The 63,998-nt window shown below is 55.9% G+C and overlaps 2 protein-coding genes across 3 annotated transcripts in view; both read right to left on the reverse strand.

Annotated features, from left to right (window-relative positions):
• Positions 1-17,623: 17,623 nt before the first annotated feature.
• SEMA7A (semaphorin 7A (John Milton Hagen blood group)) lies at positions 17,624-40,641 on the reverse strand. The gene is made up of 14 exons (XM_032865040.1): positions 40,396-40,641; positions 27,522-27,673; positions 26,971-27,012; positions 26,523-26,615; positions 26,222-26,306; positions 25,995-26,105; positions 25,201-25,340; positions 24,380-24,564; positions 23,377-23,485; positions 23,094-23,292; positions 20,181-20,308; positions 19,830-19,984; positions 19,565-19,626; positions 17,624-19,322 (listed from the first exon to the last, which is right to left on the reverse strand). Exons 1-14 carry the CDS (start codon positions 40,574-40,576, stop codon positions 18,961-18,963), a joined length of 2,004 nt encoding a protein of 667 aa, XP_032720931.1. The 5' UTR covers positions 40,577-40,641; the 3' UTR covers positions 17,624-18,960.
• A 9,954-nt stretch (positions 40,642-50,595) lies between these two features.
• UBL7 (ubiquitin like 7) overlaps positions 50,596-63,998 on the reverse strand; it is a 13,629-nt gene continuing 226 nt past the window's right edge. The window contains exons 1-11 of one of the 2 annotated variants that reach the window (XM_032865041.1): positions 62,774-62,837; positions 62,393-62,605; positions 61,574-61,693; positions 57,200-57,282; positions 56,335-56,419; positions 55,561-55,618; positions 54,681-54,814; positions 54,378-54,427; positions 53,978-54,145; positions 53,310-53,432; positions 50,596-50,843 (exon numbers count right to left, since the gene is read on the reverse strand). In XM_032865041.1, the coding sequence (XP_032720932.1) occupies positions 50,706-50,843; positions 53,310-53,432; positions 53,978-54,145; positions 54,378-54,427; positions 54,681-54,814; positions 55,561-55,618; positions 56,335-56,419; positions 57,200-57,282; positions 61,574-61,693; positions 62,393-62,576 (1,143 nt within the window). In that variant the 5' untranslated portion in view covers positions 62,577-62,605; positions 62,774-62,837 and the 3' untranslated portion in view covers positions 50,596-50,705. Of the gene's footprint in view, positions 50,844-53,309; positions 53,433-53,977; positions 54,146-54,377; positions 54,428-54,680; positions 54,815-55,560; positions 55,619-56,334; positions 56,420-57,199; positions 57,283-61,573; positions 61,694-62,392; positions 62,606-62,773; positions 62,838-63,998 lie in introns of those variants that run through there. The other variant, XM_032865042.1, reaches the window with a different exon arrangement.

Consider the following 63,998-nt stretch of genomic DNA (forward strand, 5'->3'; position numbering starts at 1 on the left):
TTCCTGTGACCTTCCCAGAGGAGGGAGGGTGTGTCCCACCAGGACGCAGCTGGGCTGTTCTGTCAGAGAAACAGGACAGAGCAGGGTGTGACAGAGCCCCTGTTTCTCAGATGGGCAGCTGAAGCCTAGGCCAGAGTGCTGTGCCGTCACCTCTAATAAGAGCCTGCGCTGAGCCCCAGAGGCCCAGCTTCTGCTTGAGAGGGTGGTGGGGTGAGACCCAGTTCCCAGGGGTCTCAGCTCCCAGCACAAGGACCCCTTGTGGTAGGTCCCTCCCCCAGACACGGGTTGGGGAACCCTGCAGTCAGGAGAGCTTCTTGGAAAGAGGGCACTGTAGGGGCTCATGGGCAGCGAGACTGGGCGCAGCAGGTGCAAAGGAGAGGAGAGGATGAGCTCCATGATCACCTCTCAGATGAAGGCCCCTGACCTGTGTCCCACCTCAGCTGGGTAGACTGGCCTGCTGGGGAAGGTTCTGGACTCCTGCCCCCCCACACATTTGGCACGAATGTCCCCCAGGTATGGCAACTGCCCCTTGGAGTCTCTTCACTGAGAAGTCAGGCTATGGCTACTGGTCCTTGCTGGGCCAGCGCGGGGGCAGGGGGAGAGAAGGGGACTGCTTCCCAGAGGGAGACAAAGGCCATCCTGATGAGAAAGAAGTAGAGGCCTCCCAGGGTGGCCCACAGATGCCCTGGAGGCAACAGGTGCCTCTCCCTCCCTCCATCATCTGGTGGGATGAGGTAGGCATCCATTTACCCAGTCTCAGACCTGGTCCCCACCAGCAGGGAGCCCCCATCCCAGGGGAGCTATGTCGGCTGCAGGACAGCGGCCCATCTGGCTGGGGACAGCAGTGATGTTGACAGGGCAAGAACAGGACTATCGGTGAACAAAGGGAGATGGAAAGGGGGCTGCACGTGCAGGAGTGGTTCCTGAGCTGGCGGCCGGCATCACCGGCTGCGTGTCTGAGGCACGCAAGGGAGGCACAAGTTCACCTCTCCCTGAGCGTTCAGTCCCGCGTGTTCTTGATCACAGCCTTGGAAGTAGAGCTGGCATAGGCCCCTCATGGCCACAGCTTGGGGCGTACTTCAGCCTTCCTGGGAAATCCCTGTCACCCCCTACCAAGGGCCCTCCTATCCCAAGGAAAGATATCTCTGAATTGCCTCTGAACCCTGATAGCGGGTGTGTTCGCCACCCCACTGCCCCTTACCCTCTCTGGGCACCCCACCACTCAATCTGGGGTGGGACAGGGAATGTGCATTAACAAGGGAGCCCAGAAGGGGCCGTCCTTGCTGAACCAAAGGTAAGCATCACCAGCTGGGCAGGGGGGTCGCTTAGACACCTAGGGCCTTGCGGCCCTCACCCCACCGCGAGGGAGCGGGGCAGCAGGACAGGTGCGGGAGCGCTTCGGCCTGTCACACAGCATCAGAGAAGGAGCTGCCAGTAGCGGGGAGGGTTAGGAGCCTCAGGGAAGCGGTGGCTTTTCAGCTGAGTGAGCAAGAAGCACTGGTGAAGTAGAGTTGGTGCCCCACTTTCTGGCACAAGCAAGGGAGGGCTGCCTACTGCCTGCAGGGTCCAGGACCGAGTGCTCCGCAGAGCCAGATGAGGCAGCCAAGGTCAGAGAGGTGGGGGACTGGTGGCAGCAGACACCCCTCCACGATCCTGCATGAGGAAAGTGAGGCCTGCTAGGTAGGAAGAGGGGCTGGTGCTGGAGAGGAGCCCTGATGTCCGGGGGAGGGTAGGACCAGCTCCCCAGACCCAGAGTTCAGCAAAGCACAGCGGCCCCAGCACCCTGGCCCAGTGGCGCACAAGTGCTGGGAGGAAAGATGTGTGGGCCCGTGCGCTCCTGAGCCAGGTCCCAGGGGTGCCTCAGCATAGCCTCAAACTTGGACCCAGGCAAGAAGAGCCCCTGCCCAGGACCCCATGATCTAAAGAAAACCCACTCTGTTCCTCCTCTGGGTTCAGGCCCAGCCAAGGCCCATGTCCCTCCTCCCGATGCAGGACCCCCAAATTCCCCACCCCCACAGTCTGCACAGGCCTTTCTCCTGGCCCTGCAGCTGGTGTGCACACCCCAGGCCTAAGCGGTGGTGGAGGGCAGCTCTTTCCTCTTCCGTGGATGACACATGGCTGGGGGGGTGGGGATGGGCTATCCCCGAGCCGCCGCATTCCAGCAATGGGACCCCAGGCATCCAAGAATTCTAAATGCAATCTGGCCTTCCAGGTGGTTCTCAAGGAATGCTTATCCACGTGGGAGGCCGGAGTGTATCCTGTGTATCAGTTCGTTAGCTTGATTTATAACCTATCTAGACGCATTATGGGGGTCTCCACCTGCACTTGTGCCCCGAGCCCCACAGCTGTTACGGGTGGGCCTAGCAGGATACCAATGCAGGGTCCCGCACCTCATTCTTGCTCTGAGGCTCATGGCCTCCTTCCTCTGGGATACCCTGGAAGGGACATGAACCCCAAACTCCCAGGCTGGACCATCAGCTCCCTGAAGCAGGAACCAAGTCCTAAAATGCCCCTCCCTGCTTCATTCCCTAGCTGACTCGGGGCCCGCACCTAGCAGCTGGCCGTGGGGGTCGTCCTGGGAGGCTGGGGGCCTGGGGAAGAGGAAGTCGTATTACTGGGCACTTCCTGTGAGCTACGTTGTGGAACCATCTACCCTAACCCTCAGGAACCCTCTGGGGACATTGTCATTGTTAGCACCCCTTTGTTGTGTATAAGGAAATGAAGGTTCCAAGAGTGTACAGACCTTGCCCAAGGTCACACAGGTGCTACAGAGCCTTGCCTCTGAGCCCCAAGCCCGTGCTCTTTGCACTTGAGCAGGCAAAGAAAAGTGGGGGACATCTGTGGCTGGGGCGTTTGCAGGAGCCTAAGGATAAGCAAAGAGCAGGCCTCTGTGGGTCCCACTGGGGGAGCCGGATCTAGCCAGCCTGTGTGGACCCCAAGCCCTGACCACCAGCCGCCTTAGGAGCCAATCCCCTATCCCCAGCAGGTTGCCCTAGGAACTGAGGGGGTCCATGAAGCAGTCCGTGTACCAACCACCCTCTGGCCCTGAGTGCCTCTCCCCAGAGGCGGTGGGACTCTTTCACATGTCTGTGAGAGCGCCAGGAACCCCAGGCATCCTGGAAGCCAGCACCGGAGATAAGACGGGAGATTAGAGTTTTACCCAGCCACATGCAGTGTTGAGCCGGCCATGTGCAGGGTACCGATAACACCAGGGCCGGGCCTCTCGGCACCTCCGTGTCAGTGGCCTCCATGTCACCGCACAGCGTGGTCTTGCGCAAGTCGCTATGCCTCCAACAGCCTCAGCTTCTCCACTTGCCAAGAAGGAAAAACAACAATATCCTCTCTGAGGCCTTTTCCTCTCAGGTGAATAATAACGCTGAGGCCTGGCACCTGCTCCCGCTCTGTGTGCACGTACGTGTGTGTAGGGGGAGGGTCACATGACAAAGGTTAGTTCCTTTTCCCCGAAATTAAGAGGTAGTTCCAATTTTCAGAAAAGAGGAAGTAGACAGATTCCTGAGAACCTTCGACCAGAGGGTAAGACCGCCCCCGGCAAGGACCATTCAGTAGGTGAGGTCCCGGTGCGCCCAAGAAGGGCGAAAGTAGGCAGAACGGGCTGGAAAGCCAGCACCTCTCCCCAGAATTCTCGCCTGCCTGGCGCTGCCTCCACACATCCGTTCCCTCCTGGCACGTCTGGCCCCAGCCCTGCAGAGGTTGGTGAGCTCTGGGGGTCTCCTGGGCAGGGGCAGGAGGCAGACACAGGCCCAGGGAGCATCTGTGGCCCAGTCACGCTCAGCAGAGCCCCTGCCTGGCAGGCTGGGCTCCACAGTCGGGCTTCAGTTTGTCTGCTCCTGCTCCCCAGGAGCTCCCTGGCTCCGAGCCTTGGCTAAGGCAGCCCTCCCATCTGGCCCACTCTTCTTCCACCTCTATATCCGCTGGGTTGTCTCACCTGAGAGCCCTTCTCTAGGGGCCACCAAGGGGGCCTACACCTGCATTTTCCAGGAATTTGTTCAAAAGACACCTCTGCTTTCCCCCGTTTCTCTTCTGATCTTCTCACTGCAGCGGGAACAACCAACATGTTACCTGGAAAGGTGTTCCTCTGGCCTCTGTCCCTCCCTTCACTCTGACCAGTTCCCCTTCCATAACCGCCTTAGGATCCATTCCTCCCTTCTCAGGATGCAGCCACAGGAGTGAAGCGGCAGGTGGTCTCTGCCTTATCTCAGAGGCTCTGGGAACCTGTGGCCCAACCTCCCCCGCCATTGCCCACCGCTGCCTCTTGGCTTCAAACCCTCTGCTTTCATCCTTCCCATCCTCTGGGAACCCTCTCTCAGCCTCACCTCCAGCTCTGCTGGGAAGCCAAAGTGTTGTCCCCACTCCACCTTCATGGCCACCCGCCTCCCACCTCCCCTTGACCTGAGCTCTGACTCCCGCCCCAGCCTTCACCCAGGGCCCTGACAGGCTCTCTGCTGTTCCCCTGCCTGCATTGACTGGCCACGTCAGTGTTGTCCCACACTGCTGACCACTCCCACCCGAGCTCCAGACCAGTAATCCATGTGCCTACTGGACACCACCTCTGGCTGCCTCTTGGGATCTCCCTGAAATCTGTCCTTCCCTCCTTCTGTCTGTCTCATTGGCGCAGGTGCTGAAACCAAGCACAACTTTCACTTTCTCCCACCAGATCTCATCCGGTCTCAAGGCATCAAATACCTTCTGTGCTGTGGACACCATAGGCCCCAGATGCCCCTGCCATCCCCCATCCAGAGCCCTCCCCAGTTGCCCACGCCGTGATCTGTCATTTACATATCATCGTATTTATTGTCTGACAACGCCAGCTAGAATGAAAGCTCCTCACGGGAAGAGATGTGTCTGTTTCGGGGATGGAGGCAAGCCCAGTTTCTGGAACGGTGCCTGGCACATGGTAGGCATGCAGTGGTTTTGCTTCATGAGTCAATGAATGATGGGACTTGGGCTGCTCCTCTTCCACAGTGGCCACACCCCACTTGCCACCAAATCTTGTTTCTAGGAGTTCTCATCCCCAAAGCCACTTCCTTCCCCCAGGCCCTGTAGCTCCAGTGTCTGGGTTGTCTGACTCTCCCTAGCCTCCAGGCCACCATGCTGAGAGGCAGGACTGGGCAAAGACTCAGGAGCCAGATTGGCGGTGTGACTTGGAGCTGGTTCCCTAACCTCTCTGTGCTCTAATCCCCCATTCATGAAAGAGCGATAGTGATAGCAGCACCTCCCTTGTGGGGTTTGGAGTGTGGAGAGGTTTACATGAGACAATGTGGGTAAAGTATATCGTAAATGGGGGCTATTACTTTTTGTGATTACCAGATTCCATTACCAGACAAAGCAGAGCAGAACCTATGGAAGACTGTCCCTGAGCTCGTGGTGGTTTTCGGTTTCTTTTCTGAAAGACAGGGACCCTCCCAAGCCGGCCCCCATCTGACTTGCCTGGCATTGTCCCTTCATTCCAATCACCCTAAATTCCCCAGGTCTCCCGAGGGGTCATGCTGCATCCCGCCCCTACTTGGATATGCACCGCTTTCTCTGACTCGTACTTGCTTTTTCACTGGACAGAAATCCCGGAGCTTCTTTGCACCTTCTCTTCCACATTCTCTTTACCTCTGCACAGTGGTCTGTCGTGATCCCGTCCCACACCGATGCTCACACAGGGTGTCCCCAGTCTCTGGCCACAGCAGTCCAGCTGTGGGCGCTTTCGTGCACGTGTCACGGGCGCGTAGGTGTCTCTGTGGGACAGAACCCCAGGGGGTGGGCTTGCAGGGCCGAAGGTAACGAGTGAGGTAAGTGCTGCTGTCCTTCCCCCTTGCTGCCCCGGCGCGTGCCCCAGCAGAGCCCAGAGCTGGATGCAGAGCGCGGGGACTCCGATCTCCCGCCCTGCCCGCCATACCAACCTGCCTCCCTCAGAAAGTGGGGCTTGGGGTGCCTGGGTGGCTCAGTGGGTTAAAGCCTCTGCCTTCGGCTCAGGTCATGATCTCGGAGTTCTGGGATCGAGCTCCGTATCGGGCTCTCTGCTCAGCAGGGAGCCTGCTTCCTCCTCTCTGCCTGCCTCTGCCCAGCTGTGATCTCTCTCTGTCAAATAAATAAATAAAATCTTAAGAAAGAAAGAAAGAAAGAAAAAGAAAGGAAGGAAGGAAGGAAGGAAGGAAGGAAGGAAGGAAGGAAGGAAGGAAGTGGGGCCTGAGCCTGCAGCGGGACCAAAGGCCTGCTCTGCTTCCTGCCTCTGAAATTGTCAGCCTCTTTGAGCCGGTACGGAGGGATCCTGGGGACCTAGCCAGGAGCATGATAGAGGCTGGCCCTCAGACTCTTAACACTTTGAGCCTTCACACGTGCCTGGGGCCTGGGGTACGGACTCTTGCCCAGGGTCTCCCCACTTGGGTCTCCTCTCTGGCTGCTGCCTCTGACCTACCCATCAGCACACACAGGCCCCTCAGAGATGGAGCAGAGGTGGGAGCAGGGGGCAGGCTCCCTGCCCAGCTGGGCCCAGGCAGTGAGACAGATCCATGAAAGAGGGACCGGCAGAGCTCTGAGACCCTGAGGCCCCAAAGAGCCATCCAGGACCATGCATGGCTCCTGTGGGCAGCCTCCTGCTGGCCCTCACAGAGGCAGGGCCCCATCAGCCGCCATCTGCCATGGTGCGGGGGCTTCCCGGGCCAGCTCCGCTCAGGAGGCCTCCTGGCACAGATGTGAGGGGCTGGGAGGGTCCCAGCTCTTCACACCGTGGCCGAGGCCTCAGGGTCCTGTTGGAGCCTCCCTGCTCACCCTCTGCCCTGTCCCCACACAGCCACTCTACCCCATCGATCGTATAGAAACACTTGAGCTCCCCACACAGGTCATTCTGCTTCCCCCTTCTGTGCCTCTGACTGTGAAGTTGTCCTTGGCCCCATCTCAGCCTAGCTAACACCTACTTTTCCACAAAGACAGAATCCAAGGATCACTTTGGCTTTAATGCCCCCCTCCCCGGGTTCACTGCTGTCAGAACTCTGGCCCCACTGGATGGCTCATCCCAAGGGCACCGATGATGTCCCGATGTCTGTCTGTCCTCACGGCACCACCAGCCTGGGCAGCTAGGCTCTCCAGGGGGGTTTTCGCCATGCCAAGCCCTTGGCCTTGCCAAAATCCCCCACCTGACGATGCCGTCACACCAGGGCAGCCCCAAGGAAAAGCCGGGCCTTGAGGCCCTTTGCTAAAGATCCAGAAATTGCCCTGGAAGCCGCACAGGAGCTCCGTGATGGGGAAGTGGGGCCTTCCGGAGGCCAGGGTAGCAGGAGGCCTTTCAAGGACATCATCTTCTGGACTTTCCCATGCCCCCTGACTTGAGTTCCTCCACAGTGTGGGGGCTGCCAGGGAGCAAGATCAAAAGATAACATCAGCCTGAGTGAGCCGAGCCTGGGCAGGAAGAAATGAGGGATGTAGGGGGAGGGGGACAAGTGGGCAGGGTGGGCTTGAGAGCCACAGGGCTCCCAGCACCCAGGTCAGGCTGGTGCCACCTGTCTAGACCCCGCTGACAACACCACCACTGCCTTTAACAGAGCCAAGGATGCCAGCGGGAGGACTAGAACTTCTCTGGCTTCCGGGAGGCCAGGGCTGCCTCCATCCTGTTCCCACACCCTTCTATACCTGATCCCACCAGGAACTTACCCAGGGGCCCCATGAGTCACTGAGAGCATGAGGGAGAGGGTGAGCTCATTTCAACTTAGTCCTAGAAAGTATGAGTTCACTGAGCAGGTATTCCCCAGACCTCGCTTTTGAGACCAGCCCTGCGGCTCTAGGCTGTGAGATACGAATGCAGACGAAGCCACCCACTCTGTCTTAGAATGGACCCAGCCAGGATCCAGCCTCCTCCCTCAGACTGCAGGACCTGGGAGGGTGGATGGGGCTGGACAGGAAGGCAGGCTATGGGCCCATTCCACTACCCCCAAACCTGGGGTCCCAGGGGGCAAGTTAGGCAGAACTGAAACTGGGCAGGGGAAAAACTGGTCAGAACAGGCCCCAGGGACCTCTAGTGCTCACGGTTCACTTACACACACCATGCCCAGCCTGGGAAAGCCTTCAAAGCTTGGCTTCCTCCTGCCACCTCCCCTTCCTACCCCCCAGCCCTGCCCAGGCCTCACCCCCATCCAAACTGGAAGGACCACAGGCTGGGAGAGGGGTTCATGGCTCTGGTTTCCCTCCTCCCCTGCCTTCAAGGGTGACCTTTGGCAGCTCATTCCCCACTCTGAGCCTCAGTCTCCTCATCTGGCCTGGGCTGCTGGCCCAGGATCTGGAGGTGAGGACTCAGCACAGAAGGAACAGGCCATATGGATGGATGTGAGACAAGGAAGGGACTTCTTGGGGCGCCTGGGTGGCTCAGTGGGTTAAAGCCTCTGCCTTCGGCTCAGGTCATGATCCCACGGTCCTGGGATCGAGCCCCACATCGGGCTCTCTGCTCAGCAGGGAGCCTGCTTTCTCCTCTCTCTCTCTGCCTGCCTCTCTGACTACTTGTGATCTCTGTCTGTCAAATAAACAAATTAAAAAAAAAAAAAAAGGAAGGGACTTCTTGGCCAGCAACACTGAGGTGCTTGGCACCTTGACCGTCACCCTACCTAAGGACTCAAGTGCTGGGATGGGGCAAAGGCGGAGCGCGGACCATGGCAGAAATGGTGCCACCTCTGGAGGCTTCCCGCTCGTCCCTCACACGCATGGAGGGCCCCGTGATCGCTCCCCTCGCCACGAGCGCCACCACTTTTGGTCTGTGTCCCCTCGGCTCTGCCAGAGCGGTCGGAGCCTCTGTTCCCCCTTTCCCTCCACCCCTACTGCCGGTGCAGGCCTCACACCAAGTAGGTGCTCAATAAAACAGGTGTTGAAAGAAGAAAGGCCCAGAAAGGAACAAGTGTTGGTGAGGGGGTGGAGAAAACAGCCCCCGTTGCAGGAGGCCAGGTGAGAACATAGAATGGTATAACTCTGTGGAGAGCCGTTTGGCAGCTCCCCCGAAACGAACCACCACGTGATTCTGCAACTTGACCCCCAGGTCGACAGATACCCTAGAGAATGGAAAACCTCTGCCCGTGGGAAAGTTTGCACACCAGTGTCCGCACAACTCTACCTGCAAAAGAGTGGGAACACCCTGGGTGTCGGTGAACCGAGGATGGGTAAAGAAATATGGCAGGGGCACCGTGGGCTATTACTCGGCAACAAGAGCGGGAGGAGGGTGTGAGTGACAGATACATGCTGCGACGTGGGGGAAGTTTGAAAACAATTACGGTAAGAGAAAGAAACCCGGGCTCAGAGGCCACATCGTATATGACTCCATTGATGTGAAATGTCCAGAATGGGCAAATCACTGGAGAGAAAAGTAACTTCGTGGGGGGAGGGGCAGGGGTAGTGACTGCAAAGGCACAGAGTTTCTTTGGGGATGATGGAATGTTCTGGAATTAGATGGTGGTGATGGTCATGAAACATTGTGAATACACTGGAAAGCACTGGATTGTATACTTAAAATGTGATTTTTTAAAAATCTCAGTTAAATATAAAATAAAATAAAGGCAAACTATCTCCCTAGGGATGCGTTGGAAGGCCAACCTGTCTGGCTGGCTGGTTTGTATCTGAAAACATCACCCCATGGGAGCCTCTCTTTGCCCTGGGAGGGCCCCACCTGCTCACTGCTCCCCTGCCCCCACACCTAGCCTGGGAGGGGTAGGTAGGCAGGGTCCCGGGAGACCCAGTGGGCCTTGTGGTGGGATGGAGCCCTTTCCTTGTGTCTCCGGCTTTAGGACAGGCGCCCCCATGGTGAGGGGTCTTGAGGCGTGGCTATAGTCTCCTCTCTGACACCGGCCCTGTTGCCTCCTTCAGGCACAGCAGCAGTCCGCCTCACACAGTGGGTGAGGGTGACTGAGCCTGAGGACCGGGCCAACCCCTACACAAACGCCTCTCCTCTGGCCCAAGTTCCAGCTGTATATGGACCCATAGCTGGAAAGTTCTTCCTTCAGTCTGGCTGTAGTATCTGGCTCGGAGTCAGCAGTGGGCAGAGGTTTCCAGTGAGTCAGTCTGACTCAAGGTTACTCAGCTCAGGTCCCCATGGGGTCCTCACCCCACAATGTTCACTTCACTGTGATGGAGCAGGATGTGGGCTCCCTCCAGCCCCCTTAGCAGCTGCTTCCTGAGGGGGTGCTGGTGGGAACCAGCGAAAGGGGAAGGCCAACCCACCCACCTGCAGCAGCCCCTCAGCCCCACCCTTGGAGGATGCGCTGGTGGGTGGCCCTCCCCTCTCTGAGCCTCTTAGAACAGCCTCTTAGAACCCATCATCTTCCTCTGATGGCCAAGCCTTGGGTCCAAGCGGATGGCATGCGAGAGGTCCTGGCCCACTGGGGCTGCTTCTGCCCCAGGCATGACCTTTATCATGTCACCAGAGGGACCCCCTCTGTCTTCTGGTCTCTGCTGTGTACATCCTGTGTCAACCACAAGCCCAGCAAAGCAGAGGAGTTTAATAAGCAGCTACAGAATGTGTAAGCGAGGTCAGATCAACTGGAAAGCATTTCTTTGGATCCCCAGAGGTGGATCCCCACCTCTGACATGGAAAGCAACTGAAACCCATTTCTTTTTTTTTTTAAGAACCCTCTTTTTTTTTAATTTTTTTTAAAGATTTTATTTATTTATACGACAGAGAAAGCGTGACAGCGAGAGAGAGAGAGAGAGAGAGAGAGAGAGAGGGAACACAAACAGGGGGAGTGGGAGGAGAGAAGCAGGCTTTCTGATGAGTAGGGGGCCCGACGCAGGGCTCGATCCCAGGACCCTGGGATCATGACCTGAGCCGAAGGCAGACAATTAACGGCTGAGCCACCCAGGTGCCTCTGAAACCCATTTCTTGAGCACAAAACCCAGGGGCATGCTTTTCTGTGCAGTGTTAATAAGTTACTTACCCTCTCTGTCCTTCAGTACCTTTAACAATAAAATGGAAATGATAACAGTATCAACCTCATAAGGCTGCTGAGAAAATGAGGATAATTTCGTAAAACTTCTAGAATCGTCTCAGGCCTATGCATCAGAGATGGTATAGGGCCCCCACTATAACTGTCTGTAACACTGTCCTCGTGGCCTTCCCTGTTGAAGCCGAGCCAGGGCGCTGGCTGACCCGTGCCCCTCTCCGGCAAAGAGGGAGGCTGGAGGTAAGTCACACCTCTCAGAAGGACCTCTGGGCTCCACCTGGTCAGTCCCAGGCCCTGGAGGGGCTTTTGCTCCTTTCCCAGCAGGAGCAGGTGCCCCCCTTCCCAAGGGCCCAGCCTGGGCTCCACCTGCCCCTTGCAGGTCTCCTCCACACACAGCCTGTGCTTAATGGGTGCTCAGGAAGTTGGGCTGCTCGCCAGAGAGACAGGCCCTGGGGACCGCCGGGGCCCAGACGCCAGCATAGAGCAGGCCCTCCATGACTCCAGGGACTTCCTGCCTGCCCAACGTCCTCTCCCCTTCCCCCATGGGATCACTTTGACCCTGGGAGACCAGGGAGGCTAGGCATTCCAGGAAGGGCCTGACCCGCCCAGGAAACCCACGTACCTGGTAGGGCCTCTTCTGACCCATTGTCCTGAAAGGACGGAAACCGAGGCCTAGGTTACCATGAACCTCCCTCAGGGACATCCAGCCCCTAGCTCTCCATGGGTGGGGTACATGTTCAGGCTTCCTCCCTGCACTCTCCTGACCCTGGGCCTTCCTACGCTCCAGTGTTCCTCTGTTCCCAGCTCCCAGGTGGGCCAGAGGGCATCTCAGCAGAACCCCAGGGGAAGGGACATAAATGGGGCTGGGGCTGGGGTCCCTCTGGGCCAGTGTATCATTAACTCCGATTGCATCTTTGCGCCCTCTCTGCCCTGCTCACCTCCAGGGCAGTCTCTCTGTCTCTCTGCAAGTGACATTGGCCCAGTGATCCCCACCTCTGACATTCCCCAGAGCTGGAGATGGATGTCCTAAAACTGACACCTCATGGTGGCTGATGTGCACTGAGGAGGGCCCCCACCTGCGGGGAAATGAACACAGCCGTGGGAGTAAGAAAACCTCAAGAGTCTTAAAACATCCCCAACACATTTACCTTGGCCAAGAAGTGTCTAGATCACACCCACCGCCGCTTCCTTGCGGGCAGGTGCCATGCAAAGGTGAGAAGAGGCAAAAGTCTTTGGTTCTGGGCTAGGCTCTCATGGGCTATGCAGCTCTGGGCAAGAAGCTCTCCTCCCAGGTTTCATCCTCCCATCTCCTACTGGGGGACAGTAATGCCCGCCCTGGCAGTCTGCCTCCGAGGGCCTTGACCAGCCTGTCAGGAGAGGCTGGGGCAAGAAGGGGTTTTGGTAACAGGATTCCCGGAACCGGCTATGGGAAGATCCACCCTGTGAACTCAGCATTTCCCCAATAGTCACCTTTCAGAAGAGCAAAAAGTGACTTCCGCTGCCTCTACTTCCTGTAGCTGGGAGTGGGGAAACCATCGTGGGCCAACAGCGTCACCTGCTCACTCACTCTTGCCACCAGGAAGACAATCCTCAGCGTGGGCCCCCAACCACCCCTCTTCAGACTCAGAGCAGGTGTGTCCCCAGCAGCAATCATCCCACCACACAACGGACTGAGGGGCTGAGGCCTGGCAGAGCATCAAGGCACAGAGGTTTGGGTTTTTTGGTTTTGGTTCCAGCTCCCGCAGGCACTCCCGATTGCCTTGGGGACCGCCTCTCTCTGGGCCTCAGTGGGGAGTCAAGCCTCCCCTCCCACCGCTTTATCAGCGGGCAGGATCCCCAGAAGCTCAGAACTGGAAGGCACGCGGCTTCCCACAATCATAGATACGTATGGCCCAAATGCGGAGATGGCCCTGGCACTGGGAGCTCTCCCTGGGTTCTACACACAGTGGGGCCAGAATCTACCCACGGGCTACCAGATCTGAGAGGGGCAACCCTCCCAGGAGGGCTGGGGCAGGACAGGGACAGCTGGAGGACCCATGCAGGGGGATGGGAGCCAGCAGACTTCCAGCCTGTGCCCAGGCCCCACCACTCCAACCTGTTCAACCAGTCCTTCCATACAGCTCACCCTTTCCCACACACTGTAGCCTCTCACACTTCTTGGTTTTGCACCTGCTGGTTCCACTGTCTGGGATGCGCTCACCTTGACTCTGTGTCCGGCCAAAATGCATCCCCTCAAGAACGGGCAAGTGGGCAGGACATAGGGTTTGGAGGTCCAGGGGGGTCGGGGCCCAGTCCTCATGGGAGGGCAGAGCCACAGGCAGAGCCTCAGCAGGCCCAATGGTGGGAGCACTGAGCTCAGGGTCCCCAGGGGCCAGGATGGGACCGAGGCCGAGGAGCCGGGTTGGGGGGTCAGTAGCTGGGGCAGCCTGCAGACAATCTGGGCTGTGGAGGAGCTGGCGGGCACAGGGCCCGGCTCGGCGTGGGCAGCTGTGGGGGAGGCTGGAACGGCAGCCTATTTTTAGGCTCCTGCTGGATAGAAACACAAGGATGCTCCAGGCTATAGGCCTTGCTCACTGGGGAAAGACGAAAGTGGCCCCAGTTGCCCCTGGAGTTCCAGAGCTTCCTATTTTGTCTCTAGAGACCAAGGGCTGGGGCCAGGAAGTAGACTGGAAGCATCCCCCACACCCCAGAGAGGCAAATTACCCCTAAGAGGTGATTTCCATATCATTTGCTTGCTGCCCTGCTTCTTCATCAGAAGGAACCAAAAGTTCTCTTTCAGAGGACAGTCAGTGGTGGGGAAGAGCGATCACCCAAGTCCACCTCCGGCTGCCGCTTCTGGTTTTGAGAGAGTCCAGAGAAGGTGATCCTTGCTGTAAAATTGGAAAGCACCAATGGGGATTTTAGCACCTGGAGCTGTTGCGGTGGCCAAGGTGTGCCATCGGATTAATTGGCAGTGGTTCCCTGAAGAGCAGAGTTGACAAGGACTTATTCGTTCATTCATTCTACAATTATTGAGCACCTACTATGTGCCAGACAGTAATCTAGGCGGGGATTTAGCTGTGAAAAAAACAAAAAAAGAGAGAGGGGTGCCTGGGTGGCTCAGTAGGTTAAACGTCTGACTCTTGATTTCGGCTCAGGTCATGATCTCAGGGTCGCTGGGTCAAGGCCCGAGTAGGGCTCTACGCTCAGCATGGAGTCGGCTCGACATTCTCCCTCTCCCTCTGCCCCTCCCCCACTGGTGCTCGCTCAAATAAATAAAATAAATCTTAAAAAAAAAAAAGATAATGTTCCTTGTCCTCACAGAGCAGATACTCTACAGCAGTGCTATCCAAGAGAAATATCTGAGCCACGCAGATACGTTTCAATTTTCTTGTAGTCACATTAAGTAGAAATTGAGAGAAACAGCTGAGATTAACTTTTACAATATATTTTATTTGAACCAATAGAGCCAAAATGTTTTCACTTCCAAGTGTCATCAGTGTCACAATGCATTAATAACTTTTTTTTCCCCACTTACATCTTCAAAACCCATTATGTCTTTTAGACTTAAACCACCTCTCAGTTCAGGTGAGCATCCCAAGGGCTCGGGAGCTCTTAAAGAATGTCATTCTGAGGTCACTGAGCTCAGGAGAAAAAATGCCGCCATTGATTAATAATGTCTGCTGTGAGCATGAGTCAGTGAGCATGAGCTGGATAAAGTTGCAGGCCGTGCTAGCCCACATGTTCAAGGTTATAGGTCGAACCCGGAGCCTGTGTTCCGCTCCGCCTAAGCCCTCTGAGCCCATTCTCGGGGCCCCACCTGACTAAACTGCCCGTGTGGGAGGCCAGGCGTTCAGGGACCTTATTCAGGTGCTGGTCCAGCAGTCCTGGCCTGGGCGCTGTCCCACAGAAGGGCACCAACCCGCCAGCAGGACAAGTGCTTCCCGGGTGTGGTTCTGTGCTCTTTCCTCTTGCGTGGGCTGGCCTATGGCCACTGTCAACCCTGGGAATGTGGTTTTGTTTTTGTTTTCTTCCCAAGGACTCTTCCTCCCAGAGTTAACCAATATCAACATTAAAGCGTTTCCGGAGCCTGAGTTAGCCACAGCAGCCCCACTCCACCGGCCCACGCCCACAGACCTCCTGGCTGGAACCCCAGTCGGGAGGGCCCCATCCAGACAATGAAGAACTAAAATTGGGCTGCGGAGGTTGCTGGAAATGGCTGGGGATGGGAGAAGGGGTGAGCAGTGGGAACTAGAACCCCAACAAGTCCCACTCATCCTCACCATCATTATAGACATCATCACCCTTTCCCTGCTCAGAATCCTTCAATGGCTCCCTAGTACCTTCAGTGTGGAGATCTAGGGCCTTAGCTCCCAGGAACTGACACTGAGAGAGTCATTCAACTGCACTTCCTGATACTCTCTCCTCTTTTATCCACAGATTCATCAAGAATGTGCTGCAGGCACTGTTCCAGGCGCTGGAGACGCAGCTGTCACCCAAACTCACAAAGGTCTCTCTGCCTTCCTGAAGCTCACACTACTCCAGCAGAGCCCAGGACATTCTGGGCCCTTATACAGCCCCAGGCCTTCGCGAATGCTGTTCCCCCTTCCATTCTTCAGTGACTCTCCACCCTAGGGACTTCTACTTGTCCCCTAAGGCCCACTCAAACCACCCCCCAACCACTACCATGGGTTGGCTACCTCCTTCCTCAGATCATCGCCATCCAGCTCCACCTCTGCCTCCCCTACCAGGCTTTGAGGTTCTCAGGGGCAGGGGCTGTGCCTTCCTTAGCCAGGACCCCAGGGCCCAACTCACTCTAAGGCTTCATCTGCCCCCTCCCCATCTCGCAGCTCAGGACCAAGCAGGCTGAGGCATTGGGGGCACTGGTAGAAAGGATGGCTCAGGACCCCTCTGGAGAATTCAAAGTCGTTCTGAAATCTCTGCCTGGGATCACGTTACCCCTGGCATTCCAGGGGAGAGGCTCACAAGAGCAAAGGTGGGTAGGGGACTGAAGGAGGTGAAGATAGAGAAAACAGGGGTGTGTGGGGCTGTAAATGGTGGGTTAGGGACATCAAGCAGCAGAGAGACTGGAAGGCAGCGGCCTTCCTGCAAGGGACATAGGCCAGCAGCGTAAACTTCAGTGGCCCTTTCAAGTTTTAAAGGAATCTCTCGTTCCCTCTAACTTCCCCAGCGAAGCTGAGCTTAGGTCTTTAACAGTCTTTAGTCTTAGGTCTTTAACAGAAGGACAAGCCTGGCTCCTGTCCCCCAGCCTGGCCCCAAGAGGCTGATGTTGGTGCCCCGATATCATGGGGATCTCCATGCCTCTGGGCCCAGCCAAACAGCCCTACTGGTCCACCACCATCCACGGCCCGCTGTGCTTCTTGCTCATGGAGGGAAAACAGGTCAGGAGCCTTGAGCCTGGCCTGCCCTCTCTCCACCAGCTCATTTACATGGATTTACAGGGGCTCGTTTCATGCCTCCATGCACATGGCTTCCTCCTGTCCAGCCCTGGCGGGTGCCTCTATAAAAACAAAAGAGTATGTTCTGTCCCTCCAGTCTTCTCCCAGAGGCCCATCCAGGCCTGAGAGCATCCTGTCTGGAAAGAGGGAGCCCACTGAAGTCCAGAGAGAGCAGGAACCAGGTTGGGAGTCACCCAGCAATCCAGGCGGTGGTGGGGCTTGAGCCCACACTTTCTGCACTTCCTGCTTCAAACCCACTCCTTCCTGCCTTCCCCCCATTGTGGGGCATGTGGGCTTCCTGAGGGGTGAGCTCTGTGGCTAGTGCTGCTTGGTTGTGAGCTGGGAAAACGGACAAGGCCAAGACATAGACTCTGAGGTCTTCCAAGACAAAGGAAGTTGGACTTAGAAACCAGAACTGCGTGCAAGAGGGGTCCCACGGAAGTCCTGGCCCAGCCCCTTCTTACATATGAAGAGAATGAGTCTTGGGGAAGGCGAGGTCTCCCCAGATCACGAGGGTAACAGCGGACCCACGACTCTGCCCCCAGCATGGAGCTCTTCCGGGTCCCCCGCACACTCCCAGACTCCTGGCCCCAAACACTTGCTGTTGCCTTAGTCATCCTGGGGAGGCTGGGTGTGGGGAGGAAAGAGACAGGCAGAATCTTCAGTCAGGGGGGCTGGCCCAGGAAAGCACAGGGCAGACTGACAGGGAGGGGGTGCCACGGGTGGTGGGTGATTCTAGTCCTGTGTCTGCCAGAGCCACCCCAAAGCAGGGCTCAGACTCAGAGAGGGGACCCGTCCCAAATCTGCCACGTCCCCATTTCTAGCAGTTATTGCTCGGGACAATCTTCCACAGACCCCAAAAGGCCTGTGTCCCTACCTCCAGGGACAGGCAAGAAAGGAACGAAGGGGCGACAAGGCCCTGGGAGGCCTCCAGGTTTCCTTCTCTCTGCATCCTTCCCTCTGGGTGCCCCCATTTCTGGTCCTGCCCTTGTCTGGCCCACTGTCCCTCTGAAGAGCCGCCTAACTCCCTTCAGCAGCTTGGCAGGCAGGACACTGCTCGGGAGATGTGGGTTCGGATCCCATTTGTGCCTCTCATTAGCTCATTAGCTAGGAGCACTGCTGAGCGCTTCCTGGGCTCCAAGGGCAGAGACAGTAAGTGTGTGTGATGCTTACACAGGCAGGAGGTACTGGGTCCTAAACAGAAGCCCCGCCCCCCAACCCCTGTCTCCACGACCAGGATGGCTTTGCAGGCAAGAGGCAGGCACAGGTAAATAAATAGTCTGTTTATTAGTAATATGTTACATTATTAAAGTGCATTGAGAAGAGATGCAGGGGCCAAAGCTGGAAGGCCACCAGCCCCAGGCCCTGCCCTGAGCTGGCTAGACACAGCCAGAGAAGGGCCCGGCTCTCTGCTGAAATCCATGGACAGGGCTGGGGGCAGAGCCATGCACCTAGAGAGCTTGGTCCAGGCTGTCCCCACCGGAATTCACAGTTTAGCCTAAGTTATAACATGTCCTGAGCTGAAGGTGGGAGACTAGGAGCATGGAAGCACAGCCCCTGGGGAAGGGGGATGAGGGGCGGGGAAGGGACCCTCCGCCCCCCAACCCCCAATGCCAAGGGCAGAGTCCTGGAACCTCCCCCTGAGGACCCGGCTCCTCCTTCTATATGAATGTGGTGAACCTAGGGCTCAGTTTCTCCTTCGTTCTCCCCTGTCTCCCTCACCCTACCCCCCCCTCGAACTGCCCCCCATACCGGGGGACTGGGACCATATTCCCCTCAGACTGGGATCCCAGGGCAGAGCCAGCTCATGCCACTCTCCGCGAACCCAAGCCTGTCCCTAGACTCTTATCCCGTCCCCGGAGCCTCAGACTGAGACCCCCCAACCCCAGCCCACGTCTTCCCCAGTCCCCTCCCTGTCCCACCCCACCCCCAGCATGTAGTTTTGGTATTTTCATACAGATGCAGTCAGAATTAGCTATACATGAAATAAGCCTAACATAAAAATAGAGCTTTTTCCGTCCTTCCGTCCGGAAAGCAAACATCCTTCAATAAACATGCAAGGCCGCTGCCTGGTGGGACCCAGGGCTGGTGAGGGAGCCGCAGAAGGCAGCCCTGGGCCTACGGGAACAGCGGCCACCCCCGGCCACAGCAGGAGGAGGGAGGAGGGGGCAGTCGGGATATGGAGAGTCCAGAAGGACTCAGGCCTCAGCCCCAAGGTCCAAAGCCAGGGTCCCAGCTTCCCTCTCCAAACCCCGTTCTCTGGCCCACGGGCTCTTGGGCTGGGGACATCACTGCATTTAGTCAAGTTTGAGGAGGGGGTGTTCGAAAAGTATTCTCCAGAAGATAAAGTCTGAAGTCCTCAATGCCCCAGCTTCACAACAGCGCCTTCCTTCCATGGCCCCCAGCCCCCGTGCCCCACATGGGCCCAGCAGCCGCCTGCGGCTGGCCATCTCCAGGCCTGGTGTCCTTCATCGGGTTACACAGTCTCCCTGGAAAGAAGCAGCGGGCCAGGAGCTCACCGGACCCGGCCGGCTCTGGATAGGAGACTCTTCTGGGGCCCCCAAGGCTGCAGGAACCTGCACCATGCCCAGCCCCAGGAGGCCCTAGTGGACCAGCAGGCCAAGAGCGAGCGTGGGCAGGACACCCAGCCAGAGGGAGGTGGCCAGGGCCCTGGCGCGGCCCAGCAAGTGCTCGGCTGTGGCTCCATCCTCGGGCAGCAGCTCCCAGTGCTGAGCCTCCCGGAAGTAGGAGCCCTCCTGGGCCTCGCAGCGGTAGTGGCCGTACTGGCGGGCTGTGAGGTTCTCGATGAACAGGATGCAGTTGGGGCTCTGGTGGCCCGGCTCGCAGCTCTGCTCCACGTTCTGCTCGTGGCGCCACGAGTAGGTGGCATGACGGGACTCCACGGGGCAGCTCAGGTAGTAACGAGAGTTCGGAGCAAGGGAAACCTTCTGCAGTGGGGCACTATCTGGAGAGGGATGGGGGAGGCAGCTGTGAGGAGGGGGCCCAGGGCTCCCAAGGCAGGCTGTGTTCTCCTCTGCTGAGGAGGGCTCCAGGGCCAACGCTTTGAAATGAACACCTCCTCCCGACTCCCCCCTGCCTCCCTCACCATTCCCCTCTCCACAACCAGCCCAGACCAAAGGGTGCCCCCTCTGTAGGACTGTCCTGCCCCATCTCGGACAGGGGCCCCAGCAGGGCCAGATCAGGTACCTGGTTTGGGGTTGGGGCACTCTGTGTGTGGCTCGTCTGGATTAATGGACTGCAACACTGGCCTGGAGTTGGAAGGGGGAGAGAGGCTAAGCAGGTAGGAGGCCACAAGTCCAGGCCTTTCCCCATCCTTGTCCCTACCCAGGATCAGCAGCAGTGTTCCCCCCACCCCCCTTACCCCTCCCCCCGCACCTCTTGCAGCCCACCAACACCACCCCTATCCCTGTGTTCACCTGCTCCCAGGGACAAGGAATTTGGGCCCACGTACCCTGGAGAGCTGTAGATGGAGACACAGCGGCCCTGGTCCCAGCCGCAGTAGGGGTCTCGGGCCATGAGGCAGCCGTGGCAGCCCCCACTGTAGACCTCACACAGATCCAGGGGCACCTGGCTTACCTCCCACTGGGAGCTCACATACAGCTTCCGCTAGAAGGAGAGCAGGACTCAGGTCAGGCCGGGGCGCCCAGCCCCAGCACTGACTTCAAAGTCACCAGGCCAGCCCTACCTTGGCAGACCCTGGGGCCCAGAGGCTCTTAAAAGGACGTGCAAATCACATGCAAAGGAGCTCTGTCCCCCATCCCCCGGGTAGCCCGGCTGGTTGTAACGGGCAGGGGAGGCTCACCCGCTCAGTGTCCAGCGACATGGCCTGGATGGCAGCCGGGTGGTGAAAGGGCTGGATCTCCATGATGTTGAAGACAAGGCTGCGTTCCCCGTCCCTGGACTCTACCACTTTGTGGATGGTGCCCCTGTCTGGGGGTGAGGGGCAGAGGGTCAGTGGGCCGGTGGGTGGGCGTTCCACTCCAGAGCCGGGCAGCCTCCCTCTGGGCCGGGCCAACCAGCAAAGACATGTGGAGGACAGCTGGGCAGTCGGGGCTCAGGTGAGGGTCACAGGAGTGGGGCAGGGCGGGGCGAGGAGAGTATGACTGAGGAGGGATGTGGGAGCCTGGGGGTGACCCAGGGAGCTTCGGAGGCTGGGCTGCAGAGGCCACCCCAGGAGGCCCAAAGCTCCCCAAGGCTGCAAGGGCAGCTGGGACATGAAGAACAAAACCTCGGTACTGTCCACGGTACGTGTGGATCCTCTGTGCCTTAGCCTCGCGCACCGCTCAGTCCTTAAGATTAAACACCCTTAAGAGGCGGGTATTATCTTCCCAATTCCGGGAGGAGGAAATGAGGCTCAGAAAGGCTGAGCAACTTAGCTCAAGGTCACACAGCCGGTGACTGGAACCCAGAGACGTCAGAACCCCACCCCTCCGCTCCTTCTACGACTCCCCTGCTTCCTGGACTCATTGGGGTTGTTTGCTTTAAATACACTTTTCATTTTGGAATATTTTTAGCTTTACAGAAAAGTTGCAAAGATAGTACAGAGTTCCCGAATACCCTTCACCCAGTTTCCCCCAACGCTCCTATCTTACGTAATTGTGGTACATGGTCACAATGAAGCACTTGAGACTGGGACATTAGGATCACCTCAACGACAGACTTTATTTGGATTTTTGGGGTTTTTCCACTAATGTCCTTTGTCTGTTCCAGGATCCAATCTAGGACTCTACATTGCATTTAATCTTTGGGGATTTTATTAATTTTTATAAAATCTTTCATCGGAAAAGGACATTAGATGCCACATGGAGATTCCCAAGGTCAGGACCAGGCTGCCTGCCTCTGAGGCTGTGCTGTCTCCATTCATACCTGTTGGGGACTAATGGGCATTCTGACCCCAGGTCCTCCCATTCCCAACTCACCTTCTGTCCCAGTTTCGAGAATAGCCTCCCTCCCTCTCCCTCCTTCCCAATTTCCCAGGGCATCACTTGCCCCAAAAAAGCAGTCAGATGATCAGATGATCACCCGCCTAGAATGTTCCTCTATGTGTCTATGATCCCCCTCGGCAGGCTCCGAGATGTGCCCAGACGCTGCTTTGTCCTAACAAGCCCCCAGCCTTGCCGCTGCCTTCACGCCCACACTGCCCTCCGCCACCTCCGTGGCAGCCCCATGAGTGTCTCCCATAACTTCTCCCAGGTGTGAGAACCTCCCACTCTCTGCAGAGGGCTCAGAAAGTTCTATTTCTTATCTGGCCCCCAGCCTTCTTGCTGCAGGCTGCAAAATGGTACCTCTCCAATGGCCCTCACAGATAAACTGGGACAAAGGCCTCATCCTTCAAGTGCGCTCGCCTCCTGGGTCTGCAGGAGAGGAGCCCACAGACCCATGCAGCTTTCCTTGTCCTATCTCCTGCTCTCAGTCATGCACTGTGTGACCCTTCCTCTCCTGCACCCCAGTGCCCTGCCAGCCACGGCTGAGCAGAGCAGGGACGGGGCGCATGGGTACAGCCAGGATGAAAGGAGGAGTAAAGAAGCGAGATCGCAGGACCCAGAAGCTAGGCCCCTTGGGGAATTCCTCTCCCCGAGGCTTCCAGAAGTCAAACAGCCACGAAGGTCAACATGGCCCTGAGAAAACCACAAGGTGAAGCAATAAAAAGAGGAAGCCACGTGGCAGGGAGGTACTGAGGGAGGCCCTAACTGTGTGGCCCCAGAGGTGCGAGGCCCCTGGGGAGACCCTGCCCTTTCTCATGGCATCAGCACTCGGTCTCAAGGAAGGCCGTGGCCCCTGCCCACACTGATCTCCGTGCCTGCTCCCAGGAGCCCCTCTGCCCACAGACTGGGACCAAGAAGTTGCCAGAAACTCAGCCCCGGGGCTGGCTTGTTCACAGCTGGTGACTTCCCAGAAAACAGGGGTATCTCCCAGGGCTTCTGGGGTCAGCAAAACCCTGACCCCCACGGAAGTTCCCTCTGTGGTTCTCTGCAAGACTCTGCAAAGCGGGGGTGGCGCCTAGGTGGCTCAGACAGTTAAGCCTCTGCCTTCAGCTCAGGTCATGATCTCAGGGACCTGGGATCGAGCCCCACATCCAGCAACCTGCTCAGCCGGGAGCCTGCTTCCCCCTCTCTATCTGCCATGTCTCCTGCTTGTGCTTTCTTGTGCTCTCTCTCAAATAAATAAAATATTAAGAAAAAGGAAAAAAAGCGAGAGACTCTGTAAGTCTCTGCTGTCTCTAAGTCCTTCCTCATGTCTCACCAAATTCTTGGCATCCCCCATCAAGTGTTTCCCCGCACCTGCACAGTCCCACAGACACGGAGAGAGTCCAATTTCCTCATTCTGCCTGGCAGAGGCCCACGGGATACCGGTGACCCAGTCCTTCCTCCTGATTTTCCACATTTCTTCCTACCATCTTCCCTGGGTCAGACATCTGGACCAAAGCTATACCCATCTTGGCTCAGACTTGCTATATTTCTGCCTCTGAACCCTCACACTTGCTCTTCTCCCATCCTGGGAGACCCTCTCCTCTTCCATCTTCCCCAGCCTCCTCCAAGAAGCCCTCCCTGCCTGACTCTTCCACAGCCACACATACTAACCCCTGACAGCTGTCGGTCAATCAATTCTTCCTTCCAGGTGTAAAGATCTAACCAGATGTTAGTTATGTTATTCTTTACGCCCTTCATACCCATTCGTACAAAGCAGGCCCAAAGGTCCCAGGGTGGCCCCTCACCTGTGGTTAGGTAAAGCACGTGGAAGGTCTCCCCACGGCTGGCCCGCATGCGGTGAACGACCACTTTCTGGTAGTGGTACTTGGAGTGGAACAGTGGTGCTTTCGAAGGCCCCATGGGCTCCACCCTCTGTGCCACCTCAGGGTGACTGTCAGCCACCTGGAAGGTCTCCGTGGGGATGGGCTGCCGGTCTGGGAGACACTGGGCAAGGAGGACAGGTCTGGGTTAGTGGCGCAGCTGGGAGGTGGGTCTGAGGCCCGGGCCATCGTTGGGGGGTCAGCTTACCTTGCCAGGCCGAGGGTTGGGAAGGCTCGCATGGTAGCCCTTGAGTGAGGAAGTACGGAAGACCTTGTCAATGTCCCCAAGCGAGTACACACAGACGGCCGAGTAGTTCCTGGAGGACAGAGAGAACACCTCAGTGGGGGACCTGGGCCCTCCCCACCCACACACACCCAGGCCAGCCCAGCCCCAGACAAGGGAGTAACCAAGTCCCCCAGGCTGTGAGCTCTGGGAGGACAGGGACTATCCCAGGGGTCAAGCCTAGTGCCTGAGATTCTCAAACACCAGTGAAGGAAGAAGGGGAGGGATAGCAGGGGAGAAGGAAGGAGGGAAAGGAGGGAGGGAAGAGAGAAGGGAGAGAGGCAAGTTCAACCACATTTCTTTCTGCTGTAATCGAAGACCCCAACCTGTGTTCTGTCACAGAATCACCAAGTTCAGAGGCTAACCCCCAACCCCTCACCCCGGGCCATAGAAATCCCAGTGCGTGCCTTCCAGCTGGGTGGTCCTCCAGCCTCTCCAGGGCCCAGCTGCAGCCTGCTGCCACCCGAGAAGGCCAGACTCCCGTTCCCTGCCCAGCCAGACCAGGTCTACGAGCACCAGAGCAACAGAGCTGCGGCCTGGGCTCCCCAGCTCGGCCCGCACACACCCAACCTGCACTTGCCTTGTTTTCAATCAACCAGAGTGATTAAGAGGTGCGAATGATCGGGTGCAGACCACGCCTGAGAAGGCGTGATAGCGCCCAGCTGCCTCTTCCCAGTGCCCCAGTCCCCACTCTAAGCACACGGCCGGAGGACACAGGCACAGGTGTGACCATGTGCACACACACCTACGTGCACAGGCTCACAAACATGCCGGCACTCATCTCTCCCTGAGCACGGGCTCTCCTCCACCCGCCGCCCAGTAACAACCCTGTGCACTCATGCCCCGTGAGCCTTCTCCTCAGCAGGGCCCAAGCCTTCCGAGCCCCACTGGCCGCTTCACCGGCCCGGCTTCGGCGAGGGTCACTCACCAAGGGTTGGAGAAAACGCCGTAAACTCGAGTGTCCCTCCACTGGCCATTGGGGTCAGGGAGCAGAAAGACGTCCTGCAGCCTGTTAAAGTTCTTGTTCGTGGACGCATCGCTGCACACCAGCATGGCCTTCAGGAAGGTGTTCCACTTGGAGACCGACAGGGAGCTCTCGCCACCCTGGTCCCCCTGAAAGGGTAAAGAGGAGGAAGAGCCCCTCAGCCCCAGCCCCAGCTGCCAGGAATGTCGGCATCCAGGCTTCAGAGCAGGCACGGAAGCCCTGAGAGGGGCCTCGACTCCATCCCCTCCCAGGTGCCCAGGCCTAGATGGCCTGTCCTCGCCAGCCGGGTGCTGACGCCAGGCGCCAGCCACAGGCCTTGCTGATCCAGGGCACAGGGCTGGCAGTGCAGACCCACAGGCTCCAAGTGCCAGGTCCCCATAGAGAAGAGCAGCTCAGACATGTGTTTGCACACACACACACACGCTCACACGTGTGCCCCAGACACACATCCCAGCGCCTTCAGTCACGGGAAACACCCACGTAAATGCACTTCCACACTCACAAACATGCTCAAACACTCTCCACGTGAAGTCACACATGTGTGCACCATCAGGCGTGCACACAAGCCCCACTACCTCTGCCCCCTCACACACCCTCCCGTGCACACCCATCAGCTCCCACAATCCCCACCAGACTCACTTGCACATCCCGCACGCTCCTTCGTGCAAACACATATGACCCCTGACCTGGGTGTGTTTTCACACAGTCGCTCGCTCCTTCATAGGCACAGGCACACACTCTTGCCCACTCTGCCACCCACTCACCCTGCACAGCTGGGCCACGCGGGACACATTGAGAGGGGCCTCGGGGTTCTTGTCAGGATTGTCCTCCCGGAAGAAGTAGTAGATCTTGTCATCATAGGCTTGGTCTTGGTGCACGATGGTAGCCTTGATGAACTGCGGGTCTGCCAGGGACGCAGGCGAATGGGTGTGAGGCTGGGGGTCTATTTGGAGGACCCACCCTGTGTGCACCCGCCCTGTGTGCAGGTGAGCGCACAGCTCCCCTGCGTCTCTACAGACAAGCCCGGGGCAAATCAGACCTAGGAGAAAACTCAGAACAGCAGGTCCAATAGCCCAAGGGGCCTAAGACTACACCCCCAGCCCAAACCTGTTTTGCCCTCTCCTACAAAGATGTCATCGGCCCAAGAGCAATGACTTCATGCCTGGGGACTGGGGCGAGGTCCCTGGGGGCCCCTATGTCACTTCTGCCTAATTGGCAGAGTCCTAATGAGGAGGGAGGAGGTGTCGTGCCCCACCATGAGCTCAGCAGAGGGATACGCTCTGGCTCCTGGGGACCCCACGCTGGGTCTGTGGCTTCCTCCATTTTGCTCCCAGAGCGTACTGGGCCCACCCCGCCTCCACACCACTGTCTCTGTTGTTCCCCTGCTCCCTTCCAGGTCAAACTCCTCAGCTCTGGCTACTTAGGCCCCTGGTTTCTTGAGTGGGCTGTGGCCTCAGTGGCCCTCAGGGAGCCCTCTTGGGACACAGGAGAACCCCATTTGCCGCCCTGGGTGTTCACACCCCTCCAGCCCCTCCAGCCCAGCCGGAGCCTGATTTACTCTGCATGACGGTGTCACTGGTGTACAGCTCGATCTCGCCCTGGATGCGGCGGAACCGGGGGATCTTCCCGTTATACTCCTGCTTCCGGATTGTGGAGTACACCTCGTCCCCTGGCATGGTGGGAGGGCCATGGGTAAGGGCAGACAGTTCCCGGAAGTCCCTCCTCCGAGCCTGGGATGCTGGACATGGAGCTGTCCACCCTCCCAGCCCAAGGCAGCAGCCCTACCGTCAAACAGAACCAGTGAGTTCTCATCTGGGCTGAAGGGGGCGTAGCCTCTCCTCTCGCCAAGTGACTCCACGGTGCCATTCACCTGGGGGACGCCAAGGAGGGTCAGACAGCCACGTGACCCCATAGCCACTGCCACCCACGGGCACCAGCTTCCTAGCCAGGGTCCCCCTCCTCCCAGGGATTCTACACAAAGTGGGGCCAGCCTCAGAGTCCCCCCAGCTCCTTCCCAACACAGAGGGCAGAAGCCCACACAGACAGGAGTGAGCTGACCAGGTTCTGCAGGGAGGGGCTCTCTTACCAGTCTCCAGCAGCTGGGGCGCCGGGCATTGGTGCCACAGATGAGAAGCCCCTCGCCCTGCCTCTCCAAGAGCGTGATGTAGTTCTCGCAGTCCTGCCCGGGAGAAGGGGAGGGAGACAGGTTGGCTGGAGGTCCTGGTAGGCCTAGCACTAGGACCCTCGGTCTTGGGGAAGGAGTCATCAGAAGTCTGACTACAGGAGGCAACCTCCAAAAGGAGAGCCCAGAAGGGGAGTGCTGCTGACTCCAAGAACAGAGTAAGGGCAGAGAGGCCTCAGAGAAGGACCATGTCTGACCCTCAGAACTGGGAATCCTGAGCCAAGGTTACCTCTCTCCTCCCAGACTATGGCTCCCAGGGCAGGGCCAGGCCTCCTTCCTCAGACTCTCAGGGACTCCCGTCCCTTTTCCAAGGGAGTCAGCCTCCCCTCTGTATTGCCTCTCCCCCACTCACCCGCTTGTCCAGGCAGGATCCCTTCGTGGAGCCAATGTTCACCTGGGGGGAGAGGGGAAAGTGTTAGTCCACTGTCAAGGCCAGGGGCCTGTAAGTACTTTCCATGCATGTCTCAGGAAGACTTCATTCTCTAGATGAGGGCCCTGAGAAGCTGAGTGATTTACCCAAGATCACACAGGCTGTCTGGCCTTATACTCGAAGCCAAAGCCCAGAATCAGCCCAGAAATCTCAGAAAACAGGGGCCCTGGGGTTGTGGAACCCAGCTTCCTGTCCAGATCTCCCACAGCAGCCCTATCCACTTGTCCTGGGGGGCTAGCTCTAGGCCTTTCTCCTCGCCGCCCCAACACCCGTGCCAAAATGGAGCCTCTCCCAGGGACTGTATGGAATATCACAGGGGCTGGATCAGTTTAGGAAGAGAGCTAACTCCCACGGATTCCCTGGGATCCCAGAGGGGAGATAAGGAGAGAAATAGGGGGAGGGAAGAGAGAGGAAGGGGCTCAGCTCTGTTTCTGGGGCCAGGAGAGGGATCCAACAGAGGGGTCCAGGCTCACCGTGCGCACGGAGGCATTCTTGCCCTCAGGGAAGTCGAAGAGGTAGACCTTGCCACGTCCACCCACCCACACGGCAGAGCTGCCTGGCTCGTGGAAAAGCACTATGTGAGGCTCCGACAGGCCGAAGTCAACCCAGTCCTGTCCTGCGCGGCCTGGGGAGGAGGCAAAATTGGTAGAAACATTGAGGCTGCACCCTGGGCAGCAAGAACCCTCCCCCTTCCCCCTGCCACCCCCAGGCACATCAGCACCTACCGACAGCTAGTGTTTGGGTCTAGACTAGGGCACCACCAGGACTCAGAGGCATGAGTAGAAGAAGTGAAGGGTCCCCTGCTGGGATCCAGCAACCAGCTGTCCTTGCCCCAGAGCCATTACCCCTATCCTACAATATGTATAACCTCAGGATGAGGGCAGGATTTAGGGGCCTCTGGGGAAAACAGACCGACTCCCCCCCAACATACACACACACACACACACACACACACACACACGCACTCACACACAGTCTGCTACTCCTAAGAAGCTGGGCTCAGGCTTTGGGACTTAACCAGGGCTCCCTGACTTTGCTCTGTGTGGCTCACCACTGCCAGGACAGAGCCAGCAGCCACCTCTGTCCCCTGCGGGTAGCAAGGCCTCAAAGCAGTCCACCTAGAGTCAAGGTTCCCAGAGATCACATTGGTCACAACCCCAGCCCCTCCTTTGGGAAGCCTTCTCCAACCCCCCTCCCCCTACCCGGGCCCACTCTGCCCTTTAGGGAGCAGGCCAGCTTAGATCAGAGTTAGAAAGGAATCTGAGTAGCCACTCCTCCCCATTTCTATAGATGGGCAAATGGAAGTCCAGAAGGAGGCAGGCCAAGGTCACAGGGTCAGTGGCAGGCACTGAATGACAGCCCACGCCTCAGCCCCTCAGCTGCCCTTGGTGGCCTGGCCTGCTCAGGGCTGGCTTCACAGGGATGCCGGCTGGCGGGGGGCGGGGGGGGCGGGCAAGATCGGCCCTCCCTCCCCAGCAGTTCTGGGACAAGGAGCCCTTCACAGAGCACAGCCTGGGCCTTTAAGCAGAAGGGCTGACCAGGGCAATTTTGCCCAAAAAAGAAACTGTAGCCACTACCTCCAGGGAGAAGATGTTTCATCTCCGGTGACATTGCTGAGGTCGGCCCAGTTGCAGGACTAAATTACAGAGATGGGACGGCCTATGGCTGGTCTTCCGCCACCGACCACTCTGGGGCTCACCCCAGAGCTCAGCCGACCTGCTATTTATTCAGCTGCAGCGAATTCTGGGGCAGCCAGCTTCCCAGGGACACGGACGCAGGACACAGCCCAGCCCACATGGAAGAGGGCTGCCGTTTCCTCCCTCGTTTCCTTGCATCTGCCCAGGGTCTTCTCGAGGCCCTGTGAGCCTTCCCTACTGAGGTTGCGTACAACCGGAGTGGGGAGCACACCTTGTGACCCGAAACCCATGATCCCTTCCCTTAGGCTAGCACCCTGCACAGTCAGGTCAGTCCTGGAAGTGAATATTCTGTCTTCACCTCCATTGCAGCCTGGGCCACAGCACAGAGGAGAAACTCAGGGCCCCCGGGGGACACGCTAGCCCAAGGTCACGCTAGGAGGGAAGGCAGACTGGCTCACGATATTGGTGCTCGGAGATGCCAGCACTGTGGGCCAGCTGAGAAACCGCTGAGCTCGCAGCCCTCGGGTTCCCCTGGCTCCCCTGGAGCGCTCCACGCACAGCCTGAGCACCTCGGCAAGTCAGGCCTCATCGACCCCCCCAGGGTCCCCTTCTGCAGCCCCGGCCACGCAGGCCAATGCTGAAGCCTAGCTCTGCACTGGGTTGGAGCTGGGGGTGCTGGCCGAGGCTTGGGCATTGCACAGCTGGCAGGTCCCGGCTCCCGGGCTCCCCCGCCTTTCCAGTGGGGGTAAAATTAGAGTGCTAGGGTCAGCAGCCTGGCTCCCCTTTCACTGGCAGCCAGCCAGGGATCCAGACAGTCTGCGGCTGCTCCCCCTTCTACTCCCCTGGCCAGCCGTGGCCAGGAAAGGCTGCAAGTCTGTGTCTGGAGATGGGCTGGGGCCTGAGAGCTCAGAACCCTACCCCTCAGCAGAGGGGCCCGCGAGGCCCACCACAGCTCTGGTAGATGGGAAAGAGGCACCAGAGTGGGCCCAGGGGACAGTTCTTGTCTGGGGGCCAGGGAGCAGTCCTGCCCTGGGGAGTGAAGCCTGATAGGAGAGGAGATCCGGCCCTACACTGGAAACCAGACAGAGTAAGACTGTCGCCGGAAAGCAAGCCTCCCCAAATCTCACACACAGAACTGTCCCAGCGCAGAACTCAGGGCTGCTCACGAGTATCTTTGAAAACACAAAGGGAAGGAGGGGGAGGGCTGTGCGGCTGGGGTACAGCATGGGGGGCTTCCGTGCCAGCCCCAGGACAGTCCTGCACAGATTGGGAGCCTGAGTCCCACGCCCTGCACATCCCGGCTGCAGCAGCCCAGGGTGGGGGAAGTGGGGACTGTTCACCCCATTCTGCAGAAGAACAAGCAAGGTCCAGGCCGCATGGCCTCCCTTGACCCCAGGCTCCTGCCCCTCCCCAGTCTGCACCCGGTATGGGTAGGATGGCACCAGCTCAGCCCGAGGACGAGGACGAGGCCTTGGCCCATTCTCCACCCCAGCCCCAGCCTGGCTCCCAAGCTGCCCAAGGCCCTCAAAGGGCCTGATTGTGCCGGGGAAGTGTCTGAGCAGCAGCAGCTCGATGAATACATGAAAGGAAGCTTTGTTCACGTTGCCGGAGCGGGGGCTGGGGGGCTCAGGGGCAGGAGGGCTGCCTGGAAGTGAAGGCAGCACCAAGCCTTCACAGCCAGGCCCCGTGGCCCCATGGCACCATGACAGAGAGCTGGGTCGGGGAGGGGGCGGCCTTCAAGGCTCTGAGCAAGGCCAGAGTTCACCCCTATAAAGGCCCAACCGGGTGACGAACTGTCACCTCCTTAAATGCGTCTTTTTGCTTCCCAGTGAATCCAAAGGGCTGGGGGAGGCGATCAAAGCTAGATGGGTCAGGAAGAGGCAGGAAAAGAATTCCAGACAAGGGCAAGAGCTGAACCAAGGTGAGGAGGCTGACTGAATGGGGGGTGCCTAGACCCAAGGGCCCTGAGCATGATGCCCAAGGATACTGCCCATCAGTCAGCAGTGTTGCCCTCCCCCCTCCAGGCAGGGCTAGGATCCGGAGAGCCTCCCCTCCTCCAGCATCCCCCCTGCTCTCCCTGCCTGACCAGCCCTCTCTGTTTCCCATCCTAGATGTCTAAAAGGAGCACCGTCTGGCACCGTGTCTCCCCCTTCACTCCCCGGCCTGACGCATTAGTGGCTGACTAAGTGGTAGCTAAAAGCTCCCAGAATAACCAGGGGTTCAGGCAGGGGAGGGGGCTAGGGGCCCAGGGCATGGCACCAAAGGTGGGTCAAGGCATAAGACCCCCACCCCCCACCCCCATGTGATACTGAGCCAATCCTCGCTCCTTCCGTACTAAGAGAAAACACACTCAGGCTGTCCTGTTCCTAGCTGGCCTCCATGGTCCCGAGTCCCCACCCTCCTCAGGGAGGCAGGAGCTGCAGGGTGAGCCCCAGCCAGAGAGGAGGGTCAAGAAGATGGCTGGGTGTGGGAGGCCAGATGTCATGGATAAGAATCAGACCTGACTGCTCTCACGGACACCACCCTCGCACCACTGTCCCAGTGGCCTAATGGCTAGAGCAAGTGTGGGCCGCCAGAGGGTGGGTTTTCCTAAAGCAGGCTGGCCTGGAGGGGTATCATCCCTCCTCTCCTTCACTCTGGATGCTGTCACCATCTGGTCCCCACTGTCCCCGTATCCTCATTGCTTATGAAAGAACAGGGCAGCCCAAGGAGGGGATGGGGCCTGGAAAGGAGGGGATGGTGTTGACCATGAAGGCAGAAACAAGGACAGGCCCCGCGGTCTGGCCTGGGCAGCGACAGCCTTCCAACCTGACCCACTGAACCGATGGGCCTTGAATGATGACCTCAAGGAGCCCTTTGAAAGTAGGCATTGAGGCAGGCTCTAGGAATGGTAGGAATGTGGTCACCCAGCAGGAAATGCCTGAGTCAGGCCACCCCGGGGAGGCCCAGGCACGGGGCAGGAGCCAGGCCGACCTCAGACTGGGGACCCAGCCACATCCTCCCCCATCCCCATAACCCACCCTGCATTGCCAGGTCCCCCTCATACCACACCATACCCCCTCTCCTACCACACACACCTGTCTGAGAAAGAGGAGGGAGGGCCCATGTGTGACCCAGGAATTAGGGTGCAGCCTCTCCACCCTTTGCAACCCATACCCCACAGGTCAAGGTGGAAGGGAGAGGATCTGAACAATCACTGAGCTGAGGGGACACAGAGGCCAGACGGACTGTGCCGCTGACCTAAGGAAGCAGGGAGGGGCCAGGCCCCAGCATAGGACTTCTGCTACCCATCACCAGCTCCAGCCCTCTGGGACCGTATCTCGAGGGCTTCTTGCTTTAAAAAACACTGTATATGATTTCTCTCTACTTCCCTGGGTCCTCTCCTGCTCCCCATCTTCCCTCCCTTGCCCGCTAGGTGAAAACTTGCTGGGCTGAACGGACATATCCTCCCACCCACCAAGGTCAGCTCTGGATGGGAGGGGAGTGTGCCTCACATGGGGGCTCAGCCCAGGGGCTCCAAGAAAGCCTGTGCTCCTTCTGGCAGCCGGGTGGCTGGTTGGTTGTGACCAGGGCCTTCCGGGTTCAGTTTCCTTCTCTGTGGACTGAAGGGGCTGGTACCTGCTAAGGCCCAAGTTTTATGACCCAACCATGGTTCTTAGGACAAATCACACACATGATGAGTCCTGGAAGAGTCACAATTTTCTGAATGGAAGTGGGGGCAGCAGAAGAAGCCAACATCCCCCTCAGCCTCCACCAACTGGCCTGCAAATTCCCCAACCACCCTGCCAAAAGGCAGGACAAGTGTCTGTACCCCATTTTATAAACAGGAAAACTCTGGCCCCTCCAAGTCAGCAAGGCTGTGTGCTCCCTTCACTCTGCCACTGTGCCCAAAGGACCAGCAGCCTGGCTGGTGGGGAGACCAGCAGGCGTGGTTGGGGGGAGGTGGGGGGAACGACAGTGAAGGCTTTGGGGGAAGGGGCAGTGTGGATGGCAGGGGGCACTGGGGTAAGCCAGACTCAGGGGACTCTGTGGGGGAAGGCTCCCCTCCCGAGGCCCATGTGGAACTGGGAGGAGGTTCCAAGGCCAAGGGAAGGCAGGAAACTCAGGATGGACAACATGTCCTGCCCACCTTCTGCCTGTTCTTCAACTGGGCAGGTTCTAAAAGCCCCAGAATGAGGTCAAGGTCAATGGGTAGCTCCTTCAAAGGAGAGGATGGGCAGAGGGGCAGGGCCTGCCTTTGGGCCCAGAGCCAAGGCAGAGGTGGGGGAGAGGGCAGAGGATGCCTACAGCACCCAAGGGGAGGAAGAGAAGGCCTCCCAGCTTGGCCTTTGTCTGCGGTGGCAGGGCAGGTGGGGGTAGGCAAGGGCACTCTGCCAGCACAGCCGGTGAGGGCGAGCGGGCAGGGCCTAAGCTGCCAGGTCTGCATCTCCCCAGAAATCAGAGATGACGAAGGAGGAGATCGACAGCGATGGTGACAGTGACATCCCGACCGCCTTACCCTTCCACTGCACTTACTATCCACCAGGCTCTAGTCTGAGTGCTTTTTAGAGTCACTAACCCACTTCATCGTCCCTGAACTCTTCTAAGGTGGGTTCTCTTAGGACCTGTATTCTACAGTGAGGGCAGCGAGACACAGAGGACTTGAGGAACTTGTCCAGGATCACTCAGCTATAAAGTGGTGGAGTGGCGGTTGATTAGGCAGATTGATTCTGGAATCTGTGCCTTATAGCACTGCGCTCTGTAGAAGGGACCTTGGAAGCGTCCAAGCCAATGCGTCCCACACAAAAGAAGAATGGGGACCAGAGAGGGTGGAGCCTGGGCAGAGGCCTCCTGGCACAAGAAGGCCTGACCTCTATCCACGATGCCCTAAAGAGGGTTTGTGTAAGTGAGCGTGGGTGTGCAGGCCTGAGGCATGAGGAGTGGGGGGAGGGGGTGGAAGGGATCTGGGGGTGCAGCACAGCACTGAGTGCTGACCAGCATGACTAATGAGGAAGACAAATCTCTTGAGATCTCTGTCTAAAATAGAAAAAACACTGTGGCCTGGAGTAGACCACAGAGAAGGGCAGGATACGCTCATGAACCCTTCTTCACTATCTGCCCAGCCAGGTTCTTATCCAACCGGCATCTGCCAAGACCACTCACCTCCACCCCCTGATTCCTCAGCTCAAGAATCCACCATGGTTCCCAAATGCCCATCCCGGCAGGGCCCTCCCCCTCGACCTGGCAGTCAAGGCCCATCTCCGCTTCTCTCTGCCACAGCTCTTTCCCTCCTCCGCAACTTGGCTTGTGCTCTCCTTTCCCTTGATTGCCCTTTCCCCTCCTGTCTGTGCACACGGTCTTACCTGTCCTTGAACACCTGGCCTCCACCAACCCCTCGCCTCCCCGGTCCCGGGCTTTAGGAAGTGCTCCCAGCCGCTCCAGCTCTCACTGCTCCGTCCTCCCTCTGACCTTGGGCTACACACCATCTGGCACACACCATCTTCTCTCGGATCACACTGTCTGGTGGGATTTTGCCCGGACTGTGGTAAAGGTAAAGGCCAAACCTCCTCTCACCCCATGGGCCCTGCCAACCCAAGGCTAACAATGGGCAAGTGAGGACAGCTCAGATAGTAGGGAGGGGTGGACGGGGGCAGGAGGACCAACCGCCATATGCCACGGGCGCAGACCTCTTGGAACAGGTTCCTGGGCCACTGACGGGGCACCGAGTTTATCGCCATGACCTTCTTCCTTGCTAGGCTGGGCTGAAGCCCTGGGTCCAGAAGATAACAGCATGAGTGGTTTTCCATGCCCCACTCTGCCTCCACCCCACGCACCTGCCCTTCGCTCCTGCCTGGCTCTTCCCCTCCCAAGGACATGTCCCCCACTTGTGAAACCCCACACTGACCTGTCACAGTCCTTGGCTATAGCTACAGGTTCCTGATCTCCCAGGTGACCTCTCTAACCAGGCAGCAGGCCCGCCTCTCCAGGCACCCGTGTGCAACCCAAGGGCAAACCCAGGCCTCCTCCTGCTCTCTGCCCTACAGTGGCTGAACACGGACGGTCCCAGGCATGGCGGCCGGTGCTGGCTGCGCTCCACGATGAGAGCTGCCCCTGAGGGCATTAGCACAGAGCCCAATCCCCTGACTGCAAGCCAGGGGTGCAGGACGCAGGGCAGGATCAGCCTAATCCCAGGCTGCTGTGACGGTTAAAACCAGATTAGCCCCAAGTCCTGACACAGGTCAACCTGCCCTCGAGAACTGAGGTCCATCCAACTGCCCTGAGAAAAAGACCAGAAGAGGTCCAAAGAGCCAGCCCAGCCTAAGGTCCTGAAGGGAGGATGATCATGGCTGGTGGGGCTCCCAGGAGCAGAGAGCACTGGGGCAGGAAGAATCTGGGCTCAGCTGAACTGGCCAAGGAGGAAAGGGCTCAGGGAGCCCCAAGCCTGGGGAAGGAGCATGTAGGCCAAGAGCAGGCTTGGGCAGATGATACAGCCCTGGTCCCAGCTCTGCCTGTGTCATTGGATGACCTTGGGCCAGTCCCTGTCATCCCTGGCCTCAGTTTCCCCATCTGTGGAATATGTGGTTTAGCCCAGCTGATCTCTACCATTTGTCTTCTGACGTCCTAAGATGTGCCCCACTGGGCTGTGGGCTGGAGTTATCCAAGGTTTGCTGGAGGAAGTGAGACAGAAATGGCAGAAAGGAGAAAGGTGAAGGGAGTGACAACCAGCAGGGCAGGAAAACATGGGTGCTGCGGAGAGGTGAAGACAGATGGACAGAAAACAAGGTGGGTGCCAGGCATGGTCACCATGCCGCACTAGGGAAAACAGTAACTGTCACTGTGTGTTCAGCACAGTGACATGGAGGGGTGCAAGGGGACAGATCTCCCAGTCTCCCGTGGCCTGGGCTAGCCAGGGGAGAAAGCGCCTGTTCTCTTACATGGGGGCCAATAAGGGACAACAATCCTCCAGGCTCTAGGAGGACCCCTTCTTGCCCTACCCTGGGAGGGAGGAGGCTTCTGGGGGCAGACAGGCCTGGCCATAAAAGGAAACTAAGAGAAGGGGAAGCTTTCTGGCCCCAAAGCTACCCACCAGAGTAGAGGAAGTATGGTCAGTCTCTTGTGACATAGCCAGATGCCGTGCGGTGGCTGAAATGAGGGACACGGGGCTGGGGGTGGAGGACAGGACGTCAGATGGGACCTCAGCTGTCAAACTCCAGGACTACCCACTCCCACCACTGTCTCCATCCCCGCAGGCTGTTGGATCCCTTCCCCTGGTCTGAGCCTTGGCTTACTACCCATATGTTAGGGGCCCTGGCCTGGCCCTTTGCAAAGAAGTTTGCCCAATTCTCCCTGTTTCTCCTGAAGGATGCAATGAGAGAGGAGTGTAGAGCTTACACAAGCATGCCAAACTCCTGCCCTCACCAGCAACCCACTCCCCTCTTGCCCCCTGGCCCAAGGAATGATCTACATACAACCCCACCCCCCCCAAGGAGGTGAAGGCTCCTGGAAGGGGAAGCTGGTCACAGAAAGGACATCTGCCCTTCCCCCACCAACACAGCCTAGATGGTGCCGGCAGAAACTCTTCCCCACCATGGAGAGTCTCTGCTGAGATATAGGCTACCTTATCTGGGGCACCCCGCAGTCAGGAGTTAGGCAGAAAGCTCCTGTCTCCCCAAAACCAGCCCTGGCTTCCCATCAGGGAGCTATGACATACAAGAGGCCTCCCCTGCCAGCCATGGTCCTTCCTCCCACTGGCTGTGTAAGGTCAAGTGGCCCAACTCAGATGTCCCCTCCTGCAAGAAACCTTCCTGGAGCCTCCAAGCCCTAGCTAACTCAGTGTCTCCTTCCTGGCTGGGAGCACCCACTCAGCTCCTCTCCTCTCCCTGGTCCTAGTTGCACGTTTTTGGGTCTGAAATCCTGTCACACCAGGTACTTCCTCTGGTCCTTCCCCTCCCCAGTTGGCTTCTACACCTCCTGCCATCCCAACTTACCACCTCTTCAGGAAGCCCTCCTTGATTAGGTAGACTGGGTTCAGTACCTCCTCAACCCCCATAGCTGCCTCTGTTACAGGTCCTGCTGCATTTTCTTATAACTGAAGGTTGATCTGCCTGTCTCTCCATCTACACTGAGAAGTCTACAAACTTGTCTACTTTCTCATTCCTGGGACCCCAAGCCCTGCCCTGGGACCAGTACAAGGTGGGCCCCAGCAAATGTCAAATGTCAAACATGCTAAATCACCTCTGAGACTACAAACTAATGAACCACTTCCTCCAGCTGATCTCAGCCTTCAGCTCATGAGACAAAAAGATAGAGAATACAACACTTGAGGATTTCCGCTGACTTCCCAGGTTTCAATTTATCCTCAATGCTAAGGTTTGAACTGGCCACCGCAGCCTCTGCCCATCCCAGAGAAGCAGGAATCCCAGAGAATGCATGCTCTGATAAGTGTGAGCTCCCCCCTTCACTGGCTTTGGACAAATGAGGAAACTGAGCCTTGGAAAAGGCAAGTACCCATCCAGAGTCACACAGAAAAAGAGCTAGGACCTGAGCCAGGCGCCTGACCTCTGCTCTTTTTTCCCCACATCGTGGATGTCTTAGGCCTATGCCAGCATCTATCCCACTCCAGCCTGCTCTCAGAATCTTCACAATCCAGGACAGAGGGGTCACATAGCTTGGCCGGACGCTCCCAGTGACGTCACCAGCTCAGGAAACCCCCTCTCTCCTCCTGGGAATTGCCCCCCTTCCCTGGTTTCTGCAGGGGGAGTTCACCTTGAAGGTTATGAATACATCTAAGTCCCCCAAGAGGGCAAGGATTTCCACTGGAAATGCTGATGCTTGGGGAGCCTCAGCTGTGACCTCATCCCCTGGAGGAGGTGACAACAACCCCCCCCCTGGGGAGTCACCCTATAAAGTCTCCCCCAGCAGCCGCCAAGTCAACAATAACATCCTGTTGTTTAATTGGACAAGAGAGAGGGCAGAACCTGCTGGGCAGGTGGAGATCAGAGACTGGGCTGTTTCTCTTTGTGGACATGCTGGCTCACCTCTGATCCTGGAGGTCAGGACCTTCCTGGGCTTCTCCATCTCTCTCCTCCAAGCAGGGATGGAATGAGAGAGGGGTGCCCAGCTTACATGAGCATGTCAAACCTCTGCCCTCACCTGAAACCCACTCCCCTCTAGTCCCTGCTAGCAGGGAGGTCAGGCCCACACTTTGCATCCATGACTGGTCCATGTGTCCCTGACGCCCTCGGAGAACAATCTTCAGAGCTCTTCCTGATCTGGCGGGCTCTGAGGGTCAAAGACAAGGTGCAGAGTTCAAGGGCACCCGTCAGGTCAGTGCTGACACATCCGTCTCTCTCTGGGCCAGGCCTTCATCAGGCTGGAAAGGAATCGACTTCCCCAACAAGCGCAGGTTGGGAATCTCCCAGAACTCTCTGATCAAATCTTTCCCTGAGGCTTAGGAGTCGAAGCAACATAAAACAATGACAGAGAAGAGCCCCCTGTACCTACTCCCATCCCCACACCTGTCCTGGCTGAAAACTAAATGCCTCACGGAAAAGCGGCTCCAGAAACCCCATTATCTTTGGTCTAGTTGTTGGCAGAGGCCCACCCTCACAGCACCCCACAGCCTGGAAGACGGGGACCTAGGTCTACAGCAGGGCTGGAGGGTCCTCTTCTCAGCCTACTCCCCAATTTGCCCTGCCCAAGCCCATTCGTGTCCGACTGCCATGTGTCACCCCACAGGAGACAGGAGGCAGCTGTCAGCCAGGCATACCATCACCAGCTGGTGGTCCTGGGGGAGAGGCTGGTGGCAGGGTCTGTCTGGCCAGTGGGGCGCCTGGCACTGGCAAGGATGAGCAAAGACTGCCTTTGGACAAGATAGGTGAGGGGGTGGCAACTCCCAGCAGGGATCAATAGCGCATTACCAAGCAGAAGGCACGGCCAGTGCGGGCCAGCGTGGCACAGTCGTGAACTGTGTGCAAGTGGAAAGAAGAGGTGGAGCTGGGTTGGGAGCTTTGAAAGTGGGTAAGAGGACTGAAAGCATCTTTAAATAGCCCCAGGGTGGGGACTAAGTGCCCTGGCTGTGGAGGTTCACATTAAGTGCTCAGAAGTGGCTGTGCATTAAGTACGGGGGGAGGCATCTTGGGAAGACTTGGGGGTAGGGGCAAGCAGAGCCAGATGCAAGCAGTTTGGTGCAGAGGGAGATTCCAGAACACTCAGATATGGCCATGTGTCCCCTTCAGAGTGCCCAAACACTGTGCTGTCCAGGACAGCCAAGGGGACTGAGGCAAGGCAAAGATAGAGGGAATGCAGAGAAAGCCTGGGCTGGAGCTGGTATGAGTGACGGTGCAGGTGTCCACCATGAATAGATGACCAGAGGGCTGCCTGCTCTACTCCCACCAGAAAGAACTCTGGCTGGGTAGCACAGCTGGCCCCCAAAGTCCCTCCTTTATGGCCAAAAAATTTGCTTAAATCCTTCTCCCCTCCCTAACTCAGAACTAGCTCTGGTCCTGTGCCAGTTCAGAGCCCCCAGTCCGCACTGTGAGCTCACACGCTGCAGAGTGACCTTGGGCAAGTCACATTCATTCCCTCTACTGCAGCTGCAGATCGGGCCACTCGGTTTGTGTGTGGGATTTTTTTCCGCTCTCTGCTAAGAATACCTGCCCCAGATAATGCTCAGGCTCTGGCAATTCCTGCAAACCGCCTCAGGCATCAAAGGCTGCTGGCAGGGCCAGACCAGACCAGTCCCCCAACCCCCAATCCACCACCACCAAAGGGGCCGCAGTGCCCGCCAAATTTGGGAGACAGAGCCCTGACGGTCTAGGGGCAGGGAAGCATTTGTGTGCAATGCAGGGGAGGGGAGTTCGGTCCCTCATAGCAGAAAGCCTCAAACCCCACCTAGCCTGCTTTCTGACCCATTGTACAGGGGTCTAAAGTGAGGTGCCCCTGGGGGAGGCTCTTCACATATCCATCGCGGCCTAAAATCTGCACTCCCGCCCCAGATCCGCTGCCTGGGGGTCCCAACGACCGTGCCCCACCCAACGGGCACTGCCCCCCACGCTGCGCCGATTCCTGGTGACAACTGCCACGTGCGGACAAGGGGGGAGCGGCCCGTCCCGGCATTGCAGAGGCAGCGCCCGGGTGCCCCAAGCCTCCGCACCGCACCATGGCCCGACTCACCACAGGGTGCCCACCCCTTTACCCGGCCCGCGCTCTGGGCCGGGGCGGGGGCGGGGGCAGGCAGCGGGGTCTTTGTTCCCGCAGCCCGAGCGCAGCGACGGCGGCAAGGGGTCCGCGCCCCCCTTGCCGGCCCAGCCTGCGCCCCGCGCGACAGCTGAGCCCGCCGCTCAAGAAGAGGAGACCTGGGTGGGGGTCCCGGCCAAAGAAAGGGTCCTGTACAGAGGTCCTGGCGCTGAAGGACCGAGAACGCCCCTCGGCCGAGAGAGGGGCCCTCTCCCTCTCCTGCGCCCCGGCGCTGCGGTTCCCGGCTGGGGGCGGACTTGGAGCGACTTAGCCGGGGCTCCGGCCCCCGCCGCTCGCTCACCGCAGCGTTCCAGCTCGCTCCGGCGTGCCAGCGCGCACACTCACACACACTCACCCAGACCCACACGCTCCCCGCGGGGACAGCCCGGGACCCGCAGACGCGCGCACGCACTCCCTCCCGGGCCCGCACACTCCGCACCCGCCCGGCGCCGCGTCCGATCCCGCGCCCCACCGGCAGCGCGGCGCCACCTACCTTTCCAGACAGCGGAGATACGGGGTCCGCTCTTTGGGTGGCCTTGGGTGGCAGCGGCCGTCCAGAGCAGCAGCAGCAGCAGCAGCCGCAGCCGCAGCGGGAGCCAGGACCGAGCCAGCGAGCCGGGGACGCGGGTGCTCTGGGCGCCGAGGGAGGCGCATCCGGGCGGAGGCGGTGTCATCCCGCAGCCCCGGAGCGACAGCGGCGAGCAGCCGAGTCTGAGCCAGCGCCCCACCAAAAGCAGAGCTAAGGCGAGGAGGCGGAGTCAAATGCCTGACCCCCCCCCCCCCCCCCCCCCCCCCCCCCCCCGCCCCCCGCAGCCGTTCTCGCCTCCCTGCTGGCCAAAAGGGGCGCAGTGCCCACCGCCAGGGCACCTTCGTCACCCCCTCCTCGGCAACTCCAAGGGGAGAATCCAGGCTGCCAGGGACTAGACAGACTTGTGGTTTCCTGTGATTGGTAGCAGGCCCTGTCCCCTCTGAGCCTCCTCAGATCCACTTCCCCCTACCCCATGTAAAGGTTGGCCTGGAAGTCTGGAAGGACCTCTCCCAGGGCACAGACAAGGTAACCTCACTAATGGCCATCTAAGTGGTGTGGACCCTGAAAGCTGTGGTTCTCAAGAGGACAGGCTGGCTTGAGCGGACACAGTTCTCTCTGAGCCTGTAGGGAGGAGCAAGATTCTTTCCCCTAGGAGCAAGGTGGCAGAGGGTAGATGATCTATGGAGAGCACTCAGCACCCCATCATTGCTCTGCTATGAGAACATGGAATTTTCATCTTGGCCTGACTCCCTCCCCTCTCCTTTCTCCTCCTTTCCCCAACCAGCAGCCTTCTGGGCTGCCTCCCCCCAGCCAGCTGGTGTATGCTCAGAAAATCCAAACTCATTTCCATGTGAGTGGAGGGGGATATAATTAAGAAGGTCCCTTTCCCAAGTAGAAAGAGAAGGGAGCATCCTGCGTTCCCAAGACTCACTGTCCTGGAGGTAGGGTCAGGCCAGCTGGAGGGAGTCTCTGGCCACAAAGTGTACGGGGCTCCGCCATACAGGCAACCCATGGCCATTGCTGCGGCGCGCCGGGCAGGATCCAGACCCAGTCCCTCTGCAGTTCTGTGAACAGTCCACGCAGCTGTGCCATTAGCTCATCGCCTTGGAGCCACATGCCTGCCCTTTGTAAAGAGTCTCCTCTCCCTCAGGCCAGAGAGGTCTCAGCCTCTTCCACCTCTGCTTGTGCCTGAGGGAACCACAGATGGGAATTCCACTTCTCAAGTGCTTACTGGATGCCCTTCTCCAGGTGGGCTGCAGTCTCCACTGCCCATCCCTGTGCCTCAGTGTCCTGCCACATGGGCTTCTACCCTCTCCCTAAGTGAGGTCACTCTATGCTGTGCAGCCTCCTCACTGTAGCTCTGCCCACCTCCCCGTTTTCTAAGGTTTGTGCTATTACTCAGCTCCTTTTGCAAATAAGAAAACCAAGGTACAGAGAGGGAATGCGATATACACAAGGTCACACAGCTAGTTGGAGAGGTTTGGAGTAGCAGCTCGGGCCATCTCCCTGGTGCCTCCACTCATGTTCTAGACCATAACGCTCTGACCTCCGTGCTCTGCCCGCTATTGCTGCTGCCTGCTGTGTATGGCTGGAGTCTGCAGCCAAGTAATCCTCAGAAAGACCCAGACAGGGCCCAGGTTACCAGGTGCCGGGCAGAAGGGCAGGCCAGCGCGGCCGGGCTCAGCCTCCCAAGCAACAGCGCAGCAGATGGAAACCGGGGTAGATGCCAGGGAAGTTTTTTTTCCAGGCTGGGGTGGGGAGGACAGGGGTAATGCCGAAGACCTTGTGTCCAAGGGTGAGCCTCTCCATGCCCAGCTTAGCAGCTGCTGCACTCATGGGCACCCCCAAGCCAGCCAATCTAGGGGCAAAGGGCCAGATGGCAGCCCATTCCTGGTAGGCTACAGGCAGCCAGGGGAGGTGAGAACTAGGCCTATGATTGGGGCAACAGCTCTGTAGAAGGAGAGAGCAACTAGACTGTGGGCATAGAGGGGAGCAGCACAGGGAAAGCACAGGGCCAGGACTGGTGCTTAGGGATGGACTTCCCTGCCTCAGGCAGCATAGGGAAATCCACTGAGAATGGTAAAGGTGGTGACAGGAGCCTGCCTGCCTCAATGGGGGCCTGGAGCAAGCATGGGGACATAATCCCCACTCACAGCAAATGGTGGGAAACTGACCAGCAGAAGCAGCCACAGATGGGAATGCTCATGGGCCTGAGGGAGGTGCATTCCTGTCCTCCCATTTCCCATGGCTCCCCATATGGGGGACGGGAGCTGGGGGGAGAAGGCTGGGAGAAAGGAATGGTGCAGGGGGCTCCTATCCTGGAGGAAAATACCTTGAAGAGGACTTCCCTGTGGGTAGCTGAGGCACAGCCAAATCCAGAAGGCCCCTTGGGGAGTCAGAGTAATGGACACATACAGACCTGAAGTTCAGAGCCCCGAAGCAGCACTGGGACCCCACCCCAGCCTTCTAAGCCAAACCTTTCACAGCCCTACTCAGAGCATTCCTGCTCTCTCGAAGCTTTCTCTGTCCCCCTCCTCAGCCCTGATTCCACAGCTACATTTGGTCAAAGGAGTGACCCACCCCTCACAAGAGGGTAGTTGTAGGCACAAGGAGCCCAAGCGCCTAACATCGCACCATGCCGTGAGGCCTCAGAACTTGGTGTCCACCCAGGCCTGCTGTCGGCTCACTGCAGCAGCTCTTACCGTCCCTCCACCCAACACCACTGGCACCCATGGCGAGGGGGGGAGGCAGCAGAGACCGGGGCAGTCTGGAGAACAGTGACGCAGACGGGGTGGGGAACACTGAGAGGGCACAGGCTCTGTCTACTCAGGGAAGCTGCTACTCAGCCCCGGTCAGAGGGACCACGGGAAAGCACACCCAGTCGGACAGGTAACGTGATGTTTCAAGAGAAGCTGAAAATTAAATCTTTACTGAAATGTCCAGTTTTAAAACATTGGCAGAAACCTCAGAAGTAAAATGTTTATGGACATGTACAGCATGTCTGGAAATTCCAACTTACTGTGTGCTCACTGTCTGGCGGGCCTGTGACGATCTCACAGGCACAGGCTAGACACCACAGCCTTAGCGTCCCCTGGACCTGCCCAGCCCAACCCTCTGAAGACCATGTCAGGGCTTAGGGCTGGACCTTGTGAGGTGCACACAGGAAACCCTTCTTGGCTTGCGTGGGCCCTGGTCCCACAGCTCAACTTTCCCTTCATGCTCTGCCTGCCCCCTAAGACTCTGCCCAGATGTGCAGAGTCCCCCCACCTATCCAAGCCTGACTCCTCCTTTCAGGCCCATTCAGAGTCAAGACCTCGACCTCCTACCCCAGAGGGTCAGCATTTCCCAGCAGGATCCCATTCCTGCATCTCTGGTCTCTATCCTAGCTATTCTAGATGCATTTTTTTAAAAAAGATTTTATTTATTTATTTGACAGACAGAGATCACAAGTAGGCTGAGAAACAAGCAGAGAGAAAGGAGGAAGCCAGCTCCCTGCTGAGCAGAGAGCCCGATGAGGGGCTTGATCCCAGAACCCCGGGATCATGACCCGAGCCGAAGGCAGAGGCTTTAACGCACTGAGCCACCCAGGCGCCCCTAGATGCATTTTTATTCGTTTGGCTCTACCCTAAATTGCTAAGATTGCGGTCTGGCCTGCTAAGTGGGGACAAAAGTAAAAACCCACAGGGGGATAGTCAGTGATGGCCAGGCGATTGGCAGGTAAGAGCTAGACCTTTTCTTCTTCCGTCGGGGCACTCAGCTCACCTAAAACATATCAGGTCCTGCCATGGCTTGCAGGGGGCAACCCAGAGTCCTAGCCCCAAAACTCTGCCCGCAGGGCACTGGGCCTGAGATGGGAGTGCCACCTGGTGGCCACTTTGGAACAGAGCGAGTCAGCCCAAACTGCAGCTACAGATAGTCCCAAGCCTTTCTGGAGACAAACTCCTCCTCCCTCTGCCCCACAATAACCCCACAGCCAACCCCATCTCTGAGCCTCTATTCTCAGTGCCTAAGGCCTGTGGTAGAGCAGGATCTCGTGGGAGTCATGTGGCGCCCATCCAGACCAACAAAGTCTCCTGACTCAAGTGGCTAGGAGGTCAGAGAACAAATGCTGGCATGGCCACTGACCCAAGTCTGGCAAGGCCTTGCCCCCACCTGAGCCTCTGCTCCTGTTTACAGAAGGAGATACAGCAGCTATGCTTCTTCTGGTTGATCTCCACTCTAGGCCACAGACCAGCAATGCTCTCTCTTCCTACTTTCTGCATGTCCTTCTTGTTTGTAGGTTGAAATGCATGTGCTTTTTATAAAACCAGCTCAGTAAGACAGGTATCCCAGGACCCTCCCAGCTCTGATGTGATGTCCGAGCCTGCCGTGGCCACCTGAACAAAGAAACACTTGCAGACATGTGGTCTCCCACAAACCGTGCCCAGTCGTTCATAGATACAGTGGTCTAAGAATCCCGATTCTTGACATTTGGTTTAGCCTGGGAGCCCCTCACAGCAGCCCTGACAGCGGTCACACAGCCTCTCACGTATCCCCAGCGACCATGAGCTCACCTCCAAGGCAGGCTCGTCCACCTTACTTAGCTCTGATGCAGCCGTCTCCCTCAGGGGAAGACTCCTGCCCAGTGGTCCTAAATCTGTCCTCCAAGGCCACACAGACCACGTCTAATCCCTCTCCCTGGGATAGAGCCAGGGGATTTCAATAGGGGATTTCAACATGGAGGTCATGCCCTTCTAAATCTATTCTTTTTTTCAGGGTAAATAACCTCAGTTCCAATTCAGTCCTCTCATGGGGTTTTGAGGGTTTTCTGTCATCCTGGCTGACTCCTAGGACATCAGCAGTCATTTAACAAATATCTACAGAGAAGCTCTTAGGTGCTGGGGAGCTGGGTTTGTGCCCACCTCCTTCAAAAATAGGGTGGCAGATCAGAACACAACATTCAGGGAAGAGGCTGAGTAGCAAAGCGTTGGAAGATTGACTTCCCTCTTAACCAAGCCCCTAAAGACACTGCCTTATGGGGCTGAGTGCTAAATGCTACTGATCTTAGCCCAGAGTCATCCTTGGGCCAATTCCCACCCACCATGAGTGGCTTTCTGGAACACTGGTTGAGAAAGATGGTGAGTCTGAATCTGGGCCCAGGAGGGGGAAAAATGAGACCCCACCGTCTTACATAAGAGCGATTGGTTTTCTAGTCCCCACCACAGGACCTTAGACTGTGCCTACTCCTGTCCCTCTTTTTTTTTTTTTTTAATTTTTATTTATTTGACAGAGAGAGAGACTCAGTGAGAGAGGGAACACAAGCAGGGGGAATAGGAGAGGGAGAAGCAGGCTCCCCACTGAGCGGGGAGCCCGATGCAGGGTTGGATCCCAGATGACCCAAGCCGAAGGCACACGCTTAATGACTGAGTCACCCAGGTGCCCCTATTCCTGTCCCTCTTATCAGGGTTGCCTCGTCAGGACGCTGACTCCATCAGTCAACTAGAACATTCGCCAGCCCAGCTCTGAGAGCCCTGCCAGCTCTGATTTGCACATTGTCAATCTCCACTCCAATCTTAGCAATTTAGGTAGGAAGGGAAGATGTCAAGCAGGACACAAGGGAGCTCCAAGAGGTTAGGTTGTCTGTGAAAAAGACCCAACCCTCAGCCAGTCTCATTTAGAAGACTGAATCCCTTCTAAGAAGCAAGTTGCCACTTCCTGAAGGGATGAGTGCTAAGCAGGCCCCGCGGTGCCTCCCACAGGCTTCCAGGCCTGGCACTCAGGCACGAGGCCCCAGGATATGGACATCAGGAATCATGCCCATCCAGTCCCACCCCAGTCCTAGAAAGGCTAGTCTCCCAGCACGCCCACATCCCGTGACCACAGGAAGCACTCGTGTGTAAAAAGGGGGAGTATCTACCTCTCAGGGTCGTCATAAGGGTTCAGCTGAGATGGCATCTGTGCGTGCCTAGCTCTGGGACTGGCACAGAGAGGGGGCTTGATAGATGAGTACTAGTGTTCCGCATCACTGTCAGCCGCTTTGCCAGGGTACAGGAGGGCAGTGCCTAGATCTCTGCACGAGGCATTTCAAGCATACAGGAAGCTGAATTCTGTCAGCAGCAACTGTAGGGCGTGAAGGAGCCAGACAGGGCTGGGCCCAGGGGCACAGCCAAGCCGACCTAACCCCCACCCAGGCCCAGAGGGGGCTTGGAGAGGCTGGGTAAGCACACAGGGGCCTGGAGGTTGGAGAAGATTTAACCCCCGCCCTGACTTTCTCAGCAAACATGCGATGCCACGGCCTGTGGCAGAGGTGACAAGAGGCCAGCACAGGGTAGGGCTCCGAGAGCTTGGTCTGGGGCCCAGGCCAGATGGGGCCCATGTGCCCAGCAAGCTGTGCCAGCCCAGCCCATGCCAGCCCAGCCAAATTTGAGTTATATCAGGAGAAGGGATCTGTTCAGAAAACTCACCCATCTTTGCATATTTACATATTCTATTTTGAGGTCTCTTCCTTTTTTTTCTCCCCTTAGCTTCCTAGAAAAGTTCTCGTGAGCAATTCCAACTTCACCTCTGCTGAACTGCAAAAGCTCACTCTCAGTCTCATCTCCCCTCCAACTGCCAACCATCTTCCCTCCAGCTACTCTGTCACAGGCGAGGTTCCCCCAGAGCTCTCCAACTTCCCTGCCTCTGCTGCCCCCACCTATTAGGGCCTCGACCCCTACCACTGGGCTCTGGGTCCATGACAACATCTCTGCAAGGTTGCTGTGGCTCAAGTTGGCAAGTCCAAGGTTACAAGCTCCAGTTACCAGATCTCTCCATGACCACTCACAGCACCTGACCAAGCCCTCTTTGTCCAGTTCCTTCCACTCTGGCAGCTATGACAACTCCTGGTCTCGCATTCCCAGAAGTGGCAGACACCCCCCTTCCATGTTCCCCGGCCACTAGTCACCATCCCTATACAGTCAAACTCCTTAGTGGGGATCCCTTTCCTGCTAGCTATCCCTGAAGAGGTGAATTCCCTTGTCACGTGACATAGTCCCAGTCTTCAACTTAAGACTTCCTGATCATTATTATCTCCAACCTCAGAACCATCCAACTGTTTGTTCTACAAGACATCCCCACCTGGCTGTCCCATGGCACTGGGATGAGCCCAACATATCCCCTAACTGGACCTGCGTTCCCAATCCCACGCCCCACCCCTTATTTGCTGCCCCATCTACCCACGCCAACCCTGCGGTCCCTTCCCTCTCCCCCTCATCCCCACAGCTAGCCTATCTTTCACATCTCCCTTCCCTCCCCGCCACCCAGCCCCCCTGCTGCGGCTCTCCTCGAGGCCCCCACTTGAGTCCCATCTGCAGGCTGCAAGCCTCCTAGCTGGTCTCCTACTGCCAATCTCACTTCCCACAAACCCAGCCTCCACGCAGCTGTCAGGTTACCTCACAAGAATCCGGCTCCCCCACTGCCCTGCCTAAAGCCATCCAAGGAGCTCTCTGGTGTCAGGAGAAAGCCCAACCTCCTCAGCCTGGTCAGACCCTGCAGCATCTCCCCCACACAAACACACACACACACACACACACACACACACACTCACTCACTCACCAGCCAGGGGCAGCAGTGGGAGGTACACCAGCTTTGGAATAAGACAGACCTGAGTTCCCAAGGCCGACTTGCCCAATGCCTGAGACTATGGACAGATGACCTCACTTCTCAACCCCAGTGTCCCCATCTGATAACTGCGGGTAATTAAGTATGTTCCCCTTTCCCAAGATGCCATATGAACGATGATTCCTCACTGTTAATTGGCTCTCCACCTGCCCTCCCCTCACACCGCCACACTGCCCCGTGAGCCCACGGTCAGCGCTAAGTGGATCACAGCTTCCTCACTGGCCTCCCTCCTGCAAGTCTGCCCTACTCCCCACCTGTTCACACACAGCTGCCAGTGACCTCTCTAAAATGCAAAGCTCACTCTACCCTGATTCGAAATCTCCCTCGATGCCCCAGTGTCCTTCAGAGAAGTCCAAACTCCCTATGACGTAGCTTACAAAATGACCCAGCCTCTGCTTGCCTCAAAATCCACCACCACATAGGGCCATAGGACCCCTGTTCTTCCCACTCCAGCCCCCTCAAAACGTACTCCTTCCCGCCCAGTTCCTCCTCCCCCTCAGCTCTAGGTCGGGCACCACTCTCTCCAAGCAGCTCTCCCTCACACACATATCCCCACCCTAACACATACCTCACCCTAACCCAAGTGAGCTCCCCGTCCTAGGAGCCCCAAACCCAGGGGACCTGCCTCACCGGCTCTCCCCAGGCCTTAGTGTAAACATCTGTTTTTCTGTCTTCCCAGTGACGTGGCTCTGTGACAGCAAGGACCCCATCAGGTTTACCTGGCACAGAGCAGAGGCTGGATAAATGTTTGTGGAAAGCGTGGAGGGAACAATGATGAGGAAGGAGGCCTTGGCCCATGGAAAGCCCCAGACTCCGTCGCAGCACTTATCAGACTCAACATATATTATTTAAAATGTGGCCAAAGGAAGCAAAGCCAACTTGCCAAGACCCTGGAGGAAAGAGCTGACAAAGAAGGGAAAGGGAAATCATGGAAACGGTTCAATTCTGGGAAGCCCTACAACTGGTATTTCGGGGTCAGTTCCAGGGACAGAACAGGGTTACCCAAATGTCTCACAGCATAAAGGGGTGGGGGAGCTCCAGCACCTCCAAAGGCAGTCCCCAGGGGCAGAGGATGACTTGCCACAGAATGAAACTAGCTCTAGGCAGGCAGTAGCGTGGGGAGAGGTAGGGCTGTGTCAGGCCCATTTGACCAAGTGGTCCCACGAGGATGGAAATGGTCTTTGTTTCCACCACAAATGAGCCAGGGACACCGCGTGCAAAGACAGAGCTTTGTTCCCAAGCACAAGGAGGCAGATGGGCTCCAATCAGACCACTGAGGCACAAAGAGGCCCGGCACCAAGAAACCGGGTGAGTTCCGAGACTTTCCAGCCAATGAGAACACTTCTCAACTAGAACAGAGAGGGGAAAGCCGCAAGACTTCACATTTTCTGGAGGAGGGAAAGAACAATGTGCTATTGAGGCCATATCTGGAACCATGGGTCCCCCCTGAGTACCTCCTTTAAGAGCGTCACTGATAAACCGGAAAGCATGCAGAGAAAACAGGACGCGCCAACACCAGCATAAGCCAAAGGGCCAAGTGACTTGCCATTTGTCTCCCTCACCAGAGCCCCACTAGCAGACCAGAGGGAGTGGGGACTAAAGGCTAAACGCTCTGGGAACCAAAGGACAGAAGAGGCAATCCTTAGGAGCGGGGACACCTCTCATCCCAGGAAGCGACAAGCACGAGCTGAATGACCATGACTGCGGATACCGTGGACAGAACGTCTGCCAAAGGCCCAGGGCAGGAGCAGACCCCTGCGCTCCTTTCCACTGAAAATCCATCTGAGGGGAAGGATGTGACAAAGTATTCAAAGCACACGAAACCCACTCGCTCAACTTGGACGTGTCTGCGACGCGGTAGGGAACACTGTGCCAAGGGGAACGAGAGCTCAGGCAGATGGAGCGGCAGCTTGGGGGTTTGTGCCCTCTCTTCAAGATGAAAGCTGAGCCCTGTTCGTGTTGGTGTTGTTGTTTAGTATTGTTATTTAACTGCTCTTGTATTTATGCCTTCAGGACAGAGAAGAGGGCCCTGCCTTCTGGCACAGCTCTGAGGCCTGCAGTCTGGCTCTGGAGTCATTACAGCATCAGTGGCAAAGACTGCCTGAGGAGTTGAGGCCAGGGGAGGGAGGCAGAATCTTCTGGAAGCATGTGGGAAGGCAAGCTGCCCTACCTGCTCCCAGCAAAAGTAGCCCTGGCTACTCCCCAGCCTGGGGTCATGTCAGAAGTACACGCCTCTTCTGGCCATAGCGGCCACACAGCAGCCACCCTGGACACTGGGTGGCAGCCTTGCTCCAGCCTGGGGCATGTCGTGAGGATGCCACACCCCAAGTACCAAAGGGTCTGCGGCTAGCATGGGAAACTTCTCCGAAAACAGAGTCTGGGCATCACACAACATCCTATGACTACAAATTTTCCACCCAAGGCTCAGAAGCAGGGCCGAGCCACACACCAAGACCCACACGCCTGCTTGCCCCCCGGCCTCCACCAGCTCAAGTCAGCCAGACAGGCCACGCAACGGACCAGACAGAAGGTCAACCATCAGATGTATTGGGGAGAGGAGAGGTGAGGCACCTTCAGGGTGTCTCCCGGGGGCAGCCACCTTGGCAGTTTGCTGGGGGGTGAGAAGGAACAGGAGTTCATGGGGCTCCGCCGGCGAAGATGAGCTCCAGGGCCGCCTGGATGTCACCGCTTGTGGCCTGCAGGGCCCGCAGGCTCAGCTCGTCGTCCTGGATGCCCATGTCACGTAGCTGCTGCAGCTGAGGCTGCCACTGGCTCTGCAGAAAGAAAGGAGCAGGCAGAAGCTGTTAGCTGCGCTCCTCTGCCTCCGGTCTGCCCTCAGGGCGGGAGTCGGGAGAAGAAGGTGGGTTCCCACAGCTTTCAGCAGAAGGGCGGGAGGGTTCAGAGAACGAACGAGCAATTTTTCCCAATTAAAAAAAAAAGGAAAATGCCACCGTAAAGACCAAGAGAAGGCGCAGATTACTCATAGTCTAAATTTCAAAAAATTAAACAACTTTCTTTCTCCTGCTCTATGTATAGACCAACAGACATGTACACATGGAATGGGGGGGAGGGCATACATTTTTAAATTAGTTTTATTTCTGAGCACGACATAGGGTGAAAAGTCTCACTGTATCCACTCCCATTCCCACCCCAGAGAACCTATTTTACTTTGAGAAAACACAAATATGTACTCTTAAATCCTTTTCTGAGACCCTTGTTCTACATTCAGCAACCCCTCCCACTTTTTTCCAACAAAATTAACGCATCCCAGTGATCTCTCTATGCCACTAAGTAAAAACCTTTTCATTTAAATTTTTTTTTTAAGATTTTTATTTGAGAGAGCACACAAACGCGCATACCGGAGAGGGGGAAGGGGCAGGCAGAGGGAGAAGCAGACTCCTGGCTGAGCCAGAAGCCCAACTCGGGGCTCGATCCCAGGATCCTGGGACCATGACCTGAGCTGAAGGCAGATGTTTAACCGACGGAGCCACCCAGGCGCCCCTAAGTAAAGATTTTTTTAATAATTGTACAATATTCCAAATCATGGACATCCTGAAATGTATCATAACCAAGCTACTTCCAACCTTCTGCCATCACAAACAATGCCACAGTGACCGCCTCTGTACAAATGTCACTTTCTACACACACATTACCTCCATTTCCAGGATAAATTCCAAGAAATGGGGCTGTAAGGAATCAAACGCCTTTAAGACCAACAGTATTTCCTTTCCACAAAGAGTCTGCTATTGCCCTTTGCCCCTTTTTCTATGGAGTTCTTAATCCCAAATTACTAGAATTCTCCATAACAGGGAAGTCTTGCCCTTTGCCTGATACTTGTTAAAGGTTTTTTTCCCAGTTTGTTCGGCTTCAGTCTTTGCTTGTTTTTTGTTTGTTGGTTTGGTTGGTTGGTTGGCTGGGTTTGCAAAGCAGAAATCTTCACTTTTACAAACTCAAAATCTTTTACTCTTCATGTAACGGCTCCTGAATTTTGACTCTCAGCTACAAAAGATCTTTCTACTATAAAGGTTTAAAGAAATTAACCCACATTTTCTTTTAGTACTTTCAAAGCTTAATAATATCTCTACCTCATGAAGGAGGAAGTGCACAACTTAGGGAAGACAATCTGCTCACCTGTGGGAAAGAGAAGGCTGTGGGGATGACACGCAAATTCAGAGAGGCGTGGAGAGCTTTTCAAAAACCACACAAACCAACTTGGCCTCATTTATGGGCCAGGTGGAGCCAGTGAAAGCTCCTGAGCTGGACAGCAGAGTGAAGAGGCATCTAGCTGGGGAAGGCGAAGGAACGGAAAGGACAAGCTGTCCATGGGCCTGCTCCTGTTCCCCTTCAATGTCCACCAGGGCCACGTGGTTTAGAGAAAACCACAGGACCTGGAAACCTGTCTTTCCCACTGGATGGCTTCACGAACCTGGACAAGTTCCAGAAATGACACTCACCCCCCAGACTCAAGTGAGGAGCAAAGGAAAGAGAATGCCACAGACAGCTCACACACGCAGATGTGCAAGCAAACAATGGTACCTAGGGCCTTCCACTTAGCTGCTAGGGTAACCTGCCCAGGAAGCAGAGCAGCAACGGTATCCTTCCTTGCTGAAAACCTTCCACGGCTCCCTGGTGATCGCAGAATCCAGTCCGGTCCCCTTACCCAGGAACTCGAGGCCTTCATGCTCAGGCTCCTGCTCCCTTTTCACTGGCTCCATCTCAGGATCTTCTCCACGAGGACATTGCCCTCTAGCCCGCAGGCTTGGGTATGCCACATGTACCTCCACAAGTGGCTGCCTCTGCCTGGATACCGTCCTCCCACCTAAATACCTCCTTCCCCACCTGGCTAACCTCTAACCAACTTGCTGACGATCACCTCTCCTCGTTCCCCTCCATGGCAGGGATAATGATGGCTTGTCTCTGCCCCAGGAGCTGGACCCAGATCTGGAATATATGTACTCAACACTCAGTCAGTGCTCATGGAATGAATGAACGACTCCTTGACTCAAACTGCCCTAAGTATCCAAGCCACACTGTCATGGAGGCAGGCCACAGTCACAGGGTCTGGGAGCGGAAGCCACAGGGACAGCTACCCTTGCTGGGAACACCCTCTCCTGTCACACCGCCATGCCCCAGCTGTTTCTGGAGTGAAGAAAGCCCTCTGGAGAGCAGAAAGAAGCTGACTACCCAAAGTAGCTAAGAAGCTGCCAGTAACCAGGACACCAGGAGGAGGGAAAACTGACCTGAAGGCTGGGTTGCCCCGAGGCCTGAAGGGCATGCTGTAGGGCTTGGCTGAAGAGATCGTTGGTGATGGGCGTCCCTGACTGGACCCCAGAAGACATCGGCGAGGTCCCCGAGGAATGGCCCTAGAGTCAAAGCAGCGGTCAGTGCCACCCTCAGAGGCACCTGAGTCTTCCAGCACATACCAGCTGCTGTCCCAGCACCCCACTGTGGGGCCCTCGGGGACCCAACTACTGCCTCCCAACAGAGACCTGCATGAGACAACCACACAGGGGTACCTAAAAGCTCCAGGAAAGATTCCATCCTCTTTTGCTCCAGGGAAATGGAATCAAGCCCCTGACCTAGCCTAGGGCCCCAGCACTAGGAGAGTTGCCCTTGGCAGCTACAGTGACCATTACCAGGAACGCTTAGGCCACACAGCTGAGCCCTGTCAGGGATGAAGAAGGGAACATTATATAAACTATGAAGGGAGGAATTCTGGACTATACTGAACCCTGGAGGCTAACCCTTAAGGCCTAGGGGTGAGGAGGAGGTCGACAGAGCTGCCCTGAGAACCCCACCCCGGCTCCAGGCACACTTCAGCTCAAACCAGGTGGAGTACCGAGGCCAGTACCGCTAGGGCGCTTCTCCCCTGGGGTCCGGCCTCCCTCTTCAGGCCCTCCCTCCGTACCTGGGTGCCAGGAGTCGGTGTGTGAGAGCTGCTCTCTGGAGTGCTGGCCAGGGCTAGGGCGGTGGCCAGCTCACTCTGGGTGATGGGCCGGGGGCCGGCAGCTCCACTGTACCCCAAGGAGGCTGGGCGCGAGCTGGGTGTGCTGCTAGAGGGCGTGGACCTGGAGCTCTGGAGAAGGGAGGCAACCGGGGAAGTAGCACTGTGGCACTGTGACAGTCCCACACGGGCCCCGCCCCCGCTACAGGACCTGCCTGAACAGCTGCCAGGCTCAGAAGGGAAGAGTGTGCCACAGATTGGCCACCGAAGGGGTTAAGACCACCTTCCAGCTTGGGTGTGCCAAGTCCCAGGGAGAGGCACGTCTCAGGCACCCTCTCAAGTGGCAAGCAGCCAGGCCACTTACTGGGTGAAAGTCGTCCTCATCATCAGAGAGCCCTTCGAACAGGAAGCCACCTGGAGGAGGGAGAACAGATTTGGGGAGGAAGAACAGAAAGGCACAGGCGTAGCTCCAGAATCAGATACTCTCCAAATTCACATTTTCGTCTCTCCCCTTGGAAAATTACAGGACAGATGCACTCCCTGACTCAAACCGAGAGTTCCCAAGGAACGCCCTCTGCCAGGGCTATACATAGCTGCTGAGTAAAGCAAATCCCTGGGCCACTGCGGGCTCCCCAGGGGGCCGATGTTACGCCGCCCTGGGGCCTACCGGGCATGTCCCGATATGAGCTGGAGGGTGCGCTCCGCGAAGAGGAGTCGGCTCCCGGCAGCGGGGTGCTGCCAGCCACCGAGTGCAGGACCAGGACGATGGCATTGACCAGGGCTGGGTGAGCAGGCACCAACCTGGGACAGAGGCAGAAAGAAACAGAGGGTGACTGGGAAGGGCCAAGTACCCTCAGCATGACAGAAGTTCTGGGTGCCCTCCAGACAACTGCACTGCCCGTACCCGCCTTTCAATTCCTCAGCACCTCCCAACAGCTGCCTCTGTCCTCCTGCTGCTCTGTCCCCAGCAACAGCAGCAGGCTCTGCGCTCCGAGGGTCCCCAGCCGATGCTCCACCTGCCCTCCAGCAAGGCATGATGGGACGTGCGCAGCCTAGAAGGCTCAGGGCCCTTCTCCAGTCTCAACTCCACGGAGACTTTCTTCCAGGAAATCTCTGGGAAGTCCCTTCTCTTCCTGGGGTGGGGCTACTTCCTTCACGTGCAGAATAAGGGATAGGACCTTTATGTATCCCTTCCAAATTGCTCTAGAATTTTAGGGATTCTAAATGCACCTGCTTCTTTCCCCATCCTGAAGGATTTCCAAGGCTCTCCAATGTCTACAGAGAGAGAGAGCTGAACTGAACCAGGCCCGCAAAGCCACTGCCCTCAGAACCCTGCTTCGTCTCCACATCTCCATGTGTCCCTGCCCTTGGAATTTGTCGGTCTACTGGTAGCCCCTGCTCTTTCTCACCTCCTGACATACTTCACAGGTGGACTCAGGGATAGACAGGATCGGGCTCTAAGAGCAGAACCCAGGGCGACAATGACGTTTCTGGGCCAACCATCTGGGGAGGGGTTGGGGACCCTTTAACAAGATGGGTATACTTACGTATCAAGCATGCTGGGATCAGCGAAGACAGAGAAGAGGTCCTTGTCCTGGAGAACGCCTGAAGGAGAACAGGCCTCACCTCAGAGACTGGGAATCCAGCCAGATCCAGGAGGGCAAAGAGGCTATAGGCCTCAGAACAACCAGCTCAGTGGGGACACAGCTCCCACGAAAAGGTGAGGGAACAAAGCTCCAAGAAGCACAAGTCAAGTGTTCTCCATCTTGTGCCCCTCTCATTGCCTCCCCCTGCACTTAGGTCACACACCTCGGACTAACATGCCAGCCTCTCCTCCCCATATGTCTGGGTTCTTCCCTAAGCCGCCAATGTGTGCAGGAAGTCTTTCCTGCCGGGGGCTAACTGCTGCCCCCCATTTGGCATCCTCATGTCTCATTTCTTTTTTTTTAGATTTATTTATTTATTTGACAGACAGAGATCACAAGTAGGCAGAGAGGCAGGCAGGGGCGGGGGCAGGAAGCAGCCTCCTCGCTTAGCAGAGAGCCCGACGTGGGGCTTGATCCCAGAATCCTGGGATCATGACCTGAGCTGAAGGAAGCAGCCCAACCCACTGAGCCACCCAGGTGCCCTTATGTCTCATTTCTGATGTTAGGTAGGCCATGACTTCTCAGTGGCACTGACCACTCTTGGAGGGCTAGGTATAGGGGGCGCGTCTTGGTCTCCCCCGTCTCCCCAACAAGACCAGTGATTCTGGATAAGATGGGAATTGCCTTCCCCTGGTTTCTCCTTCTCCAACAGCTCCTATTTCTTCCAGCACTTACCGAGAGCAATAGGGTCACTGCTGAGGCCCGGCGTGGCCACAATGATCTGATCCAGAGACTCCTTATTGCCCAGCATCTTGAAGACCTGCAGGAGAAATGGGGAGGCGGGGCACTCTACTGCCCGATCCACTCAGCAAACACCCACACGCTGCTGAAGGGCTTCCTCCCTCTACAAGCTCGTGCCCACACACCACCTCAGTGGAGCAGCAGCTCCAGGAAACTGACGAACCTCTTTTTGCTCTAACCCTGTGGCTTACTGGAGGATAAACAATTAAAAAAAAAAAAAAAAGGCAAGATCAAAGTAAACCTTCAATTTCTATTCCTTTCCCTCATCTGCAGTTCTAATGTTTCCAAAATAAAAGCTCTCTTTGTAAAGCCTGTAGCAAACGTTCCTCTAGGTCCCCAAAGCCCTTTTCAATCTCTATAAAATTATCATTTTGTATGCATACATATGGGGAAGTTTGCAGCTCTATTAATTTAGCTTATCCATTCCCCTACGTAGACAACATCAGCATATCTGCCCAGTGAGGAAATCCAGGTAAGGCACGGTGGGCAGGCAACTCAGCAGCAAGTCCCAGAATGAGGCCCCGCAGAAACAGCATGTGGTCCACTGGCTGAAACTACATTCATTCCATGAAGCCGCTATCAGGAGAGGCGGGATCATTATCATTAGAGGGAATCAACAATACCTAGCTGAGAGAGCCCCTTTGGGGGACAAGAGGGCTCTACTGAGACCCACAGGCATGACAAAGACTCCCCAGGAACTCTCGGTAGCCATGGCGATGGGCTGCCAACTCCCACTCTATACCCCTCACCCACTGTCCGGGGAAGAGGCTCCCGGCACCGAGCCTGGGCTTGCACTCACCGCCTCCCTGTAGGACGAGCTGCTGTGCAGGGCGGTATGCAGCACCCGGAACTCCCTCAGGGCAGCCACTTTGTCCACAGGTTCTGGGGATGAGACACTCAGTTACCCACAACCCAGCCTGGCCCCGCGACAGAGGCACAGCAGCATTTCGGCGCTTTCCCCAGCACCCTGCCAAGTGGACGAGGGCCCCCGTGCAGAAACAATACTGGAGCCCCAGAGGTGAAAACCACACTCTCTTTTAACCATCTCCAGCACATAAAACGAAGAGCTTCCAATTTCTGGCAAAGGTGACTCTTGCCACATAGAAGAGACAGCTCTGATCGGTCTCCCGCTGTGGGAATTCTAGACTTCTGACATTTGCAAGGGGGAAGGTATGATCAACTCAGCAGACTTTTTATACAGTGGTTTAAAATAAGTACCGAAAGCCATCTGAACAATATGGAGCGATGCTGACACAGTATGGTAAGGGAGAGAAATAGAACACAAAGTTGTACATATGTTTTCTAGTAAAACTGCGTAAAATGTGTCCATGTACACGTGGTCCCAGGCTAGAAGGGGACAGAGGGAAGAACAGGACTTAGGTAGGGTGGCACAATCAAAGCTGATTGTTTCCTCTTTGGTATCTTCTTCCAGGCTTCTGTAGTATTATTCTGGACTTGAAAAAGTATATATAAGAAGGACCGAGGAAACACTGTGCTCCTAGGGTTCCTGACAACCTTGCATTACACACTCCACAGCAAGTGCTTCGCTGAGACTCAAAGCTCCCTTCTAATCTTTGGACACTATGATTCAGTCCCATACATGGGAAAGTTTAGCAATTGTCTTAGTTTTCCTTGGTTACTTTACTATTGAGGACATCAGCCCATTTCATAGGGGAGGAAATCTGGATAAAAGGAGAGGGACAGGTAAGAAGTCCACACTGGGTCACACTTTGAAGTGTGGTTCTCCTCACCCAGGACAGCTACTTGTGATCATATACACTGTGTACTGCCCAACTCCAGGGCCATCAGTCCCAAAGCAAGGGGAATAGCACCTGGGGTCTGGGACAGCAATCATGTCCTTTCCTCTACTTCTAATCAGAGGTACCTTTCAACAAAGATTCATCTTTTTTTTTTTTAATATTTTATTTATTTATTTGACAGACAGTGAGAGAAGGAACACAAGCAGAGGGAGTGGAGAGGGGGAAGCAGGCTCCCCGCCGAGCAGGGAGCCCGATGCGGGGCTCGATCCCAGGACCCTGGGATCATGACCTGAGCCAAAGGCAGATGCTTAACCACTGAGCCACCCAGGCACCCCTCAACAAAGATTTATCTTAAGTGAATTACCCAATTTATTCATTCAACAAACATGAAGTAAGCCATTTACTCCAGGCCTGGTTTGGGGAAAGGTAGAGGAAGGCACGAAAATAAGACTCCCTACCACAGCAAGGAGTTCTTGGGACAGGAGAAGCAGTGAGACTAGATCAAAGCCACAAACACACAAGGACAAAGTAACAGGCCAAGTGCTCCACAGAGATGCAGGTCCCAGTTAGGGCATGCGGAGCAGGAAGCAGACAGCCATCATGGAGAGGGCGGGCTAGGACACAGAGCCGTCTCCCAGGGGAGACCATCTGAGAGGGTGCTTAAGGCCAAGCAGATGTTTACTAGGGGGAGAAAGTCCTAAGCTTAAGTGAGGACATGTGCAAAGTCACAGAAGCCTAGAACAATGAAGGGCTTTGACAGAGCAGCAAGTTGGTTTTTATCGCTGGAGCTCAGGGTACACATTGTCACTGCTGGAACAGCAGGCTGAGTGAGATCCTGAAGAGACTGGTAACCTGCCACAGAGAACCGTCAAAGGGATCCAGGTGGGAAGGAAGGGACTGAAAGGTTCTCCTCCTACAGGAGCTAATTGAGTGGGAGATCAAGAAATGTGTTTCCTTTTGTAAGAGCACTCAAGGATAAAATATCCAAAATGCCATCATGATACGATTCTTTTCGGGTATGAGTTTATTTTCACTCACAATAAAACGTGATTTTTTTTTTTTCAAAAATAAATCTCTAGGCCAAAGGGAGGAGGAAAAGGACTCTTAATGGCTTAAGCCCGCCATCAGCGAAGAGTTATGGTTGTCTCCACAACATCCCTGAGCTAATCTCAGTCTCACTCTTTGGAAGTGGGAGACAGCCAGCCCAATGGAAAGAACGTGGGTTCTGGAGCCAGGAAAACCTGATTCACATCCCAGCTCTTGCAGTCACTTTCTAAGTAGATGACCTTGAATAAATACCTTTTCTTTTTTCCTTTAAAGATTTTATTTATTTGAGAGAGAGAGAGAGAGAGAGAGAGCGTGCGCACACACCGCCCACGTGCATGCCTGCAAAAAGGGGGAGGGGCAGAGGGAGAAGCAGGCTCCCCGCTGAGCAGGGAGTAGGCCGGCTGAGGGACTTGATCCCAGGACCCTGAGATTATGACCTGAGCTGAAGGCAGATGGTTAACCGACAGAGCCACCCAGGCGCCCCAATAAATACCTTTTCTAATGCTCCTTTTCTTCATCTATAAAATGCTAATGCTGTCATCTGGTTGGCTGGTCTAATGATGAAATGGGGTATCAAAGAGAAACAATCTGGCTCGAAGGAGCAACATATGTTACTTTCCTTCTGGCAGTGCCCTCCAGCCGAAGACCAGAGGGGCACACCTGGGGTGGACCACGTTGGGGTTACAGCTCTGTACGGAGAGGAAGGTGCACACCATGGTAAGTGTGGACACCTCAATCAGATGACATCAGAGAAGACTGATAGGATTTGGGCTTTGGCTGTGATGTGGGGGGACGTTTAAAGAAGCATGGTTTTGCTCTGGGTTGAAGGCTGTCAGGAAGTGGGGAGGACTTTATGACTGGGTATCTTAACAATTCATACTTACGGGCACCTGGGTGGCTCAGTGGGTTAAGCCTCTACCTTCAGCTCAGGTCATGATCTCAGGGTCCTGGGATCGAGCCCCACATCCGGCTCTCTGCTCAGCGGGCAACCTGCTCCCCCCTCCCCTCTCTCTGCCTACTTGTGATCTCTCTCTCTCTCTCTTTCTCTGTCAAAAAATAAATAAAAGTCTTAAAAACAAAACAAAACAATTCTTACCTAGAAGGAAGGAAAACTAGAACAAGGCCAAAGCTGTAACTGGTAAAAATGAAACAGTCAATCATAACATCTGGACACAGGGGTATGTGGTTATTTTTGTGATGTGGACCGTGTTCAGGGCTTTGTCTCTATTCAGAAATGAGAGGGATCTTATTGTTGCCTTGATCCATTACTTTCTCAGAGTGAGTGGCCTTATAAATGTTGGTGATCTGTTTCAAGGCCTAGCTGAGGGCCAGGCCAATCTCTGAATGTCAGAGACTGCCTTTCTCTTTCTCATTTCCCACAAGTGGACAAAAGAAGATCTTTTTGGGGCGCCTGGGTGGCTCAGTGGGTTGAGCCTCTACCTTCAGCTAAGGTCATGATCCCAGGGTCCTGGGATCAAGCCCCACATGGGGCTCCCTGCTCAGCAGGGAGGCTGCTTCCTCCTCTCTCTCTGCCTGCCTCTCCGCCTACTTGTGATCTGTTTGTCAAATAAATAAATAAAATCTTTAAAAAAAAAAAAAAGAAGATCTTTTTGTCCTTTATGTTTAGAATTGAAAAGGGGAAATTTCAAGCTTATAACCAATCACAGCCATCATGAAAGTACAAAAATATGTCAAACTGCCAGTTTCACAAAGCTAATCTTTTCACACAGCTTAGTTTTATCCTTGGGAAAGCTTTTAAAACACAGATAGAAAAATTTAAATTATGAATTCTAAGCAGCACCTTTTATTAATAAATCAAAAAGGCATTAAAGTTCTTGTAAGTTTACTCCAAGAGCTATTTTAATACTGTATTTTCAAGCTTCAGGAAATTACATTACCAGGATAGCAGGAGGGATCAGACTGAATAAATCACCACCTAGGGCCACTTGTGGGGAGATTTGCTAACAAAAGGACAAACTACATCATTACAGGAATACAAGGTGTTTCCAGCTTTTTTCTAATGAGAACAACAACAAAAACAAAAGATACAAAGTTCACTGAGAAATCCACTGTTAATCTAAAGGAGTTTAAAGAGACACACACTCCCCAACCCACTAGGAAATAGTGGGTAATGGACTTAAAAAGCAGAGCAACAAACCCCTTTCTGTTAGTGGTGCTGACAGCAAGTAGATCAAAACTGCACTCTATTACCAAAGGGAGACTAATCCAGTAAGTAATAAAGATATCCTCCATCACCATCTCAGTAAATCGCCTCTTTATTCCACCCAGGCCATGCCTCAAGAACACACAGACCCTTTCTTTGGAGAGATTATAGAGGCTCTCCCCATCTAAGGGCCCTTACTTACCTGGTTTCTGATCAGGCTCAGGCCAGGACTTCCGCAGAACATGGACTGTGGAGCCAGGTTGAATGCCGTAGAAGTCAAGGGTCTGGTCATCTTTAAGCTTCCGGCCACAGTATATCAGATCTAAAAAGAGAACGATCCATATTTTGCTCTCAAAACAATGTAGGTGGTTTCTGCCTCTAAGAAACTTATCTTGATTGGACAGATAGCTGGAGAATGATACTTGCTTTAAAAAGTACTCTTATTTAATACCTACATTTTAATAAAAATCATTAGCAAGTACCAAGTTCTGGAGACTGCTCAATTTAAACGAATGGGAAAATAAAACAATTAAAAAAGGATGAACCAATTGGATCCCTCAGCTATTACAAATTATGTTTATAATCTAATTTCATTCCTTCTTCCTCCACCTTGAATACCCTTGCCATCCTCCTTTCCTTTTTTATTACCTTCCCTCTAACCAACCAGGCAAACAAAAATCCTTCTAGTCATCTTTCAAAACCCATCTTGAATACCATATACTGGGGGCCTCCCCCAACTATGTGCTCCTCCGTCTCTAGTCTACCCCAAATTCTTGCTCTTCCATGTCATAGTTAAGGAACTCTGCGATAAAGTTGCTCAGTTTAACGCACAACTGAAATGGCAACTGACAGTTTTATTACACGGTTTGTGTTTCTATTCACCCAACAACACTCACTTCCCTGGACTGTTAACATCATGAGGCAACAAATCCCAAACTCTTCCTTTACCCTCGTAATTCCAGAAGTATCTCCTCAGAAAGAGATCAGAGCAGCAGCCCATTCCCAGTCCACAGAGACTCACCAATCAGCTCAGGGTCTGGAACCGACTCCTGGAGTTTGCCAGCAATGAGCTGCTTCAGAAATGAAATACTGTAGCCCCCCAGAGAGTATTCACCCAGCTCTGACTCTGGCAACTGGAGAACAGACTTTGGGGCAAGTGGCTGGTCAGCCAGCTTCACCGCCAGGTGCCAATCTGAGAGAGACATCCTCTCTCTTTCGCGCTCTCTCTTTCTCCCTGTAAAGAAACAAAGTCTCACTGGTTAAAGGGCAGACCACCAGCCTACACCACCCCCACCCCACCAAGGGGTTGAATGAAAACTAATTCAGTCTGACACTGTTGGAAAAACACAGGATGCAACATCGGGAGGCCAGAACTAGAATCTGGAGTCCTCTCCTTACTCACCCTATGATCAACAGCACAAAACTCCAGCTCTCTGGGCCTCAGTTCCTTCATCTTTAAAGTGGACATAAAAACACCATCTCATTTAATAGGAATGTTGTGAGGTTCAAATGAGATCATCCAACCCTCTCCTTTATGTATGCTCCTTATTTCCAGTTTTCTTCATCAAGTCTTCTTGAACTGCAATAGCTTTGTAACAAGCTCCCTGTCTCTTGCCTATCTCCCTATCAAATATCCATGCTGAAAGCCAACGCATCCCTTTCTTTTTTTCACCTCGGCAGAGTTAACATACAGTTGAGTATTCCTTTCAGGTGTACAATTTAGCGATTCCACAATTCTGTACATTACTCACTGCTCATCCTGATTAAGTGTACTCTTAAGTCCCATCACCTATTTCACCCATCCCCCCACCCAACTCCCTTCTGGGAACCATCTATTTGTTCTCCATAGTTAATCATCACTTTAGAACACAGACCTTAGCAAGTCATTCCTTTGCTTAGAAATCCACCAATGACTCCAAACCACTGCTATGAATAAGTCGAAACTCCACAGCCTGGCACGATAACATTTTTTCTGTTCCCTCTGCTGGTCTTCCTCTCCCCCACCCCCAACAGGGCCCTGCCCTACCCTAACCTCCCCAGCACTCACACTGCATGTGATTCCTCCTCCCTTAGGTCTCTTAGCAAACTCCTAACAAGATCAACTCAAATACAACCTTCTTGGCCCCCTCTCCCTTTCCTCTGAGGTTCTCACGTTTCCTCAAGGCAAAGGATAACAAATATCTATTTAATTCTCAACCCTCCACCCCCAACCCATTCTAGGAGGCCCTGGAAAGTAAAGACTAGAATTTTTGTCTTTATTGTCCCATTGCTTGGCAAATGTGCCCAGAAAACGCATCAGGAACTCCGAGGGTGGAAGAATCTCATAGGACCAGGCAAGCCCTCGTTATAATCATTCCAAAGAGCATAACCTAATTCCAAAGCAGCCACTAGTAGGCAAGTTAAAAAAAAAAAAAAAAAAATGCCGTACGGCTTTGAGGCTGCACAGTAGACCCCAAGGCATCCTCAAGGTACCGATCTACTTTAATACTGCTCAGGTTTATAAGAATAAATACGTCTTTTTATATACCATATCTCATTTAATTCTCTCAATTGTTCCTTGAGGCAGGCATTATAATCCAGATAATACAGATAAGGGAACTGAAACTCGGAAAGGTGAAGTTACTGGC

The sequence above is a fragment of the Lontra canadensis genome, unplaced genomic scaffold (genome assembly GCF_010015895.1).
Source record: "Lontra canadensis isolate GAN:19392208 unplaced genomic scaffold, GSC_riverotter_1.0 scaffold28, whole genome shotgun sequence".
Taxonomy (NCBI): Eukaryota; Metazoa; Chordata; class Mammalia; order Carnivora; family Mustelidae; genus Lontra; species Lontra canadensis.

Coding starts and splice junctions, on each gene's coding strand:
- SEMA7A (XM_032865040.1), bottom strand. CDS start 40,576: ATGACACCGCCTCCGCCCGGATGCGCCTCCCTCGGCGCCCAGAGCACC. Junction 26,616..26,970: donor GATCCTGCCTGGACAAGCGG/GTGAGTGGGGGA, acceptor TCTCCCGGGCAG/GACTGCGAGAACTACATCAC. Junction 23,293..23,376: donor CCAACCCTCGGCCTGGCAAG/GTAAGCTGACCC, acceptor CTCCTTGCCCAG/TGTCTCCCAGACCGGCAGCC.